Raw genomic sequence first — 72,089 nt, 5'->3', positions numbered from 1 at the left:
AGAATACCAAATCCATAGGTCATAATCTGCCACAACTTCAAGCACCACACTGTAATATCTATGACGCTCTTTGTATATACCCACTATACCAAATCTCTGTAATTAGTTGCAGTAACACCGTTCTGATGTTATGGATTGTTAGACCACAAGTCTGCTTGCTGATGCAGTTTCTCTCTCAAATTGTCAACCTATTATTCTTGTACACATTATCATATAGATCAGTTTTCAAACTGTTGACAACAGATGCACAAACAGATTAGTTGATTTGTTAAAACCTGTAGCTTCTCAGTTGACTGTCCGGGCATGTAACGTGCTTAAGCTCCGTTGGATATCAAGATCGTGTAGCTACAGGGGCTAATGGATATGTAATTAGCTAACTTCAGCATTGCATAAAGTGGGGCAACTGCATGAACCCTTCTCCATTGATACCCTGCTCCAGTGGTTTCAGTTTCCCTATATTCACCTTACGATGTAGTGTTTTTATTTATTCTATACTTTACCTATACCAATGGTCTGGAAATTCTCTATTAATTAATTGTGAAAATATTTGTTTTCTCATACATGATCTGAACTCAAGACAAGACAGTGATGTTACTCTTGGTACACTTGCAAGGTATGATCCCAATCATTAATTGATGACGTAGGATTTGGAGATGAATTCTCGGACGTGCATGCTGATCTGCGCTTTCAAATTGTGAAGAGTTGGTATGGAAATTTAAGTTCGACTAAATCATTTGTGATTTTGAGGTAGTAGAAATTGTGTGGCCTTCGAATTTTATGTGCACATATTTATTTTTATAAAATGTAACTTGTTAATTCTTAATGCTGACTATCATGCTCTACCTTTTATTTTAATATAGATTGTCAAGATACATGGATGCTACAGATGACATTCTGATAGCTAGGTGTAATATGTCGTTGTCTCTATCAATGTTCTCTGTGTACCGGTAAGTATTATCCCTCCCCCAAAATCATACTATATACCCGTGTTTCTCTTGATGCTAAGATCGGTTGATCAATGCACTGTTGTTTATGTAATGCTCTTGACCTGGAGGTACCCCTGTTATGTCATGAAACACATGCCTGAACTTCTACTTAACACTGTCAGATTACTGTCTACCTTCTTTTTTAGATAAAGAGAATATATTAATATCAAAAAGATACCAATTACACCCAGCCTCTGCAACAACGCACCACCCTAATGGCACTACGGATGCACACAGCCAAAAAAAGGAAAAGAAAACTAAGAAATAAAAGTCCCGCTACAGTATCTCGGGCCTAACAACAGCAATACATCCACCGCCAAAACAACACATAAAATACAGACTCTCCAAAAACGACGCCTCCAAGAAGGGAACAGTGCTCTAACACCGTCGTCGCCCGATCAACGATCTTAGGTTTTCACCCTGAAGATAGTCCCCGCTCTCAAAACAATGCCTCCAACAAGGTCATTGCCAGGCACAACCAGTTAAGGTCAGACCTTGGGTTTCACCCTGAAAGGTAGGACTCTGAACTTCACCTGTGTTGTCGCCCCCACTTTCATACCGCTGCTGTGAAGCCCGGAACACCAAGCAACTCCCTCAACAGCGCGGAGACTTGAACCTCCCTTAGCTAGTCCTCCCCTCCGGCCTTTATGAACTTCTCTTCTTCCGACTTTCATCATGGATCCATAGTCACTTGATGTCAACACAGAAAAAGAGCTTCGCGCCGCTCCCTCCAGAACCAATCGGTCGGAATAAAAGCATGGGTGCGCACGACCGAATACCACCGATCCAGCAAACTCCAGGCAAAAAGCACTGTTACATTCGCCGGCGGAGCCTTCCGGAACTCAACACTCCGGCTAGATCACGAGTCCAGGCCTCCGGTAGGTCTTCCTCTTCACGCAAGAGAGACCCTAGGACCACCGCCTTTATTCAGGTCGGACCCCCACGTCGGCGACCATCCTGGGCTGGCCACTCCAACCCTCCACCGGCGACTCCGTCGCCGGCTTCCATGCATCTCCATCTCGCCGCTGGAACGCGGTGATAGATCGATAGATCCACCACCACCAACCGCAGGCCGACCCTCTCCGGCGAAGAAGAGGGCCACCTCCACCGTTGTACCCAAGGCTGCTGCCCCGGGCCACCTCTACCTTCTTGATAACGTGTGTCCTATATTCTTTTTGATGGATTTGTTCAAATCCCATCGTGGTTATTTATGTATAGGTATGATGAGCTGTTTCAAATGCACAGGAGATCCAAAAATTCTTGCAAAAAAATTCTTTGGCATGTCACCACGGTGAGTATACCTCATTTACAATTTTTTTAAGAAAGTACATAGTAGTATTTACTATAACCTTCATAACTGCCTTTTGCTACTTTGATACTGATAATGAAATCATCCTTTTGCAGGTCCCATAAAAGAGGAAGACTTTGCTATATACAGATATTACCTCTGAAGATGTTAGCCATAATATTAAAAGGAGTATTTATATAGGATTAGAATTATTTTGACTTGATGCAACATTGTAAGGTGTCTACTCTTCAGACACGTATATCATGTATGAGATGGTGCTTCCAATAATAAATGTTGAATTCTTTGTCACCAAAATTCTTTTATATTCTAATATATTGCTTGTGTGTGATGTGGTATGTTTATGAACTATGTTCGCGTGCCAAAAAAAAAAGAATTCTGATTCGTATTGGATGACTCCACCAACGCATACAAATGTAGGTTGAACTCCGTAGCTATTTACCAACGCCTATTTTATTGGTTACCAACGCCTATGTATGCGTTGCATTATGTGGTTGCAACGCCCAAAAACGAAACGCATTTTTATCCATTGGTAAAGTATCTAGCAACGCCAATATTGACATTTAGATACAGATAAATGCGTTGTTGTAGGGGGGTTTCTCTTGTAGTGACCTTGCCAAGCAGACGGGCAGTTCTTCCATGACCGGTGCATAAAATCGATGCTTCCAAGCATCCCAAGGAATCCTCTCGCTGCATTTCGGGCCATGATCCTTGCAGTCTCTTCTTCAGTTGGCCCTCTCAAGTAGTACTTGTCAAACTTTCCCACCATAGCTCGACAAAACTTATACATGCATTCAATGGCAGTAGACTCACTCATGCGAAGGTAGTCATCCTGTGTATCGGTAGGTGCTCTGTATGCAAGCATCCTCATACCGACGATGCACTTCTAAATCAACGAGAACCCGGCCGTGCTAACAGCGTCGTGCTTCAGCTTCAAGTAGGGGTTGAACTCTATAACGCCGTGGAGGATATTCATGAATAAACCCTTGCACGTCCTATACCGGCGCCGATAATTGTTGGCATGTGTTGCCTCTTCTGCGAAGTAGTTGTTGTGTAGCATGGTATGCCCCTCCAACCTCTGTCGGAGCTTCGACTTCTTTCTTCCCGGCTTTGAACCTCAGCGGCACGGCCTCTTCTTCCTCTCCGTGTCGGCGTCAAGCATGTTTTGGAGGGACACGATGATCGACAAATGCTCCCGAAGGTCGTCGTCGAAGGCTTCCTCTTCCTCCATCATTTCCACGATCATCTCGTCCTCGCTATCCAGATCTGAATCAAAACAAATGGTTAAAATTCATCTGCAGCAGAGGAGGCAATTAACAGCGACCTGTCGCACCTACCAGACAAACCGCCGAACACCTTCTGTGTGTGGAGGAGGGGCGGATTTGCCAGCGCGTTCTGGGACGCGTTGGCGAAGCGGCGGCAGCGAAAAGGATGGCGAGGGAGTCAGTCGTCACAACGGTGTCCAACGCAGGAGAAATTGTCTGTCGAGACGGCCGGCAAATCGAGCGGCGGCGGAGGAGTGGGAAGCGCGACGAGAAATAAAGGCAGAAGCAACCGTCCTAGATGTGGTCGCCGCCAAGTGGGTACCCGCCTCGCTTTTCGCTCTGTCCGACTCGCCCGTAGCGTCCCCTGTGGAGCGGAGATGGCCTCGAAGTGCCGGACACCATATTGGGCCACGCCGGGCGAAAAGGCCCTTTAGGGCACGCGGCGGGGTGGAAATAAAATAGTCGACGCGGCCCAAAAAGCTATATGAGGGTGCTTTGGGTACACGACTACAGATGCTCTTACATTGAGAAACTGAGACAGTACATAAGAGAGTACCTGACTATAAATAAAGCCACAGTGTTGTTTAGTCCCATACGGGGCTAAAGCCACATTGTACCTGACTACAAGCGTGACAACCTATTACATGTAGATGAGATCCAACAGGTTGTTGTTTAATCTACCATCGGACTTTTCCTCTGGGTCCTCTAGGTATCACAGCATATGCATCGTGCATACATTACGCTGCATTGCTGCACCGACTATTTCTGAGCGCAACTGCACACACAAGGTGGTTGAACACATGAATGGAATTATTTTGCCGAGTCTTAAAAGTCATCGTCTTCTACCAGACGATGTATTTTGATCATTTATACACTTGTCCATTTACACGCTACCAACCTTCATATATATAAACTGAAGACAGTCCTTTGTAATTTCTTTTACAAGAGAAGGGCCGGCCTCAAAGGCACCATACACTGGGGGCGGAACAGATAGACAGGGCAAGTCAAATTAACCCACGAGGGCGGATGCATGAGTTGTTCATCCATGTTCCTTTTTTTTTATCGTTTTGTTCATCCATGTTCCTGGTTGACACTGATCTACAACATGCAGAAATTAAACAAGTTGTACACATGTAGCGGCCCAACAATTGAGGCCTAGTGACCCGTTCCTTCAACTTACCTCTCACGGGCTCGATCTATAACTAGACGAACGCAGCAGCGTCATGAACGCAGTGGCAAATAAGCACAGATTGTTTCAAGATAGCCACACCAAACTACGGGATTAAGGATGGCAAATCTTGCCTTCCTGGTCTTGTTTGCATCCCTACACGCCGTGACTGCTAAACACGGCTCACCAGCCCCCGCCCCAACACCAGAAGTGCCAAGCTACATTAGTTCTCCAGCCGCGGCCCCAACACTGGGAATGCCAATTTCAGCCCCACATACCCCTCAAAGTTTTAGTCCAAGCTACATTAGTTCTCCAGCTGCCGCCCCAACACCGGGAATGCCAAGCTCAGACCCACGTACCCTTCAAAGTTTCAGTCCAAGCTACATTAGCTCTCCAGCGACAGCCCCGACACCAGAAATGCCAAGCTCAACACCACATAACCCTCAAAGTTCCAGTCCAAGCTACACTAGTTCCCCAGCTGCCTCCCCGAGTAACCCTTCCTCAAGCGAGATACTTGCATCGAGCGTACCAAGTCCATATTCAAGTCCACCGAACTTTCAAGATCGTTCTTCACATGACGCTACTCCTGCCGCCGCCCCGAGCTACAGCTTCCCTAGCTCGGCCCCGGTTCCGAGTCCGCAAGGTAATTAATTGTCATTTCATCCGAACATGCAATGGTACCTAGCTCAAGTTTACCCTGCTCCCAAAGTTTCTTCTCTGAACCACACATTACCTGAAGATGCATGCCACGGTACTAACATTTAATTTACCTTGCCCTCAAGATTCTTTACCAAGCTACATTTCTCCCCTTGCCGCACCAACACCAAGCCCACCGAGCACGGCTACACTGAGCCCCGCAATGCCAACCCCCTCTCCATCTACAAACCTGAGGCTCAAAGTCGGCTACTACAAGCGCTCATGCCCACAAGCAGAAAATATCATCAGGGCGGCCGTCAGGAGTGCCACGTCAAAGAACCCCGGCATTGGTGCAGGGTTAATTCGATTACACTTCCATGATTGCTTCGTCCAGGTATAATCTTCCCCCCGTAAAAGACGCAAAATAACTACGTTATGGTCTAAATTTTAATAGATGTTTATTCTAAAAATAATAGTTGGGAAAACAACAGTGTCGTTTCATCAAATGTATTACTCCCTCTGTTCCATGAAATAAGGGTATGTATTTTTTTTCAATAGTAACACCATATAAAATACAAGTCTTCTTACGTTGGTTAGTGCACGGGATATATATATATATTGTGAGTTGAATACATTTTTAGCATTTACGTGATGTCATGTGCTTATTCATTTTTTGTGTACGGGCCATAATTTCTCACAGGGTTGTGATGCATCCGTCCTCCTCGATCCGACACCGACAAACCTGCAGCCGGAGAAACTCAGCCCTCCCAATGTCCAAAGCCTCCGTGGCTTCGAAGTGATCGACTTAGCAAAGAAGGCACTTGAGAAGGTGTGCCCTGGTAGGGTCTCATGTGCCGACATAATCGCCTTGGCTGCCAGAGATGCATCTTTATTTCTAAGTAGTGGAAAGATCAATTTCCAGATGCCGGCGGGACGCCTCGATGGTCGTGTGTCCCTCTCCAGCGAGGCACTTCAATTCCTTCCCCCGCCATTCTCCAACCTCTCGCAGCTCATCAACATCTTCAAGGCCAAGAACCTGGATGAGGACGACCTTGTGGTGCTCTCTGGCGCTCACTCCATTGGAGTGTCCCACTGCTCGTCCTTCACTGGTTTTCTCGCCCCAAACCCTCCCGCCATGGACCCGGCCTTCGCTGCCAAAATTCAGAGCAAGTGTGCATTGAGGCCGAACGTATCCAGCGACCCCACGGTGATGCAAGATATTATGACACCCAACCAGCTAGACAGTCGGTACTACACGAATATTCTCAAGCGCAACGTGCTCTTCGCCTCTGACGCGGCGCTATTATCGTCGCAGCGGACGACAATAAAGGTGCTAGAGAACGCGTTTATACCCAGCAGGTGGGAGATGAAGTTTGCGAAGGCGATGGTCAAGATGGCTGCCATAGAGCTCAAGACCGCTGCCAATGGGGAGATCAGGAGGATGTGCAGGGTCATTAACAATTAGGATTCCCTGCCATCGCACTTAAAAATCGAACATACACTATGCTTTACGTGTGTTCCCTTTTATCTCGTGGCATTTGTCCTTGTTGGTCGCTTGCATTTCGTTTTCTGATTAAGTAGCTAGAAGCATGTTATTGTTACATTACATCGTTTAATCAAGACATGTATTGAACTGTACTTGGGCATGTAGATGCCCGAAGGAAGTATTTATACATTTTGGCTCATTTGTCTCAATCTGATTATGATGAGAACTCCGCATCCGCAAGTTATGTACTGATTGAGTGAATCTATAGATTGTATTGATGTAAGGGTAAAAGGCGCACAGCTCTCAACAGGCCGGCATTGGTACTTATATGGGCTACAAGGAGTACAATACACGGCATGTTATGTATAATGTAACCATACCGAGCTCTAATCTAATCCTAGTACAATGCATAGTTTATCACCCTCCCTCAATCTCAACTAGTCCATGCAGATTGAGATTGTGTTTACATATAGTAAATAAAGGTAGTGGTAGAGGTTTGGTGAAGATATCACCTAACTGATCCTTGGAGGAGATAACTCTGACCTCACACAACTTTTGGGCAAACCGTTCTCGAACAAAGTGAAAATCTATCTCAATATGTTTTCTACGAGCATGAAAAACCGGGTTAGAATAAAGATATGTAGTTCCAATATTATTACACCATAAAATAGGTGGACTCTTCTGTAATACTCCAAGTTCACCAAGAAGAGAGTGTACCCAAATAAATTCAGCAGTACCATTTGCAAGTGATTTATATTCAAACTTTGTACTGGACTGAGATAATGTAGTCTACTTCCTAGTACTCCATGACACAGGATTACCTCCATAAAACACAACAAAACCCTTTGTTGATCGCCGGATACCGGTCCAGTCTGCATCAGAAAAGGCAGACAAGAGAGCTAGAGTAGTGGAACAGGAATATAGGCCGATTTGCTTGTTGAATGTTAGTTTCAATTTTTGTACTAAAGTGGCGACAAACCGGTTCTGATGTAGCACAAAAAGTTATTAGACCAACACAGACAACTTTCATTCCAGGGAGACACATATTAGAAGGAGTGGTGGTTCTTCATGAGACTATACATGAATTGCATAGGAAAAAACTGGATGGGGTGATTTTTAAAATTGATTTCGAAAAGGCATACGATAAAGTTAAATGGACATTCTTGCAACAGTTTTTATGAATGAAAGGTTTTGATCCAGTCTGGTGTGATAGGATAAAACATTATGTGCAAGGCGGGAGTGTGGGAATTAGGGTCAATGATGATATTGGGTATAATTTCCAAACTAAGAAAAGGTTTGAGGCAAGGTGACCATTGATGGGGTTCGTAGCATAAAAAACAAAAATTTTCCTACCGCAAGACGAATAAATTCAAGATCTAATCTATGGAACACCCAAGATCTAATCTACAAGATCGAAGCAACGAGATTGATGTGAGACTAACCCTCGAAGATTTCCAAAGCCTACGAGATTAGATCTCGTTGTTGGTGTAGACGATCATCCCCAGTGCTGCAATCCGGCAGCACTTCCGTACTCGGTCGCGCGTACGGTGTCGATGAAGCCCGTCCTCTCCCCGTTCCAGCGGGCAGAGGAGGTGTGGTAGATCTCCACGGAATCCCAGCAGCACGACGGCGTGGTGGTGGTGGAGGAGAAAAACTGCAGGGCTTCGCCAAGCCGGTACAGCACTATGGAGGAGAGAGGGGGGCGGCCAGAGCTAGGTCTGAAGGGGTGAACACCCCCCCTGCCCCCTCCCCTCTTTATATAGGGGGGAGGTCGGTTTGGGTGGCCCCCCAAAGCCCCAAACCCATCTAGGGCCGGCGGCCAAAGGGGGGAGGGGGAATTCTTCCCCCCCCCCAAGTTGATCCCCCCTAGGGTTTTGGGGAAAACCCTAGGGTTGGCCGGCCTGGGCCTTGAGGGGCAGGTGCCCCTGGCCCATTAGGCCAGGGAGCATCCCCTCGGCCCATGCTAGGCCTCTTAAGGTCGTGGGCCCACTGGTGGGACCCCTAGAACCTTCTAGAACCTTCCCGGTCTTTCACCGAAAAAATCCCGAACTTTTCCGAAACCTAGAAATCAACTTTCCTTATATGAATCTTATTCTCCGGACCATTCCGGACCTCCTCGTGATGTCCTAGATCCCATCCGAGACTCCGAACAAACTTCGTCTCCATACCATATTCCAAATCTACTTATGCGACATCGAACCTTAAGCGCGTCACCCTACGGTTCGTGAACTATGCAGACATGGTCGAGACTCCTCTCCGAGCAATAACCAATAGCGGGATCTGGAGATCCATAATGGCTCCCACATATTCAACGATGACTTAGTGATCGATTAAACCATTTACATACGATGCCGATTCCCTTTGTCACGCGATATTTTACTTGTCCGAGGTTCGATCATCGGTATCTCCATACCTTGTTCAACCTCGTTACCGACATGTACTCTTTACTCGTACCGTGGTATGTCATCTCTTATGATCCAATCATATGCTTGCAAGCTAATCAGATGACATTCCACCGAGAGGGCCCAGAGTATATCTATCCGTCATCAGGATGGACAAATCCCACTATTGATCCATATGCCTCAACTCACACTTTCCAAATACTTAATCCCATCTTTATAACCACCCATTTACGCAATGGCGTTTGATGTAATCAAAGTACCCTTCCGGTGTAAGTGATTTACATGATCTCATGGTCGAAGGACTTAGGCAACTATGTATCGAAAGCTTATAGCAAATTGAACTTAATGACTTGATCTTATGCTATGCTTATTTGGGTGTGTGTCCATTATATCATTCACCTAATGACATAACCTTGTTATTAATAACATCCAATGTTCATGATCACGAAACCATGATCATCTATTAATCAACAAGCTAGTTATACAAGAGGCTTACTAGGGACTCCTTGTTGTTTACATAACACATATATATCAATGTTTCGGTTAATACAATTATAGCATGGTATGCAAACATTATCATAAACACAAAGATATACTATAATAACCATTTTATTATTGCCTCTTGGGCATATCTACAACAGTCTCCCACTTGCACTAGAGTCAATAATCTAGTTTACATTTGTAAAGATATAACACCTTGGCCTTCTGGTGCTTTATCATGTTTTGCTCACGGGAGAGGTTTTAGTCAACGGATCTGACTGTTCAGAAATGTATGTATTTTGCAATTCATTTGCGTCTCAACGCATCACTCATTTTCCAAATGAGTCGGCATTCATTGTATATGCTTAGTCCTCTCGTGGAACCTTAATTCCGCGGTCTGAAAATAAGTCACTAATATTGTCATACACAATATAGCTTCAAAGTTCTGACACTATCGGAACTACACCAAGTTCTCAAAGAACTTTTCGACTTAACATCCTCAGTCATTGTCAAAACAATGACATACTCTGCCTTCATTTGTAGAATCCGTCACAATATTTAGAACTCATCTAAATCTGGCATAGACATATTCTAGCTCATTGTGCTACCCTTTTAAATAACACTTAGCCTAATTGAGATTGAAATTTTATTTTATATGTGACCAAACTAATATCGGTGCAACACTTTACAGCGATTTGTTTATCATTACCCATATAAAACTATATATATCCTTGGTTCTTCTAAAGCACTCAGGGATATTATTACTGTTGTCCAATGATCATTACATGAATCATTCTGGTATATGCTCGTAACACTTTAGAGCACATGATATCTGACTTTGTACATATTACTCGTGATCTAAAATCACTCATGTGTTTTTACTCATCGAGTGTCAAATACACTCAAGTCTTGTTAAACCTTTACATGAAAAGAACACCTTCTTAATATTGAACCACTTCAATATTCATTCTATGTACTTTGACTTAAACTTATTATGTGTTTCAATCTATCTTCATAGATCTTGACACTAAATATGTTTCAGTCCATATCTTTTCATTGAAGTTAATTCTCAATGAAACCTTTTTAATCAATTATATAATTACATTATTTATAATCAACGATATGTCATCTACATAAAGTGTTACAAATATGTCTCAGCGCTCCCACTTAATTTCTTGCAAATGCAAGCATCTTCATCGTTTCTTGTGAAATCAAAAACTCTTTGACTATTTCATCCGGTAAAGATTCCAACTCCGCGATACTCACTTCATCCAATTGAAGTTCGTATACCTATCTAGTATTCCACGGACTAGCAAAAACTCTTGGTTGTATCTAGTATACATCCTTCATACACACTTCTGGTAAGGAATGTATTTCTGCCATCCTTCTATCATATCTCATAAAAGAAATATGTAGCGATTACTAGAATAATCCACATAGACTACAAGCATTGCCACGGAAGATCTAATCTTATCGTAGTCAACTCTTTGAACTTTGTCGTAAACAACTTTTCGATAAGTCAAGCTTTTTTAAGGATATTACATCCAAGTCCATCTATTTTATAGATCCATTTACTTTCAAAAAGTATTCATCTATCTTGGATTTCATGGCGCATAGCCATTTTAACGGAGTCAGGGCCCATCATAACTTCTTTGTTTGCAGTTGGTTTATCATTGTTCAAAATCAATCCTTTGTCCACAAATCATTTATTTGATCACAAAGTAAACCATACCTACAAGGTTCAATATGTACTTCGATCTCCATGGCTAAAACACTTTGTAGTCATGGGAGCCATGATTGTCGTAGCTGCTTCCGGAACCATTTCCGATGCTGCGCTACTCTGATCATTATGCTCAGGTTCATAAACCTTATCAAGTTCTATTGTCCTCCCACTCAAATACTTCGCTAGAAAACAATTTCTTGGAAATAAGCAAGTAACATTAACAAACACTTTTGTATTTTACTTCATAGTGGGAAGAATTCCCTAATCCATTCTCTTGGGATAACCAACAAAGATATTCATCCGGTTTTGGTTGTAAACTCATTTACTTATACCAAAATTTTAAGAAAGGACTATTAGGCTTTATACCCATGCCATAACTTGTATGGTGTCATTTCAACGGATCATGATGATGCTCTATTCAGTGTAAAAACGGTAGTCTCTAAAGCATAATCCACAAAAATATAATGGCTTCATATTATTTTATCTCATCATTGATCCAACAAGGTTTGGATACGTCTCTCGGACACTTTATCATCAGTATGATACTCCAAGAAACGTGAGTTGTAGAACAACTTCATAACTCTCTTAGATGTTCGCTAAAACTCGTAATTCAAATATTTCCACTATGATCCAATCATAGATATTTGACTTTTCTATTACGATGATTTCCACTTCATGCTGAAATTTATTTGAATCCATTCAAATGTTTCAAACCTCTTCCTTATCGAATATATCCACATATATATACTCAATTCATTGTTGGAAGTTTTCATGAAGTACAAGAATCTCCCGCACACAACTATGCCCAGTGAACCACATATATCATCATGTATGTTTCCACTAAGTTAGTTGCCCGTTCAACTCTTGGCCTATGAACGGTATTTAAGTCATTTCCTTTTAGAAGAGATTTGCAAGCGCCAAATGATTCAAAAATCATATGACTCCAAAAATTCCATTCAAATGGAGTTCCTTCATGCGTTCCTTTCTAACATGACCTAAATGGCGGTTCCACTAATGAGTGGAATTCAAATCGTTTGCCTTATGGCATTTTAGCGTTAGTGTTATATATGTGTGTTTCACCATTAAGATTTATAATAACTTATCCATCGTACATGGAGCAATGTCATAATTTGAACAACTCGTTGTTTTCATTTGACCAGAGCAAAATAACAATTTATTAAGTTCTTTATTATAAACTCTAAGGGCTAGGTAGAATGCCAACGACAAACATAATAACACTTTATTATGTTCCAGACGTGCATTATTACCATATTCTTTATCAGTCACTTTGGCCATCGTATTCTTGTATTACGTTGTATTGTATGACATGTCATACCAACCAATCTGGTACAAATACCCAAGAATTTTATTATGTGACCAAGCAAGGAATACATCCATAACATGTATATCATCTATATACACCTGAGCTAGACTTTCTAGTCTTTTCCTTTCTTTCTGCCAAAATATCTTTGTGGTTTCTCTTTTAGCTTTCCCCATTCTCAGAAAACACTTCACCTTCAATAACTTCTAGGTCCATTGGTCAAATACCAATAACCTTGAGGTTCTTACCTTGAAGTTGATCATCATATGACAAGTGTTCCAGACTTCACTATTAGTAACTTTGTAATATGATGAACAATTTCAGTCATAATTTTATCCATCATATCATGACGACTTTCCGAGACCATGTCTGCACATGCTAGGCTCGTAAAGTTTAACCTCAGTATTCACATGTGCAAATCTGGCTTGCACCCATTGTATGCACACGTAGAATCTATCACACCCGATCATCACGTGATGCTTCGAAACGACGAGTCTTAGCAACGGTGCATACTAAGGACGATCATTTCATGGATATGCGAATATCGTTAGTGCCCAACTTAGTTGGAGGATTGGGGCCTTTGGCGTCTTCAACCTTCGTACATTCCCATAAAACTTATGAGTTTATGTAGTCTCACTAGATTATATTCTATCATCTTGCAATAAGGTCTTAGATATCACATATATCTCATACCTCGCTTATTTCTGAAAACAAAATTTTCAGCTCCTTACTTTTCAAACGGATTTCAAGTTTCACGGAGACAAGATGATTGGGTACTAATTGAAACCATTGCTCTTTGAATCATCAATGTGAGGTTTACTAAAAATTTGCATTAGGACTTAATCATATCTTGATTCTTTAACAATACGGTACCAGTCCGTAAAGTTACTTGTCAGACTTAACAATATTTTTATCTCAATTACAAGACTAGCGCATGGTGGAAAACGGATGCCAATTCTACAAACTTTAATTCAAAATACTATTCAGACTATGTTCATGATAATTAGTTCATGTTTTAATCTAATTACTAATGAACTCCCACTTAATACAACATCCCTCATGGTTGTTAAGTGGCACACGATCCATATCCACTACACCAAAACCGATCATCACGTGAGATGATGTAGCTTCAATGGTGAACATCAATATGTTGATCATATCATCCATATGACTCGTGTTCAACCTTTCGGTTTCCTATGTCCCGAGGCCATGTCTGTACATGCTAGACTCGCCAAGCAAACCTAAGTATTCCGCGTGTGCAAACATGGCTTACACCCGTTGTATGTGAACGTAGAATTTATCACATCCGATCATCACGAGATGCTTCAAAACGACGAACTGTAGCAACGGTGCATACGAGGGGAGAACACTTTATTATCTTGATATTAATGTGAGGGATCATCTTATAATGCTACCGTCTCGATCTAAGCAAGATAAGATGCATAAAGGATTAACATCACATGCAATTCATAATATGTGATATGATATGGCCTTTCTTCTTGTGCTTTTGATCTCCATCTCCAAAGCACACGAGCATGATCTCCATCATCACCAGCATTGCACCAAGGTTCATGGCACCGCTTCATGGTTGTCCATCACTTATAGCTACTATAACAACTACTTGAAATAAAGCTATTACATGATGAATAGACACGCAGGTCTTAACAAATTTAAAGACAACCATTAGGCTCCTGCCGGTTGCCATAATACAATAATGAACATCTCATACATCAAATATAATCATCATCACATCATGGCCATATCACATCACCAAACCCTGCAAAAACAAGTTAGACGCCTCTAATTTGGTTTGCATATTTTACGTGGTTTAGGGTTTTCGAGTAAGATCCAATCTACCTACGAACATGAACCACAACGGTGATACTAGTGTTGTCAATAGAAAGAGTAAATTGCAATCTTCACTATGGTGGGAGAGACAGACACCCGCAAAGCCACTTATGCAATACAAGTTGCATGTCAAGCGTGGAGCAAGTCTCATGAGACGCGGTCATGTAAAGTTAGCCCGGGCCGCTTCATCCCACCATCCCGCAAGATGCAAAGTACACAAACTAAAGCAACAAGAGCATCACCGCCCACAAAACCATTGTGTTCTACTCGTGCAACAGATCTATGCATAGACATGGCTCTGATACCACTGATGGGGTTCGTAGCATAGAAAACAAAAAATTTCCTACCGCAAGACGAATAAATCCAAGATCTAATCTATGGAACACCCAAGATCTAATCTACAAGATCGAAGCAACGAGATTGATGTGAGACTAACCCTCGAAGATTTCCAAAGCCTACGAGATTAGATCTCGTTGTTGGTGTAGACGATCATCCCCTTTGCAATCCGGCGAAGACTTCCGTACTCGGTCGCGCGTACGGTGTCAATGAAGCCCGTCCTCTCCCCGTTCCAGCGGGCAGCGGAGGTGTGGTAGATCTCCACGGAATCCCAGCAGCACGACGGCGTGGTGGTGGTGGTGGAGGAGAAAATCTGCAGGGCTTCGCCAAGCCGTCTGACACTATGGAGGAGAGAGGGGGGCGGCCAGAGCTAGGTCTGAAGGGGTGAACGCCCCCCCTGCCCCCTCCCCTCTTTATATAGGGGGGGAGGTCGGTTTGGGTGGCCCCCCAAAGCCCCAAACCCATCTAGGGCCGGCGGCCAAAGGGGGGAGGGGGAATTCTTCCCCCCCAAGTTGATCCCCCCTAGGGTTTTGGGGAAAACCCTAGGGTTGGCCGGCCTAGGCCTTGAGGGGCAGGTGCCCCTGGCCCATTAGGCCAGGGAGCATCCCCTCGGCCCATGCTAGGCCTCTTAGGGTCGTGGGCCCACTGGTGGGACCCCCGGAACCTTCTAGAACCTTCCCGGTCTTTCACCGGAAAAATCCCGAACTTTTCTGAAACCTAGAAATTAACTTTCCTTATATGAATCTTATTCTCCGGACCATTCCGGACCTCCTCGTGATGTCCTAGATCCCATCCGAGACTCCGAACAAACTTCGTCTCCATACCATATTCCAAATCTACTTATGCGACATCGAACCTTAAGCGCGTCACCCTACGGTTCGTGAACTATGCAGACATGGTCGAGACTCCTCTCCGAGCAATAACCAATAGCGGGATCTGGAGATCCATAATGGCTCCCACATATTCAACGATGACTTAGTGATCGATTGAACCATTTACATACGATGCCGATTCACTTTGTCACGCGATATTTTACTTGTCCGAGGTTCGATCATCGGTATCTCCATACCTTGTTCAACCTCGTTACCGACGAGTACTCTTTACTCGTACCGTGGTATGTCATCTCTTATGATCCAATCATATGCTTGCAAGCTAATCAGATGACATTCCACCGAGAGGGCCCAGAGTATATCTATCCGTCATCAGGATGGAAAAATCCCACTATTGATCCATATGCCTCAACTCACACTTTCCAAATACTTAATCCCATCTTTATAACCACCCATTTACGCAATGGCGTTTGATGTAATCAAAGTACCCTTCCGGTGTAAGTGATTTACATGATCTCATGGTCGAAGGACTTAGGCAACTATGTATCGAAAGCTTATAGCAAATTGAACTTAATGACTTGATCTTATGCTATGCTTATTTGGGTGTGTGTCCATTATATCATTCACCTAATGACATAACCTTGTTATTAATAACATCCAATGTTCATGATCACGAAACCATGATCATCTATTAATCAACAAGCTAGTTATACAAGAGGCTTACTAGGGACTCCTTGTTGTTTACATAACACACATGTATCAATGTTTCGGTTAATACAATTATAGCATGGTATGCAAACATTATCATAAACATAAAGATATACTATAATAACCATTTTATTATTGCCTCTTGGGCATATCTCCAACAACCATCTGTCTCCAATTCTTTTTAACATTGTGGCGGATATGTTAGCCATTCTGATTGCAAGAGCGAAGGAGGATGGAAAAGTTGGGGGATTGATACCACATTTGATTGACGGTGGAATCTCTATTTTCCAATATGCCGATGACACAATTTTGTTTCTGTAACATGATATTGCAAAAGCGATCAATATGAAGTTGATTTTGTGTATCTTCGAACAACTATTTGGTTTAAAAATCAACTTTCATAAGAGTGAAATTTTCTGTTTTGGAAAGGCTACAGATATGGAACACCAGTATAGAAATATCTTGGGTGTGAGTCTGGATCCTTACCTTTTAAATATTTGGAAATCCCTATACATTATAGGACTCTCAGAAATGCCGAGTGGAACCCCATTGAGTGCCGTTTTGCTTCTAAGCTAGGCTTTTGGCGTAGGAAAATGCTATCGTACGTTCATAGGTTGGTGTTGATTAATTCTGTACTAACGAGTTTACCTTTGTTTATGCTTTCCTTTTTGGAAATCCCAGTTGGAGTTCGGAAGAGACTAGACTATTATCGATCGAATTTCTTTTGGCAATATGATGAAAACAAAACGAAGTATAGATTATCAAAATGGAATATTATTTGTAGACCTAAGGATCAAGGGGGGGTTGGTATTGAGGTACTTGAACTAAAAAATAAGTGTTTACTTAGCAAATGGTTGTTTAAACTCCTGTCTGAGGGTATGTGGCAGCAACTGTTATTTAATAAATACTTACAAACCAAAACACTCGCTCAAGTTGAACCTAAACCAACAGATTCACCATTTTGGAAAGGGCTTATGCATGTTAAGAATAACTTCTTTAAGAGAGGGTAGTTTAAAATAAGGGATGGGACAAGTGTGAGGTTCTGGGAGGATATTTGGATGGGAAACTTGCCTCCCAACAATACCATGCTCTTTATAATATTGTGCAACACAAAAATGTTTTGGTTTCAATAGTATTTGCCGCGGTACCTATAAATATTTCTTTTAGAAGAGAGCTAAATGATCAAAAATGGTTGCAATGGTTACATCTTTGTCAACGGTTAATGACAATTACTTTGACATCGGAATCTAATAAGTTTATTTGGAGACTCACTGATTCTGGAATTTTTTCAGTCAAGACTATGTATCTTGATTTAATGAATGGGCATACTGTATACCTCAGGAAATATCTATGGAAAATTGAGATTCCACTAAAAATTAAGATTTTCATGTGGTTTCTTAGTAATAAAGTGCTTCTTACCAAGGATAATCTTGCTAAACGGAAGTGGAATGGGTGTCAAAATTGATGTTTTTGTGATTCTATTGAAACCGTCAATCATCTGTTCATTGCGTGTCCATTTGTTAAACTGATTTGGCGCATCATTTATCTCCCTTATAATATTCCTCCACCATCCAATGTTACTAATATGTTTGGTAACTAATTGAATGGAGTACCAAAGACTGATAAGTAAAAGATTCGCATTGGCGTTTCTGCGATTTGTTGGTCATTATGGACAAGTCGCAATGATATCATTTTTAATAGGAATACTAGTACTAATTTTTTGCAGGTTATCCGACGGGCTGCTCATTGGATTCAACAATGGGCTTTCCTCCTTCCTTTGGAGTTGCGGGAGGATATGGTTATTGGATGCAACCGGATGCTGGTAGTTGCTCATGACTGCTTTTTTCAGGATACTGGGTGGCGGCATCTTAATAGACTAGCAAATGGATAGCTCTCCTACAGGCCGTGTTTTCTTATGGTTGACCTTAGTATCGACTTTACCTTTTATTTGATTCTAATGGTTGAATTATGTTACACTCGTACTTTTGGTTAATAAAAAGAAGCCGTGTGCATCAATTGATGCAGAGGCTGGGGCGATGCTCCCTTATCGAAAAAAAAAGTAGTGGAACAGGAGCGCAATAATAAGCCATGAGAACATGCGCTTGACTGCGGACCAATGAGTACACCGAGTAAAATCATGTTACTTAGATAAGAAGGAACCATAGGAGTAGACATTGGAGTTCACTTTTGAAGCCCAGCCCGCTGTAATATCTGGACGCATACTTGCATTGAACCAAAAGAAGACCATCAAGACTGTGTCGATGTACCTCAATACCGAGAAAATAATGTAGGGGGCCAAGGTCCTTAAGAGCAAAGGAAGAAGCAAGCTGATGTACAAGGCAATCAGCAACAGCAGACGACGAGCTCACCACAATAAAATCGTCCACATAGACATGCAGGTGATCTCAGGACGTCACAGAATAAACAGGGATCGCGATATGGTGTTGGCCCTGTGCCGTCGACCCTGTCAGCACAATGCGACGAGGACGCTTCCTACTCTTTTCCTCGATGTCATGGCGTGGGATGTATTGGATGATGCCGCGGCTGGCCTCGAGGATCTCCTCGATATGGATGATGACATCGTATTGGTGGGTTAGTTGTCGCTTCCTTGTGCTGGTAATCTCCACACCGTATAGCTTCGGAATATTGCGCTTTCACCACTATGATCCACATGTCCGTTATTGGCAGAATTTCCACCAGCTCTCCGACGAGGCTGTTGATGACCTCTTCCGAGACATCCAAAGAGAGGCCATCGAAGCTAATCTTGTAGAGGAAACAAAGCTCCCACAATGTTGCATACCCACAGGCATTCCAATGGAAGAAACTCATTTTTTTCGCGACAACACTCGAATACACAGGAAGTGTGCACAACGCGCTCGCAGTCGGAGGTGGAGACGAATGTGATAAGGAAATCCATCGGCGGCGCACGGACTTCAACCTACACTGCCTTTTGGCGGATCCCAAACCAAGGCATGTGGGCCGCCACCAAGTCCGTCGACGACACGGCTAACCTCTTCCCCCTACATGGTCTCCATGAGGGTGTGGTTGTGGAACTCCTGAGCCAGAGCAACCATACGTGGGGTGCGATACAAAACGCACCGGCCCATAGCCGTTCGCCGATCTGGATCTCCAGGAAACCCTTGCTCGTATATGGGAGATCGATCTGGGGCACTCCGATTTGGGGAATAGGACCCGATGCTAAACCTTTGCTCCTCCGTGGGTCAAGCAACGGCGAGGCAGGGACAACGGCGATCTCTATTAGAAGAGAGGGACCAGGAGCCGGAGCTGAGCAAGGGCATTGGAGATGGAGATAAGAGATGAGAATAGGGGAGAACAGTGGAGATAACATCAACGACGGCGTTATATAACACCCATGTGGTCAACATCTGAAAGAACAATGTAAATACCTGACAAGGTGGGCCTAAGAAGAGGTAACATGACGGGATATACGAGTTCAAACGTTTTCTTCCGAATTCAAACACTTTAACTTATGCTCGGAATAATTTGATCAAAAAAAGAGAACCCTCTAGGCTATTGCAAACGCATCGATCATTAGACCTTGTGGGCAATTAGAAGCAACAACAGACCCCGTAAGCCCTCTGCTGAAAATAAAATGTCTGCAAAGTAAATAGCCCCACAAATATGTAATCTTTCTGCCAGAGAAATGCGGCCCACGTGTACACTGATGTCTCACAATTCTGCTTCATTTCGATTACAATTCTGCCCCCTTGTCTTCATTGTCTGTGTTTCTCTTCTTTTGATAAAAAACAATTTATTACTCTCTATGAGTCAAATTAATTGACTCAGTTTTATCTAGATATGGATGTACTATACGTTTATTGACTAGATATATTTGTATTTAGATAAAGTGGAGTCAATTAATTTGGATAGAAGGAAGTAGTCAGACGTTAGCATTGTTTTCCTATATATGGAAACTAATAGGCAGTCTGACTTCACGCTAGCACTAGGCGTGTTATATGTTACACCTAGATGGTGGCCTTCATTTTGCGTTGTGCTCTATAATGGAAATTGTTCTCTATAGGATCACTTGGAAAAACAATTCCCCAGACTTGTTAAGATAAAAAAAAAGTACACACAGCAACAAGGCTTGTCGAAAAGATTGAAAGCTCCAAGCAAAATAAACAATTTGAGCTGTATCCGTAAACGTCTAGCACTGAATTGTTGCGACGACTGTCGCATATTACCTCTGTTCTAATATGTAGTGCGGTTTTGGTAAGTAAGACATGTTAGTAGAATACTTCTTTCTGATGGTCTAGTTGGCTACTTTGGCCTACCAAAAGCATCTGACAATGTGAAACGCAAGCATTACATAAAGACTGATTTCATTTATATGATAGGAAAAATGTAAGAATAGAAAAACATAGTATTGGAATGTCATACGTACTTGAATCCTATGAAAGATGAAGTGTATTTGATTGTACCAAAAGAATTTTCTATCAGGTATGACCTAATGTTTTTTCCCATAGAATTTACACTATAAGATTTCTATAGAATTTGTTCCTATATATAGAATATTTTCCTATGAATCAAAGAAATTGTGTAAGAAATTTTTCTATCAAATCTATATCCTACACAATTTATATACAAATTCTATGAATCAAATGGTCCTAAGGAAGTACCTAACTACAAATAAAACAATATTATTATCTAGTACCTGACTACAAGCGTGACAACCTGTTACATGTAGATGAGATCCAAACCGATTGTTGTTTAGTCTACCATCGGACTTTTCTCCTCTAGGTCCTATAGGTATATCACAGCATATTCATCGTGTATACGTTAAGCTGCAGTGCTGCACCGACTCTATTTCTGAGCGCAACTGCACACACACACACACACACTTGGATCTCCTCGGTAGTCGAACACATGGATGGGATTATTGTTGCCGTCTCGGAAGTCATCATGTCTTCTACCAGACGACGTTTTTTAATGATATATAAACTTGTCCATTTACACGCTACCCACCTTCTTATAAACTGAAGACAGTCCTTTGTAATTTCTTTTACAAGATATACGGGCGAGAGCCTCGAAGGCACCATACATTGGGGGCGGAACAGATAGACAGGGCAAGTCAGATTAACCCATGAGGGCGGATACATGAGTTGTTCATCCATGTTCCTAGTTGACATTGATCTACAACATGCAGAAATTAAACAATTTTTGCACATGTAGCGGCCTAACAATTGACGACTAGCCCGTTCCACGAACTTACCTCTCACAGTGCTGATCTATAAATTAGACGAGCACAGCAGCGTCATGAAACACAGTGACTAATAAGCACAGATCGTTGAGCTAGCCATATATCACTCAAGATGGCAACCCTAGCAGTCCTGGTCTTATTTGCATCCCTCGGCGCCGTGACTGCTCAATACAGCTCACCCGCACCCGACGCAACACCGGCAGTGCCAAGCTTAGGCCCTACGCCTGCTGCCGCCCCGGTGCCAAGCCCGAAAGGTAATTCCCCGATACACATCATCCAATAATACGATGGTACTTAGCTCAAGTTTACCATCCTCCAAAGGTTTTTCTCTGAGCCAATTTTTATCTGAAGATGATGCCACGGTACTAACATTCCAGTTTACCTTGTCCTCAAGGTGCTTTTCCAAGCTACATTTCTCCCGTTGCTACCCCAACACCAAGCCCACCGAGCACGGCTACACCTACTCCACCGAGTCCAACCTCTTCTCCATATGCAGAACTGAGGCTCGGCTTCTACATGCGCTCTTGCCCACAAGCAGAAAACATCATCAGGGAGGCCGTCAGAAGTGCCACGTCCAAGAATCCCGGCATCGGTGCAGGGTTAATTCGATTACACTTCCACGATTGCTTCGTCCAGGTATGGTAAAAAACGGATTTGCCGATAACTAATCTCCACCTGCAAAAAGAACATCTTAATGTAACGAGAGCATGCACTTCCTCTATGGCTCTATGTTACCATATATGCACGCAAGCAAAGGTATAATATATACTAGATGCTTTCTTTTCAGAAAAAATTCTGGGTAAATCATATCATACTCTCATTCCATCAAATCAAACGTATTACGTAACATTACATGCATGCCAGTCTTCTTAGTTAGTTTGTGCACTAGATATATATTGTGAGTTGAATATACATTTCTAGCATTTGTGAGATATGTTGATTAATTTTTTTTGTCGCTAACATTTTTCTCACAGGGTTGTGATGCCTCCGTCCTCCTTGACCCGACACCGGCTAACCCACAGCCGGAGAAACTCAGCCCTCCCAACTTCCCCAGCTTGCGCGGCTTCGAAGTGATCGACTTAGCCAAGGAGGCACTTGAGAAGGTCTGCCCCGGCAGGGTCTCATGTGCCGACATCGTCGCCTTTGCTGCTAGAGATGCAGCCTTCTTCCTCAGTCGCGCAAGGATCAATTTCCAGATGCCGGCTGGACGCCTCGATGGTCGTGTGTCTCTCTCCAGCGAGGCACTTCAATTCCTTCCCCCGCCATTCTTCAACCTCTCGCAGCTCATCACCAACTTCAAGGCCAAGAACCTGGATGAGGACGACCTTGTGGTTCTCTCTGGCGCACACACCATTGGAGTCTCCCACTGTTCGTCCTTCACTGGTTTTCTCGCCCTAAACCCTCCCGCCATGGAACCGGCCTTCGCTGCCCAGTTGAAGAGAAAGTGCAACGTATCCAATGACCCCACAGTGATGCAAGATATCGCGACACCAGACCAGCTCGACAACCGGTACTACACGAATATTCTCAAGCGCAACGTGCTCTTCGCCTCTGATGCGGCGCTAATGTCGTCCCAGCGGACGTCAATAAAGGTTCTAGAGAATGCGTTTATACCCAGCAGGTGGGAGATGAAGTTTGCCAGGGCGATGGTGAAGATGGCCGCCATAGAGCTCAAGACTGCAGCCAATGGGGAGATCAGGAGGATGTGCAGGGTCATTAACAATTAGGATTCCCCTGCAATTGCACTTAACAATCGAACATGCATTCTGCTTTAGGCGTGTTCCCTTTTATCTCGAGGCCTCTGTCGACTGTCCTTGTCGGTCGCTTGCATTTTGTTTTATTATTATTAATAAGTAGGTAGAAGCATGCTATTGTGACATTATTTCGTTTAATCAAGCCATGGACTGAACTGTACTTGCGTATGTAGATGCCCGAAGGAAAGTATTCATATATTTTGTCTCATTCTCATTATGATGAGAACTCCGCAAGTTATGTACTGATCTAGTGGAGACTGAGCGGTAGTTTTTCGATATGAAAACCTGTAATTTATTAATCAACAACAAATACACTCTGTTAGAACTAAATAAATTTTTATTCAATCCACTAGTACAACTGAAGTGAAGCAATTAGCTATTCTGAACCTCGACAAGAAAGAGCTCATAGCTACTGCTTGTGAAAGCACAAAACAAACTTGTGGATGTATGTCATGTTGATAAGACAAAACGAACATGGACTTTCTTCTCTTTCGGGCCCCTCGATTGAACCACTAGGGGATGTTTTTGATGAACTAGTAGGTCTGCAGCCAGTGGAAGTTGTGGTAAAGGCTGGTAATCAAATACATGACACATTACCCGCCATTGCTAAAGTCTGCGTTTCGGCACCAAATTGGCCTGGGATTATCGAGAAATGCAACTCTTCATGTAGGAAGTGCCCACCATACTATTTTTACCATTAATTTCTTGGAGATTCGTGCTAGCAACGTTGCAAAAAGATCCTCCCACCTCCAATCTTTAGTCCATTTTAGTTTTACAGAAAGCCACCGACATTTTTCATATTTCACACATCTCACAACTAGTACTTTTCCCCTCTCCTTCTCACAGCTAGTACTTTTTTTTGACAAAAAATAAACCGATATTTTTCCACTTAATCCATAGCAGTCTAAAATATTCTTTCACATAATTTTTCTTTGACAAATAATAAACCAATGTATTTCCACTTGACGTTTCATCACAGAATTATTCAATAATATTCTTTCACATAATATTTCTAAACATCTAAAAATATTATATCCAAGAAATTTTTCAATTTTTTCCTACATTATCATAGGATATTTATTCAAAGAACTAAAGCTGCATTGAATCTGGAAAGATTCATAAAAGTTCTATGCTTGTTCTCGGCCAAAAATAATACATAGTTATTTTTTCAAAAAGATTCATAAACAGTTCACACAACATTCATACTCACACAATATCCTAAAAATAAAATTTTATTCCTAAAAGATTCATAAACAGTTCACACAACATTCATACTCACACAATATCCTACATTTTTTCAACCGAAATGAAATTGTTAATTATGTTTTGTAACAAGAATGATTTTTTACAAGTTTCTTTTTACACAGTTTAGTGACAGATACAAGCATGTTTGAGCAATTCATGTAAGTTTCATATAACCTTTCAAAAAAAATTACTGACAGAATATTCAAACAAATTCTAAAACTGGTTTTGTCAAGAATCATACATAAGTCATGTACCTTTTTTTGGATATTTGTCAAATTATATACTGGTTTTGACAGAACATATATTTTCACACAAATATCTAGTTTTTCCACACAATATAAAAAATATCCATACAAGTTATGTATAGGTTTCTTCCAAGAATCAAAATAAAACTTCTTCCATACAAATATCGGTTCATAATAAAAAAAAACATCACATCATTCATACTAGACTAGTTGAATGCCCGTGCGTTGCCACGGTTTTGAAATTTTTCTTCTCGAGTAAAATGCATCCGTGGTACCACAACTTAGAGAGGAAAATTGATATGGTTATCGACCTTAGAAATACATGATGTATGGTACCTAGAAACGGCTTAGTGTTCATTTGAGTCACTTGCTCATCTTACATAGTCGTGCTCGTCTTCTCACTCACTGTTAACCTTGCATGTCATTCCAAGCGTAGATGTTAACTTTCTAATTTTTTGCAAAATGCCCGCAAAAATTCAATATTTCAAACGACAATCTCCTTCCCGCAAGGTCAATCCCCTTCTTCGATGACGACCTCCAGCCTCACGCGGATGCCCCACCTTCAGGGCACCTTCGCGGTAAAAAAGCCGTTGTGGCTGCCAACGCGCGGCCGGCGAATAGGGGTGGGCCAAGGTCAACACACGCGTGGTGAGCCGAGGCGTGACACGCGTCCAGCTGCTCCCCTGCATCTCTCCCAGCGGTTCTGCATGGGGGTCGAGGCAGCGGCCATGGTGCTCAGCATGCCCGACAACATCTCTCCCAGCAGTTCCGCGTGGCGGTCGAGGCGGCGGTCATGGTGCTCAGCATGCCCGACACGTCACTAAGGGAAAGACTGCCTAGAAATACTCTTCTCCAGACCTCATAATGTGACGCCTTTTTCATTTTCATCTGTCAAATCTACACAATTCTAGCTGCAACTATAGTATAAATTTCTCTTGTTTAAACAAGCTATGTGGGCACGAACCGCATGAACAATGTAACTTCACCAATACAGCAATATTGTACTTTGATAATGTTACCTTGAGCCCCATGACGTTGTGCACTACAGAAACCAAATTAACCAGTTCAAGAGGAAGTGTGGTAGAAACTTTTGGAATGGATTAGTTGCAACTCCAACAAAAAAATATCAGAATTTAGGAGCTGATAACAATAGCTCTGTTCCTATTTTTGAAGTATCAATCCACTGACCCTCCTGATAATACTAACAAAACCATAGACATCAACCAACAAAACCATTGATATCCGAGACAACAAGAATTAAGTCTTTACAATATGAAAAAGTAGGTTTTTTTTCTGCTACATGGCTGAGCATGCAGGAATATTCATCTTGTCAGTGTTTAGACAAAAACAAATGTCAGGGAATTGGTGCTTCAAACTTCAATAGTTGAGTTCAGGTGTGCCTAGCAGATTCAAAGGTCACTTTTCACAACAATTTGGAAATTCACAACAAGCTGAAAACAATGTGAATTGGTAATGCACACCAAGTGATAATTTTCACAATATCGATCCATGGATGAATTATATCCAAATGGCACCAGAAGATCCGGAAAAAAAAGACCCTAGTTAAATGCCCAGAGGTAAAACCCTACAGATCACGGATAAGATTCGAATTGGACATGCCAATCCTCAAGGACTCAAAACATTTTCATTCCCTGACGGTACTACATGCCTAAAAGATATTTAACAAATGCATTAAGCATAACCACGATCGCATTGTATACATTCTTGTTTTTTCTTATCAACGCCTACAATACAATGGAAATCAGTAAAACTAAAACACATTGTGGCCACCCTGCCTGATCGGGTGCTGGCTGACTCACCTCACTGCAGAGCTCTAGCAGAAAGACGTGCAAGGACATGGTGTATGAGGGACTATCATAAATGAAATATGTCAATAGTTATCCAAATCCATCCACATTCATTTAGAGATGATCGTGGATATACTGATAAGAACATGCTCTGTCATTTACATCTTTACCATAGAGTATAGACTGAAGAAGGAAATGAGTGTAAATGCTATATGGCATGAATCATAGACACTGAATATCTGTTCGATGCACTATTGATACAAATATGAAAGAAAATAATGTAAAATGCTCTTTTTTCGAATTGAGGGGCAAAGCCCTCGATTTCATTGCAAATGAAATCAGACAAACAGAAAACAGACAAAGCCCCCGATTTCATTGTAAAGTGCTATATAGCATAGAAACATGGGACAGACAGGCGAACTACTATCTCAGTACGGCCACAAAGCTGATATCTAATAAATTACACCTTCTCAATATATTTGGCCACAAGGCGTAATATAATATGGAAACAAAGATAGATGGCAGTAGAAAGAAAGGAGAGATAGAGCACATACATGAGAGATTGAGGCCGCTGGATACAAAAGATTGGATCATCTGACCAATGAATTGCATTTCCTAGATCCTCATGTCGAACAGAACAAAACCAGGATAAGTTTTGAGTAATGCAACATAGAGGCCATGTCGTTTACTCAAATCTGCTTCTTATTTGAGTAAGTAATAAAGAATTTTACTCATGCTAACATTATATAGACGGACATGACAATCAGCCGTTACATCAGTAAACATGAAAAGTGTCAAAGGAGATAAAACCTGCATATATTCAGTTATATTTTTGTCATGGCGTATCGTGAAAAATCAATAGCCGAAAACCATCCATCAACTACGGTTGCACACAAATTTGCCTTGATAAATGCATGAAAGATAGGAACCGAAGTATAAATCAGAAATGATGTATCGGTGGTTTTTTTTTGCATTATCGACCATGTAGTGCTTCCTCCAAATCGTATCTTTTTTCCAGAAATTCGTATCAAAGATTCGCCTTTCCCCCAGCAAATCAGTAACACAAACAAACACGGGCTAGCTAATTTAAAAGCAAGTACATGTCCCCGACACTTCCGGATAAAAATAAACAACACGTGTTTGCATTGGTCGTTCAAATGTATCAATTTACTTATATCCCTGAAACTAAAGGATCCCATTTCAAACATACAGGTGCAACCGAAATCACCGATGTGGAAGTTACCATTCTGCCGCCGATGAGGATGTTTACGTCGGGGTGGAGTTTGGAAAGTATGGTGGCCATGGAGCGGCGACGCGGCTTGCCGCCGACCATGAGCGAGCGGGCGCTCGAGTGCAGGTCACCGCCGTTCTAGGCGTCGGGATCTGTCGATGTCAAGAGCAGGAAGGCGGGGTGGGCAGTCGTGCGCCCTTGCATAGAGCCCACGGCAGATGGATTCGGCGTGGATGCGGAGGGCGGTGCGGAACGACATCGAAGGGCGTAGTTGGGGCCGGCGGCGCTTCGTTGGCGAGGTGTAGTAATCGACGATTATTATTGGGGAACTGCTTGACGTTCATGGCGGAGCTCGAGGCAGATGGCGTGCTTCACATAGACATAAATCATTTTTTGCTTGGATCTCATGACATGTTGGAGGTGGAGTAGAGAATTGAGACGCTTAGTTTTTCTATATTTGATCTTGAAATGTGTCCATGTAACAAATCCCTTGATTCAAGGAAGGGATATCTAGCAGCCCCAAATCTTTAGGGGAAGTGTGTTGCGGTTGGATAAAGAGATAAGAGAGAAAAGAACCGCGGGGGTATTATTGTCCATCCTGAAAATGTGACACCAGACATTCACCAGTTTGCTCTTAATAGTAGAGATTCATACAGTTCCTCCAAAATCCGTTACAAATGCAAACATGTTTCAGCACTATTCATCCAAAATCCATACAATATTTCATATGAATTTTTCACAACATATACAACAATATTCATGCACTATCCGACCTGGAAGAGGTTTTATCACTTAGCACCACTAGTTGAGGAAATTTTATCGCAAAACCACAACTCTAGAAACTTTTTTCACAGAACACCAATATTTGGGGTAATTGTATCACAAAACACATAAATCTCTACTGATTCGGCTTGACAAGTAATTAGTTGACAGTAGTTATCTAGAGTGGCACCCAATTATCTGTACTCGCTCTCTCTCCTGAGCATGTTTGTGTGACAATATGATAATATTTGTTACACAATAATATTTGCTACACACCTGCTGTTGTCCGAGCCCCCTCCTCCTCTTCCCCTCACCTCGCCGCTGCCAGAGAGAGCCGTCGGGAAAGCTTGCGCGGTTCCCAAGGATGACGACGGCGGGGATCTCTCCAGTGCTGCTCGTTTGGCCGACGGGTGGCACACCCATGTCCGAGATCTGGAGCTGCAGTCCCCGATCTGGCTCCGACGGCGGTGCTGGTCCGGCGAACCCCAGCAGTGGAGGCACGCATGGGTTTCATCGGAAGGGATCGGGCTAGGTGTGTCGCGGCAGGACGTCCATGCCAGGGTGCTGCTGCCGACAGAACATAGAGGAGGCGGGGGAACCATGGGAGCCCCTGCTCCGGTCCTATTGGCAGCGAGTCACCCTAGACTGCGCGTGCACCAGATCCCACCTCTCCAAGTCTCTCACCACCAGAGCACCGACCAAGACAAGCAGCAACCACACCTCGACTCACACCTCCAACTGGCCACCGCCAATCCAACCGACCGAACTCCCCCGCACCGACGAAACGAAGCAAAGCAAAAGCCTTTCATGGCAAGGAGGACGAAGTTGACCGAAGGACCACCAACCACGGCACCACTACATGACCCATCGAGAAGCCGCCGACTGGATCGGCGGCACCGGCCTACTCAAGTGGGGAATTGCGCTAGATCTAGGTGAGAGAGCACCGGGCAGAGATGGAGGGGAAGGAGAGGGATACCTCCCGTGCACGGCGGAGAGACGACTCCGACGTTGGCGTCGAGTGGCCAGGCCCCTTCCATAGCCACCCGAAACTCCCACCGCACCTCCTCACCACACCCACCCTTGGCATGGACGTCCTGCCGCGACACACCTGGCCCGATCCCTTCCGCTGAATTCCATGGGTGCCTCCACTGCCGGGGTCCGTCGGACCAAAGACTGCCGCTGGGAGCGGATCGGGGATCGCAGCTCCAGATCTCGGACATGGGTGTGCCACCCGTCGGCCAAACGAGCAGCACTGGAGAGATCCCCGCTGCCGCCGTCCTTGGAAACCGCGTAGGCTTTCCCGGCGGCTCTCTCTGGCAGCGGCGAGGTGAGGGGAAGAGGAGGAGGGGCTCGGACAACAACATGTGCGTAGAAAATATTATTGTGTAACAAATATTGTCATATTGTCACACAAACATGCTCAAGAGAGAGAATACAGATAATTGGGTGTCACTCCTAACTAATTACTTGTCAAACCGGATCAGTATAGATTTATGTGTTTTGTGATACAATTACCCCAAATGTTGGTGTTCTGTGAAAAAAAATTCTAGAGTTGTGGTTTTGCGATAAAGTTTCCTCAACTAGTGGTGCTAAGTGATAAAACCTCGACCTGGAAAGAGGATTTACATACTTCATAGAAACATATCAGTTTCATACTTGTTTCCGATCTGTAAAGAAGAAACAACATATTTCACAGAACAAACAACTGAAAATTTGTACATAATTCGTACACATGTGAATCTTCCTAGTGGGTATCAAAGCAAATCCACCACGAATCATGGACATATCAGGGCATGAAAATAAAGAAGAAAATAAATTAAATCAAAATCGAGAAATGGAACTCAAAAACATGCCAGATCCAACCCGCCGGGATGAGGAGGGCGTGGAGGACCTGAGGAAGACGAGGCGCGTCAGGGTGGCGACCTCCACTCCCATCGGTCGGGAAGAGGATGCGTGTCAGGCGGCGACCTCTGCTCCCGTCGGCCAGGACGCCAAGATGCGTCGGAGGCGACCTCTGCTCTCGTCCGCCAGGAAGGTGAGGCGCATAGGGGTCGCTGACGCGGAAGCAGCCGCGCCGGGGATGCCGCGGCGTGCCGGGGAAGCCGCCGCCGCCGGTGGTCGCAGGTCGGTGGCGTCGCTCGAGCAGGTGGTTGGCGGCTGGCGGAGGCGGCCCTCTCCCGCGTCCAGCAGGCAGCGGGTGGCGGCGGCGGGTGGAGGCGGGGTCAGGGAGAGGCTGGGTGCGGGCGGCGGCGGCTCTGGGCGAGGGATGGGCCGGGGCTCGGGGGATTAGGGTTGGGTTGTGGTTTATTTAGTCCAGTCAGAATTTGAAATGATTTCTAACTTTTTAGGGGGATCAAATGCAAATTTGCCAGTAGCTTTGACTGGGTGGACTTTGCACGAATCTCCAACAAACGTGTGGTATAGATAGTACCGATGTGCCTTGCCAACGTTGTAGTCCTTGTCATGCCACAGTTTTTTTCTGTTGTATAAAGAAAATAAATATGACTATTACATATGTGAACAATAATTTAGAAAAACATACATTCAGAAAAAAAAACTCTTACATATGTAAATTTATCTATCGTCAGGGGTTTAGTACATTATTTGGCATTCGGACCAATTTCGTTAACAGTGAAACATGCTTTGTTTTGTGATGAACTGCTTTTCAAACTTGATTATAATTTTTGACTTTTTATGGAACATATTTTGTAAATGTTTATGAATTATATTTTTCTGACATAAATTTTACAACGAGAAAATCTGAGAGCCACACTACTTTTGGGCCTGCCTACCGTGTGCCCCAATGGGTTGGAGCACCATACCTCGGCGCCCACGGGCCCATCCACTCCATCATATGAACTTTCTGAGAGACTGATGCAGCCCAGATGCGTTGTCGCCGAATGTCCACGCAGCTTCAGGTCGACTACAAGTTTCCTTTCTTGTCTAAAAAAAAACAAGTTTTCTTTCTGAGCATAATGGTCACGATGACCGATCTTCCAACTGTAGAGAAGCTGCTACAGGTGGACAACTCCAAGAAAGGAAAAAAAATGCTGCTACATTTCTTCAAGAACACAACTTACCGAACAATCAAGACAATCAATAAACACCGAATAAAGCGTGATTTTACCTGTAAATGCTGCAAGAAATAAGCAATTCATAGCCAATCAAAAAATGGGATCCGAGTCCAGAACCAAAAAATACCCTCTATTTGAATTGCTATCTAGTGATATACGGCATTGCCCTTGACGCTGATGCCGGCCATCTACCTTTTTTTTATATAACGGGCGCTTTATTACTCATAAAAAACAATTACACTCAATCTCTGCATAGTTAAGATGCACACAGCCGTTTAAAAAGTCTCAAAAGTCTGAAGTGCTAAAAAAGACGAATTACATATCAGACATGAGCCTGAGGGGTCCGGCGCCGGCGTGCATGGGCAGGTTCTGGGCCATCTCTGAGGATGACGAAGAAGCGTCGGCAACTTCTCAGTTTTCTCTCAGGTATGTCTGCAGGTCCCCTTCGCCCGTAAGTGGTCGAGATTTGCAGGTTTCTTCTACTGTGTCTCAGCGGGCGGCGTAGCGAGCTCGTCGTCAACTTCTACAGAAGGAGGCGGCGATCTTTTTCGCATCGCCGGTGATCAGTACATCGGAGAATGTTTCGGGTGATCTGGATGTCAAAAATCAAAAAAAAACTCAAACAAGTGATCCGGCCAGTCCTTGAACCATCTTCCTATCCGGATGACGGTGCTGGAGGTTGGACCATGGTGAAGAGGAGGAATCGGTCGACGGCGATCACCGGACCTGGGGATGCCCAGGTCCATGATCGTCCGATGGTTTTGAATTTGCGGGCCCGCGGGCCGACGCAGGGTGATCACCGTGGGCCAATGGCTACTGAGCTAAGCCCAAAAGGACGACGTGATCGTATGCGTGCGTATCGACAGGCGCAGACTGTTGCTGCTCCGGAACTTAACCTAGTTGCCGGTCTTTCGGCATCTACTCGGATACACCTGGCGCCGCAAAACCCTGATCTCCACTGACGAATCGAGGCAACCGGCGGCGGCGATGAACCGCAAATTGGATATGTGAAATTCTAGCGAAGCTAGTACTAGCAGTGCATTGTTGGGAAAATCTGACATTCAAATCGAACAGCAAAGAGACATTGCTACATTTCTTCAGCAAGGCAGTCCATGCTAGACAACAAGTGCAAATCGGCAAATAAAAGTAATCAACAAATACGGCTTCTCCCCGCAAAAATGCAACATAAAGGGAAGGGGAAAATTCTTCACAACCAATCAGATATTGGATCAGACGAAACCAAAATGTAGCTTGCATTTGCATTGCTAGTTGACGATGCGGCAGTTCTTCCTGACCTCTCCGACGCCGCGGCCCTTGATATCAATGGCGGCCATCTTAACCATCGCTTTAGCGAACTTCTTCTCCCACGACGCCGGGAACCTGGCGTTGGCGCGCACCATCTTCCCAGTGGCCGGTGCACTCAGAAGTGCGGCGTCCGACGTGAACAGCACCCTGCGCGCTAGCACGTTTCTGTAGAACTGGTTGTCCAGCTTCCTGGGCGTCACGAAGTCCTGCACCACCGTCGGGTCGTTGCCCGTGGTCGGGCTAGCTGGGCACCGCCGACGCAGGATGCTGGCGAGCGGCGCACCGATGTCGGACTGGGAGGCGAGGCGGTCCTGCACGAAGGAGGAGCAGTGGGAACGGCCGATGGAGTGCGCGCCGGAGAGCACGACCATGTCCTCGGTGGAGAGGCCCTTGGCGGTGAAGCCGGAGACGAGGGTGGACAGGTTGGAGGACGGGCCGGGCAGGAACAGGAGCGTGTCGTTGGCGATGGATCTGCGTCCGTCGAGCCGACCCGCGGGGACGTGGAAGCTGACCCTGGCGTCACTGAGGAGGTAAGACGCGTCGCGGGCGGCGAAGGCGATGATGTCGGCGCAGGACACGACGCCCGGGCAGGCGCGCTCGACGGCGGCCTTGGCCGCGTCGACCACCTCGTAGCCGCGCAGGCTCGGGTTGTTCGGTGCGCCGAGCTTCTCCGGCTGCGGGTTCGCCGACGTCGGGTCGAGCAGGACAGACGCGTCGCAGCCCTCGACGAAGCAGTCATGGAAGAGCATGCGGATGAGGCCGGCGCCGGAGCCGGCGTCGGAGCGGACGGCCTTCTTCACCTGGGCGCGCACGAGGGCCTCTGCATTGGGGCACGTCTTCTTGTAGTAACCCACCTGGAGGCCTTGGCACGCCGAGGCTAGGAGCAAGGCGCACGAGATGAAAATGGCAAGCTTAGCCATGTCTCCTTAGCTGATGCGAGTGCTGTATAAGCTTAGCAGCTGTCAGCTGAGGACAGATGAATGTGGAGAGATGGTTGTGGACTGCTCATGTTTACGGATCTTATTTATAGATGGAGAAAGTGTGAGACGACGACACGTTCTGTGGCTTTCAATTGCTGCTTTCCTCAAATTAACGATTTGGTATGGGGTCCCTGTCTATATACTTCAATGGAATGAGATCAAGAAGACTTGGAAAATACCATATAAATTTGTTCATATCTCTATCTACAAAATGTTTATCGTGCTGCAATATATAATGTGTTCACCTAAGGAAAATATGGAATCCTCTCGAGGGAATGGGAAATTTTTGCGGCCGACTCTATGGACTAGATCATAATGATCAAAAGATGTTCTCCATGTTTTTCTAAACTACTACCTGCGTCCGGATTTAATCGACGCGGGCACTCTGTATCGTATAAGCTAGCGCTGTGTAGCCTCCGCGTCAATCTAATCAGACCGGAGGGAGTAGTTCTCAAACAATATACTACCCCCTCTATGCCCAGATATAAGATGTCCTAGAAGTTCAATCCAAATTGGTAGAATGTCCACCTTATACTTTCAGAGTAATTAGGAAGTGAGGTAGTAGTATTTACTTTCAGAGTTAATAAAATTATGACACCTTTCGTTGATTTTAACATCAAACAGCCGTGCTCAGTTTGGACTGAGAAGTTAAAAATAACAAATTCTCAGGCCAAGACTACTAGTGGTACTCAACAGAAAAATGGTAATGATAATGCCAATGTGATCGACCATAAGACCCATAAGTACAAGTGGCTCTCATCTATTTATCTATTTATAGTTCATTTGGTATGGGGTCCAATGGATAGAAGTAACTAAAACCAAATAAATGGAATATACATCAGACTTACATCAAAGTACTTAGATGTAATTTCCGTCAAAAAATGTACTGCAACAACACAGTCCCTTGCTCCATTTAATCTTTTGATGTTTCCACATCTTTCGATGAGGAGAAGGTATTAGGCAAAGCTATTTTTTCCTCGAAAAGGAGAGTATAACTCCAGTCCTCTGCGTCAATTCATCCTCACAGCTTTTTATTAAAAAAATTAATCTCCATTTTTTTACAACTTACGGATCGTGCGAGATCGAGACATGAATCAACCAGCATATATCAACTAAACATCATGTAATCTGCTAGTATGGTGCCAACCGGCAAGGCTTGAATATACTCTGAGCAATTGTCAACCTACAATATTTCTTTCTGCACTTCCGAAAGTCCGGAAGGACCAACATAAAGCTGAAAACTAAGCATGCAAAAGTCTAACTAACATGGTAAGACATTTCTAAACGATGAATGAGCTGCCCACTTCAATGGTGAACCTAGAACCAATCCCTTTCCTTGGATTTCAGACCAGCATATTGCCGCTTCATCGCCATATCATGGAATAAGTCATGGAGCACGGAAGATTAAAAGAAGAGAAGACCACCTAAAATAAAATTTACATTATCATCGTGGCTGCCTCAAGTTAGGCGAATGGACAAACAACAATAGGTTGGGCTTGAGACATCAATTTGCGTAACCAACATATCATACACTGTCATGTGCAGAGCTTTGGCCACATCCGCAACACAAGGGTAAGGGTGGATCCGCATGAATTTTTCTGTGCAATTTCGTCTTCATCTCGATATGATGCCATCTAGTAGGACACAAAACCCAACACACACAAAACTTAAATTTTTTCATGCATGTGGACATATGGTTCCACCCTCACAAAACTGGTACGAACTACCACCCTACTAATCGGTTTCTTGGTTTTGTCGTCCTCCTATCTATCTGTTTTAGATCTTGATTCGGTTACAAGGACATGATCGTTAAATAACTAGGTTTGCTTGTAAAATATTGTTTTCATGTTGGTTCTTTGTTTGGCAGGACCAACGATTTGTCTCTTCGTATTTTTTTGCTAGGTTTTGACCAATCGGATGGATAAAAGAATATTTAAATATTTTCTTTGGATGAAATCTTTCGTTTTTGAAAAATAATTCAAAATGAGAAGATATTTCTTTTACTTATGTAAACATATATTCGGTTCACAGTTCTATGCATCCATGGGAGTAAATGATAAGGTTTATATTTCTTTAATCGTATGGTATTGTGTATAATATACTCTCTCCATCCCAAAATGTATGACGTCTAAAGATTAGTCGAAAGTCAAATCTTACTAACTTTGATCAAATATTTAGGAAAAAAATATTTACATCCACAATATCAAATGAAAATATTAAGATAATATACTTTGTGTTGAATCTATATATTGGTATTGATTTAGTATTGTAAATGTTTATATCTTTATGTATAAAGTTGGTCAAAATTTTAAAACGTTGACTTTTGACCAATCCTTAGAGGCTTAGACGCCTTACATTTTAGGACGGACGGAGGGAGTACATATTTTGAAGAATACTTGATTATATCATGACATTTGTAACAAAAAGTCGAAATTCTCCATATGACAATACATTATGGGTGTTATTTTGGGGAGGAGCTAAAGTATGAGCACAACAGCTATCGAGTGGGATGCCCATAGTAGTTAGCAGCACCAAACACTACTTATGGCGACATTGGCATAATGACAATGCTTCCCATGCATACTTATGTATAATAAGATTTCTTTAATCGAATGGAATCATCAATATACTACTGTTACTCAGCTTTATCCATGCATGAGCAACACGACAGGTCAATACAGCTGCATGGATGCATATGCATGCACAATCGCACATGTTGCCCTCTACATTAGAACTCAACTCCTTTCACTTTAAGGCTTAGACTAACTATTTCTGTCACTCCTTTTTGCAGGCCATGAAGTAGGTCGTGTTTGCGTTTTCTGGGAAGGCGAATAAAGCCTAGACTTTTGTCTCCTTTTGCGCTTGCCGTGTGAGGGAAAGGATTAGAGCCCGATAGATCTCGAGTAGTAGTAGGTCGGATTATATATGTGCGCAATGCACCAACCATGCATGCCAGAGGTTTGTTGCCAAATAGTTTTGTTTCTTTATAAATCATGTGCCTCAATGCCACCAACTCTCATCTTGTCGGTTTTGCTGTCAGTCATTTTGAAAGTTTGCTGAATATTAGCGAAATATGGATGGTTTGAAGGCAAAGAACTCGTGCAAACCAAGAGAGATCATGACAGATCGTTCCAAGCAGCATGCGCGTGCTCGATGCACGCCAAAGTGGAACAATGCGCATCTCTTTCCGCGCGATGCGTACAGTCACCAAGTGGATAGTTGCTGCTGCATCAGCTTGTATCTATTTCCTCCGATCATATTAGATTGACGCGAACGGTGCAGAGTTAGTAGCCTACGTACACACATAGGTCGTGTTGATTAAATATGATCAGAGAGAGTGCTATTTTGGATGAATACAAAATGCTATGTTCTAGTCCGTCACAGATTCCCCCCTTTCGATCTTTTCGTGTCGATTGTCATTTTCACTCTCAGATCAGCGGCAAATCATGGATTTGACATTTTATTTTGCAAGCGAGTGTATACGGTCACAACACGTTCACCGACCTTATGTTCGCCTAATTGGTGAGTTATTAATGTACCTCTTTAAAACCTTTCAGTTAGTTAACATGCATGTTTGGTCTTGTGTACTTGGCTCTTTTTTTTTTTGACTAGTACAATGCCCGTGCTTCGCCACGGCATTTATCACCTACAATTGAACACGTGAAATACATTTAAATTAAAAATATACACAAATTGTGTAAATAGTGATTTCTTGTTGACTTACATCATCAGGCAGAAATCCGTCATTACATGTAAGACACTTTCAATGGTCATTAGATATTAGATAGCGATGCATCACCGATCTCCACAAAGTTAGTATTTTTAGGTGCGGACATTATTGATTCAATGACGGTAAAATCTTCCGCGGTGCAAACATAGTCTAGCAAGATATATAAGTGTGCCACATTAATTACGTAAAAAGTAATATAGCAAAAAGGAAAGGGCGGAACTAAGTACCTTTTGGGATAACGTTTGTGTTTTCTTTTTTTGGTTTATTATGACGTGATTCCTTTGAATTTGTAAGAGTCGATGAGTCTAGGGTCCCTTCCATCAAGGTAGCCTCGAGGCCTTTGGTGATGGCTTCTTTTAAAACATCGACATCCATTTTTATATTGCCCATGACCTGCAAAAACGAAATTAATTATAAAGATCTTTTTATCTAAGAAATGGGTTCAGAAAAATATAATCAAAATCACCTTAGTTGATTCGATAAAACTCGTCTCTTCCACCAACATTGTATCTGAACCTATGTCTTTCAAAGCATCTGTAGTATCTGTCTCAGTTCCGTCCATGATCTACTATAGTTAATACATATTGTAAGAGATGAATATTTACAAACTCAAAAAATCAAAACATAATTGATTTATGAGAATTTGTAGACAATATCGCTTGTTAGAGAGGCGGAGGCTGCATACTCCTCTCAGTCAACTGGGCAAACCGGCAAAGGAATTTATGCTAAGAAAAATTATGTCAAAAAAAAATTTATGCTAAGAAAAAAAACAAGAGCCGGACAGGTCTGTCACTACTCTATTCTTCCACACGTCTCACGACCCACCCTATCTCTTCCCCAATTACGTTCTGTACCAGCGCCGCCTCCTCACTCACGCCGCCATGGCCATGGCTCGCTGCCTCCTCTCTAGACTCCCCACCCCCCGTCCTCGGCCCGCGCTCTCACAGCTGCCCACCCTCCGGCGCCGAGCCAACCCGCCTCCCTCCAGCGCTATAATGGCCACCCGCCCATCGGCGCACGGTTCCGGCTGCCGGCCGCCCCGCCCGCCGGTGCCGAGCCACCCCTCCATCAGCCAGATCTCATGGCCGCCCCTCCCTCCGGCGCTGAGCCAACCCACCATCGGGCGCAAGGTTCCGGCTGCAGGCCGCCCCGCCTCCGGCGCCGAGCCACATCGCCATTGGCCGCAGGCGGCCCCTACTCCGTCGTGTCCGCGGAAGCTGCGTTCGGGCTCCCGCCGCGCGCCTGGACCCACCCGCTTCCCTGGCTTTGCTCCTCCTCACCTCCCGCTAGGCAATGGCGGGCGTTGGTGTTCCTCCAAAAGAACTGCTCCCGCACGTCTTGCAGGAGGATGGGGACACGACACCACGTGTGTCCACCCCAACCTGGACCGGCTCACCGTGGTGCATCCCCGCGGCTCTCTCCGTCCTGTCGCGGCTGCCATGGATATCCTTTTGGTTATCGGCGTCGCCGACTTGATTGTGTGCGGTCGTGGTAATCGACGCTGGTGGAGAGGGGAAGAGGGAATACCTTGATGCCGGTGGGCGATTGCTAGCTGCTCGGAGGATTCGTCGCTTGGGAGAAAAGGTTCGTACGGAAATAGAGCTATGTTTAGGCCTCGGGAGAAAAAATTGCAGGGTTGTTTGGATTTGTAATCGTATATAGCTAGGTTAGTTAGTTATTCCTGGAATCTGTTAGCAATTTTCGTGCGAAACAAATCGAAGCAAGTTGTTGTTTAAACGGAACTTGAGGACTCTAGGTGGGACATGCCTGTTCGGCTACACCTTAAAATTTCTACTATGATCCATATGTAGTATTTCATTTATTAGAATCATCCTATGTTACATTTTCTTGGTTGAAGTCCTTGAGATTACGAAGCTAGAGATTTAGGCCCTTTCTTGTTTTTATTGAACTTTGGAACCTATTGCATCCTTTCTTTGTCACAACAAGTTTCTCACAGACAAAAAGTGAATCTTAAAAAACAATCCTCAATACCTTAGTTGATAGAAAAGAGGGTATTTACAAGCCTGACATGAAACCAGGTGACACAACATCACACTGGAATTTTTCAGAAAATTATTGGATTTTCTCGCACAACAAGTTGAATGTTGTCCTCAACCTAATTTGCATGGTACTTGAGCACATATATCAAAAACTGCAGGAGGACTGAGAGTCCAAGCCAGCCATCATGTCTAGTGTCTTATGTTGTATCTTTTCTTTTTCTGCAGAAGTACGAAACATGCAGTCTGCTGCCCGTGAACATTCATCGAGAATTGTTCAGGAGAATGATTAGCTGAGAAAGCAGTTAGATGAGAAAGTTCAAGAGACTGATCAGCTGAGAAAACAGTTGGATGGGAGAGTTCAAGATATTGTTCAGCTGAGTTGGATGAGCAAGACCGTGAAATAGTTGCTCAAACTGAGATGGAAAGAAGAAAGCTGGAGAATGAGAGGAAACTGGTATGAATCTACCATCCCTTTGTTTGTATGTTACTCCTTATCATCTGCACGTAGAACTACATATATATAAGCATAAGAGATAAATCGATGTCATATGAAGGCTATCAGCAAACCGACATTTGGCAGCTACCTCTCCATTCATTGCTTTCATAGTAGCACCTCTAGCTTCTTCTGTGATGTATTCAGTTAAGGAAAAGTTCTTTAATATCTTTGATATGTTATCAATCATTATCTTTGACTGTGGTAAAATAATTCTATAATATTCAGTATCCCAAGTGGAAATAAGTATTGGATAATTACCACTTAAATAGTTGTGTTGTTACGTGTGCGAGAGAATTGAAACTTGTTGGCTTTGGCCCCATGATCAGGTTAAATATACTTGACAAACACATAAATTTTTGGGTAATTTTCTCTACTCTTTTCTCCATGTTCAAGATATATTACAAGAATCCATATGACGATATCAATTGGATACAGGCACAACTTTGTAGATACAACTGTCTTGGACTCTGATTTAATGGGTAGCCCAAAAATTGCATGGAGTTTCAAAGACTGACAAGTATTTTCTTTTTCCTTGTGTCCAATAAGCTGCCCTACTCTATCCGTATTCTTCTGGAGTCACTATCTCAGAATCGTGACGATTTCCAAGTCACCAAGAATGATGTCGAGAAAATCATTGACTGGGAGAACACATCTCCGAACCTAGCTGAGATACCTTTCAAGCCGTCTCCACAGAATAGATACCAGTGTCAAATATTACGCCTAGAAATTGCTTTAGGAAAGGTACGGCCTTGTCTTCATCCTTTAAGTAGATCGATAGGTGCTATTTACTTATGTAGTGTTAAATTTTAGAACGTAAGTATGAAAAAACAACTAAAACTTGCAATATAGATCGATATGTGCTATTTACTACTTTTTAACTTTGTTTGTGACACATTTTTCTGGAATACAGGATAGCTCACAAATAAAGCGGGACCGCTAAACATGGGGTTCAATATATGTACAACGTCTCAAAGTTGCAAGTAAACTATATACTGGCAATTATAATATTTATTGCATTCTTGGAATATGCTTTTCTTATTCTTAGATAAAAAAGTATGCAGCATGAGCAAATTCCATTATTGATCTGAACAATCATCACACTCACTGGAATATGCTTTTCTTATCAGATAATAAAGCATGCGCCTTTTACATGAGCAAATCCCATTATTGATCTGAACAATCATTAAAACACTATTAAGGTCTTACATAGACAAACAAATGCAATCACAACTCTTTAAGTATAGGTAAATATTTGTGTGTCATGCCACACCTAAGCTTAATTTCCCCCATGAATTCGGTCACCATCTGAGCATGAAGTCTATGTTTCATGGATGGAGAAGCCGGATTGGCAGGTTTGGCAAGCCGTGGTACGGTAGCGACAGTAGAAGGCATAGAAGCCAGTGGTTTGGGGTTGGGAGAGGCCAGTCCGAAAACATGAGGACCAACACATAAGGCAAGCCCTTTTTGCCGTACTCTAGCACGTAGCAGGCTTCAGAAGAAACAAAAGGTGTCAGTAGGCTACAATACTTGAAGGATAGGCAGCAAAGAATTATTCATTTATTAGAAAAAGAAGCTCACAAGGCACTTCAAGCATCATAGCACAAAATTTAGCGATTTTGCTCGCATCCCCAGTGAAGCTGAGATAAATGTAGGGGTGCCCAAGCCTCGCCATGGAGGCCATGGCGTCAGCATATTGTTTGGCCCTAGATCTGCATGTGCCCGATGATCCTAAGAAGGGCAACATTCTGATGGATTCAGTTGGAACCTTTGGCTCCATCCGTGCCTGTCGACAATGGTAACACAAGTCAACGCAAACCATAACACAAATCTTTATAAACCTCGAAGTGGAATAAACACTGAAGATTGATGAGTAAATCATCCCAAGGTTATATGAAGGCAATACCTTCCTGACTTCGGGCGGCGCAGAGGCGACTCTACACGGAGGAGAGGGCGTCACCAGGCAGCAGAGAGAAGAATACAAGTGTCTAGCGAGGCACTCCAGTCGGGTGCAAGTTTTTATAGACAATAGCGTAGGTGGCACTCTCGTAGGTTGTTAGGATTAGGCTTTATCTACATGGTACTCTGGTAGGTTGTTAGGATTAACCTTATCTACGTGGTACTCTGGTAGGTTGTTAAGATTAATCGTTATCTATAAGCACTCCCTATCTCTAAGGATCTCTGTTATGTTCATTTTCTTTACTTCTGCCGTTCGCTATTTTCCCTCTTGCTCCAACCCACTTCCAGCTGTTCGTTCCTTTTCATTGTTCGCAAGTTTGTAGGCAGCTATATAGAAAAAAAATAGTCTGACGCTTATCTTATAGCTGGGCTGACATGAGGGAACTTGCATGGCAATAACAATTATGCGCACTTCCAGAAGCAAAAGAAACAGACGCAAACTGCAAATGAAGAAGACGGCTGACAACGACTTTGGTCAGCACGATGAAGACGACGGCCAGCAGCGACCCTGGTTGTGGTCAGCGTGATGAAGACGACAGTGCCATTTCAAATTTTGAAAAGCTATGTCTAATGGCATGTTAGTTGAGAAATAGTAGGTGTTTGTTGTGCCATTTGAAATTTTGAAAAGCTACGCCTAATGGTGTGGAGTTGTTTGTTATCCACAGGCTGGTATTTCTCCTCTTAGTAAGCGTGGATGGGTGTGTAACGTGACACGGGCTAGAGTTGTTTTGTTAGTTGCGTTTTCTTTGTTCCGCGTGCAGGTTTTTTTTTTCAAGATTGCGTTGACATAAATCATCTTGGTAGGATAAAGACGTGGGGGGTATTATTGTCCATCCTGAAAATATGACACCAGGCATTCACCAGTTTGCTCTTAATAGTAGAGATAATGGGCTTTTTATTACTTATAAAAAGCAATTATACCCGATCTCTACATAGCTAAGATGCACACAACCGTTTGAGATGCAAAAGTGTAAGCTAGAGATCGTGACTTGGAAGAACCTTGATGTAAATTTTAGTTTATCTCAGGTATTTACTTTTATCTTTTGTTTTTATTTTTGCTTTTTCTGGTGTGATGCATACTTTGCTTAACAGACCAATGAAATCGGTCTGATTGTTTTCTAAAAAAAGTACGGAACTGTTCTTACCTTCTGACGCGATGAAAAAAGATATGACTATGTTAGTGTGAATGTATCTTTGTAAGGGTTGTAAGGCACGTCCAACAAAGCTCTGAATCACCCTCTTTCTTCAACTCCTAGGACCCTTGTGCGTGTGAGTGTGACCTGATTGTAGTGAAGTTCGCACATTAAATTTTTTGTCAAAAATACACAACAGCCAAGTTCGAGCCTCTCTCTGATGATCTAGGTGATCTACCTAAGATGCATATATCCCAATCATAGGGAATATGTAAATCCACTTCTCACATATACACATGATTTTCTGGCATCCTCCCCGGTCTTGATGGTTTCTTTCTCAAGATGCATCACACCCAGATAGTCGGGACATCTTGACTAAAGATTTGGACGACCAGCCCAATCCCCTTTTGGGATCCATGTGATTTTTTTTTTCATAAAGATAGATTCCAGTGCACTTCCTAAATCTTAGCAAATAACACAATTTTTTTAGGTTCGTTAAATCTTGAAAAAAAAGCATGCATATAATATATTGAGTTCAGACTTACATATGTAAACTTCGTCAAACAATATATCCATTTGCTATATTTCCAAAAATGAGAAATTAATAAGGTAGGAGTAAGTTCATAGATTTTGAAACTTATACCGTTGTTTCTGAATATTTAGTTCATATTTAAATCTGGATCCCGATATGGTGCCAATACTACTGTGAGTCTACTCCCCAACCCAGGAAGTAGTCGATAGTTGAGATCCTGGGAGCAGTTCGTTCCGAAAATCTGCTCCACCAAATACCGTCTTCTTGCGCTTCACGTACGCGCGCGACCTCAACTTTACTCCCTCTCCTCCTTGCGCGACGGATCGCTGTGAGTTACATATCTCCGCCCCTTCTTCTTCCTACTCTCCTCCTACCTAGGTATGGGGATTTCCTCACAGATCTGCTAATGCCACTGTAAGAACAAAGGGGTCGTACGATTTTGTTCGAGTCAGGAGTCTCCGATCCCCGGTGGGGTTAATCGGCTCTTTTGAAGGAGCTTCGCCTGCACGTCGAGTCCACTGTTATTAGCGTAATTTGTCCATGCATACATAGGTTTTTTACTGCTTAAACAATCTGTCCATCTTTGGAATTGTTTACTGTGTACGGCTAGCGTCATCCGTACAATTTTATATTGTTGAATCCACCCATCCATCTGTAGATTTGTTTGATGTGAGTAGCTAGCATGGTACATTGTCTATCCACCCAGTTACGGATTCAGTGACAGCCTGGCAGACAACTCTGAATAAAGAGACTGATGTCGGCCGATGGAAATAGTAAGTTTAAGCCTCATCTAAGGAGGATATTGGTTGTTCTGTTGAATGTAACTACAGTGCCTAGTCAACTTCCACAGTTGCTATGCCTGTGTTATGCTTCAGTTAAGTTGTCCACTAATTCCATGATGTGCACACGTTCAGTTCAATTCCATCGGCAAATGTGTTATAGGCAGCGTTGTTAGTCACGTTGAGAGGAAACAACGAACCTGTTCCTTGGCAATTTTGCACTTGGCAGCACACATATTGATTATGTTTATTCATGATACGCACTATCCCCCCGTCACAGGCTCACAATTCTTCATTTTGTCTCATGGTTTTCAGCATCAGCGTTTCAACATTGTATGTCCGAAGTTTTCAATGTCTCTGAACATTAATCTGCAGACCTTATTTAGGAACAGATGGAGCACGATATAAGAATATGCCAGTACCATCTTGTTGTACTTTTAAGTCTAGCATCGCATGAATTGTACTTTTTTGGCCAACTGATGCAAGTGCCACATTTATGTGAAGTTCTGAGGTTTCTTTGCAAAGATGAGCATCCAGCTTTGTATTCCCTAGCACAAATCCTCCACAAACTATATAGAGTCAAATAAGATATAACTTTAGCATGGGTTTCAGTTAAATTTGTTTCAGCCAAACAAACAGGGAACTGACATTTGGCCAATTCTGCAGCAACGGAGCCAATGCACAAAACGGAGGGAACAGGAACCGCTTGTCCTGAGGATAATGGTAAATGTAAAGATGGATCAACCACGAACGAACAACATGATCCATGGAATGATCCTTTCTACACTCTACGTTACCCTGGGCCCCCTTTGGGCAGTGTAGCTGACCGTATCAAAAAAGTCAACGAGGTGCAGTAAGTACACTCATCTGCTACTTTGTTTCCTTTCCGTTGTCACAGCTGTTGACAGTGATGTGTTGTCTCTCACAGTTGAAGAACAAAACAATAGCCACCAATATAATCATCCCAGACTGTACTCCTCAGGTTCTTTGATATTGACCTGCAGTTTTTTTTACTATTAACTTGTCTATTGCAACATTTGTGATTTCTGTCTTCTTGTCCTAAGATGCATTATTGCAGAAAGACTTGCTTGTTCTGTTTTGCTTTGTTAATTGGATGATTGATTTCTTTCATATTTTTATTTTTTTAATGGATCAATCTAGTGGACAAATGAGGCCCTCTTCAGTGCATTCACTATTCTGGGGCCAATCCTAGAAAAGGATAGTGTCCGGTCTTTCCTCCGCTTTTTACATCAGAAAAATGCACGGGGCATGAAATGTGGTTACCTCATCACATCAGAAACTTTAAACCAGATAGTCCTATATGATTCGCTGAGATGCGCCGAACTTGTCTTGGCGGGTAAGAATCCTAAGCTTCATGGGTTCCGGGCCAATCCCAACTGCATGACCCAATACGGGTTCTTGCCCCTCCACCGAGCTGCTGAAATATTCTCTGTTCGTATGATTGAGTTGCTCTTTCGCCATGGCGCGTCGGCCAATTTACGCACATCCGGTGCTTTACCCACCGAGAACCTACTACCGGTCCATGTTGCGGTTGCGAACACTTGCATGCATAAGTACCTGGAGGACAGTCTGTATCCTAATCAAGAGCATCTGGATTGCAGTCATGCAGATATCAACTATATCCTGAAGCTAATCCATATCCTGTGCCTACCCGAAATGGTTTGTTTCGCATCGATCCTTGACTTGTTTTACAGCATAACTAATAGAAGTTGCCATATATCTGAGACCAGTGATATAGCACTACATGAGAACATTTTACACCTACACTTTCCAAACTACAGTTCCCTGTGTTACTCTTTGTTTATGTCCATGTGTTATGACCATTATTGTTTTTTCATAAAAATAAGTTTCTAATAATATTTGAAATTTTAATCTTGCAAATTGGGATGATAAGCACAGATTTCCCCCCATTTTCGTTTTGCAGAAGCTCTTCTTGGATACGACTAGGCTGCTGGCTAAACACACAGATAATCTGCTAGATAAGGTCTGTAATTACATAATAGATGGGAATCTTGTCCAGACGGCCATTTTGCTCCTTTCAGCTCAAAAGCAGATCCGTGGGGTATCTTCCCGCAGGAGAGACCATAATAGGGAGCCAGATGGGTTTTCTATTATCACTAAGTGTGTTGTGGGAAAAATTACCGCCATACAATTGGAGATGTGTCAAAAGGGACTGGAACTTGAGCCACTAGAGGCGAAAAAAAGGTGTTTGATATAACACTGGCAGTTGTTCATCTAATTTCCCAAGCTGGTGAAGCTCTTGATTCATACATTCAGGCTCATCCAAAGGTAATCGTAGTTGCAGCTTCAATACTACCATATCCACTTTGTACTAAATATGTGCATGATTGTTGCATTTATCCGATTGGTAAAGAATTCTAGAAATCACCTATATATGGCCTATTTCTGAGGACCTAACTGTTATGTAGCATTGTGGTAGATGCTAGTATCATTGCTCTGGTACTTCTGTGGTGCTTAGCACATATAAAAATGACTAAATATGGACTGTATAATACTATGATAATGTACATTTATCGGAAAAAAATGTATGTTAGTACATGAACAAGGACAGTATGTGTAATTGTAATTTCGAGGAAACTATGGAAATTAATGTTCAAGGGTACATTGCATAAAGTTGTCATCACTCCTTAAAAAATGATCTTCTGAAGAGTAAGCATAAATCAAAGCGGTTTATGAGTCGGTCTTCTGCCTGGATGGACTGTTGTCTTCAGTTCAAAAGTGTGAAAATATTCAGATTGTACTTTAAGGTGACAAAAAAATACAAAATCAAATACATTCAAATTCATATTGTATTAATTGCGAATCAAAAACATACATTTCATAGTAACTAGTTAAATGCCCGTGCGTTGCTACGGGTACCTAATTTTTTATGGATGCACATGTAACACGTATAAACATAAAATGTAGTTATAATTTCAGCCGAGTTTCCTACGAAACACATCATTCCAGTTTGTTTTCCTAGTTTTGACTCCACCTCAACGGCCAACCTGTTCTCTAGCGTCTGAACCCAATGCATTCTCCGTTCCACGACACCAGAGGGTCACCCCTCGATGTTTAGCATGACGCGGTGGTCGACGGTGGACATGTCATGCGGTGCGAGATCGAGCATCTTTATAGCCATGTGTTACCATCATCGTCATGGCAGCAAACTGACATGTGCACTCGGTAGCCGTATCCCGTAGGTCTCAGATCTCTTGGCTCGCTGACACCAATTATTGAGGATCGAGTTGATCCGTTGAGTCTTTTAGCCTTGGATGAAGCGGAGTAGGAATGGGTTCTCTGTAAATAAAAATACAACAAAGGATACATATTTCAAATATATATTTTAGTTGTCCACTTATTTCCAATTTATAAAAATACAAAAAAAATTGTATATGCAACTCAGCATGTCATCACATAAGAAGACTATACTGCAATTAAAAGAACTAAAACTATGTGATCAACGTCCATAAGGAACAATCAAACATAGCTATTCTAGTGTCCCATTCCTCTTATTTGAACAAACTGTGTTCAGAGTGCAGGAACATCAAGAGTTCACTAATACGATAATGGTGTACGCTGATAATGATACCATGTTCCCCGATGTAGTGTGCCTAGCGGTACAGAAACCAAATTAATCAGTTCAAAAGCTATTGTGGTAGCAAATTTTTGAGGAATCAGTTAGAAATCCAATTAAAGCCATTCTTGAAAATAAAATTCCAACCGAAGCAGAATCTAGCAGCTGATAATAATAGAGCTCTAGTCACCTTCTTGAAGTATCAATCCACTCACCCTCCCGGCATAATACTTACAAAACCATACACATCAACCAATGAAACCATCAACAAGGCATACATAGGTAATTAATGAAATCTAAAATTCTCATAATGTATAATATCAACGCAAGCATACTTCATCGTTCGTCTCTCATTTGCAACCAACTTATTGCTAAGGAAGAAATATCAACAGACAAACATATTTCATGGAGTTCGCAGTTCTCTCGCTGTGTTCACGGTGATCTTGACCATTTTATTCCGATCAAATGACCTGCACAAACAGACTACTTCCTCCACACATACACATCTCGACAGGATCAGCGTCACCGCATGGCAGCGTACATACTATAAAATTGACGACTGAATCATACTTCAAGAAAAACACACAAGATCTGCTTAGAGACCAAGAACCAGGGGACGTACCAAGAAGCAGTGATCGATGGAGTCGAGGTGAAGGAAGACATGCTATAGATCATGTCTTCGTTGTGGCGGACGCATCCTAGTGGGCATGACCGACCAGCATGACACAATCCTCAGCCATCTAATCGCCATCTTGAGGGCATCCGTAGCGTGGAGACATAGGCCGTCGGTGTCGTTCTTTTTTAGAAGAAACGTCGGTGTCATTCTCGGTGAAGTCATCGACGCCAGGGAGATGAACACACGCGGATTGACCAGCAGGTCGACCAACATCAGTGCGCAGTCTAGGGCGCCTCCTCCGCCCATGGCTCCGCCTCGCGCCAAGTCAGCCCGCACCAGCACCTCCCCTACAAGCCAACTAAGGGACTTTCGTTCTCCAACCGGCCGCCCATGGTATCCTCAACCAGCTGATCCTCGCATACGAACAAAAAGCTTGGATCTAGGTTTTATACGGAGGGAGAGGGTCTCTGGTTTTGCTTGGCATACCACGATTTTTTTTACCTGACAAATGCTTTATTTACGACACCATGGATTGGCCTGACTTTGATATACACAACACATTTAGTTGGGGGAAGTTGGGACTTTTTTTTTGGGGAAGTTGGAACTTGGGAATGGGAGTTCGGGGATGTGGGACGTGAAGTCTGTTGTTTGTTTCGTGGACACGGGACTTGAGGAGGGAGGGGGAAGAGGAATTTCTGGGGTCAACTCCCTAATATCTTTGCCCTGGGGGAACGAGGTAATTCGATTGGGAATTGAGAATTAGAAGGAAATCGCCTCATGGATTAACTGTCTATGATGCCTGGTGCTACGCCGCCGCTAGACGACCAAGATGCAGCCAACTGTGGAGGCTCACCCATGCAATTAATCCACGCCAAAGGCGGAAAGAGAATTCGCCACAATGTCCCATCCTCTAGGTCCTCATCGAACTGACTGGAGCCACCGACGCGAGAACTTCATGGCTACATCGGAATACACGTAATCACCAAGCAGTGGTGAAGGACAGAAATAATATAAGGTAGGGTGGCCAAATCTTAGAAAATGATGCGATGATTAACAATAATCATGAGGCATTAATGTTATATATGATTCTAACACAATCCCTTAGAACAATAAAAATATAAACATATTTGATTAAAAGTAGAACCTATCAACATAGGAAATTGTCATCTCAATGTTTTTTTAATCCTCCATAATCCTATCGATCAACAATACTGAATATCCCTCGATCGATGCGCAACTCGGTTGTTAAAAACAAATCTAATTCAATGAGCTGATAATACCATCAGAGGAAACACCTTTCAAATATCAAGAAATCTTTAAAGCAGCAAATTATCCTTGTATAAACAACAATTAGCTCAATGCTATCTTGTATATAGTAAGGTTCATGGTAAATCTATGTAATTCAAGAAATATTATTCATATTCAACGTAGAAAATGAGTCTATATATTTTATACTTAGTTTTTTCGGTTTAAAATCAGTTTTGCGCAGTATTTATTAAAACAAGTATTACTTTTTCATACAAAATCCGTTTTGATGTATGATCACTCACAATATTCAGAAGAAAAAAACACGTGCATCTTAATGCATTCACCAAAAATCAAGGTAGGGTGGCTGCCCTACCTTGCCCAAAGGGGAGCTTTGCCCCTATCACCAAGCAGATGACGGACGCCACGTTCTCCTTCATCCAAAATGATGTGGTCGTGCACACTCCTTTGCGCGGTACATCGGCAGGTTTGTCCTAGATCGACCGCGCCGTGCGCGTCTAGGCATTCAAGTCAGGCCGCACGAATGGCTGGTAAGCCTAGGCAGATGACAACTATCTCTTTCCGGTGGAGGAGCATTTCCGGCTGGTGGTGGTGGTTCATATATCTGATTACAGAGAACGGCACGACCCTTCTGATGAAGATGAACTGCATGTCAGTTACGGGTGGCGGTGACAAAGGACATTGCAGCAGCTAAACAGAAGAACATAAAATCTCTTATGTGGAATTCCCAGTATACACCAATTATGGGATTAGAACTAATAATCTATTTCCCAAGCTAATCTCTTCACGAATTCCCTCCTCCAAACTCCCACTCCCATTTCTCTAGGTTGCCCAACGCGCTGAAAAGGAAATAAAATATTTGATTCGATTGCTTTAGGATTTAGGAAACAAGACAAGGGTGTTTGATTTAATTTGATTGCCCGCTAATAATCCGGCAGGGGCTAGACCAAGTCGAACAGGATGTAGAAAGAATTTATCAGTCAATCATCATGAGCACGAGACAGATGGATTGGATTGGATTACCTCGGGTCGCCTCGTCGCAAACTTGAGCTTCATGGAACTTGAGGTAGTTGAGGAAGGTCCTCTCATTGGCGAAATGGTGTGCGTCGCGCCATCTTCAGCAGTTGAGCCGCTACAATCTCATCGACGCGAACGATCGCGTCTCGCCCGCCCCTGCCGTGTAACAACGAGTATATATGGCGGCAGTCTTCCGTGCTCTTTGAGAACCCCCGCAGGTGGCATATAATCAGGAAGATTGCACCCTATTTTTTTCTAGATTGACTGTGTCATGTTTTTATTTCCTATCATGGGGTACCATAATAGGAAAGGGATCGAATTTGTGTCTCAATTTTTCCTCGCTCGCGATCTGATCTAATTATTATGTAGACAATGATAATTAATTGGCCACATGTAATTTCATGTCTAATTAATTTGTCTAGTATCAAATCCCAGATTTTTTGGATTTCTGCCGTGACTTTTTTTAGATGATACCTAATTGGTGGGTGGAACCAGCGGTGGCACTTTGGCACTTTGAAGTTGAAATGTAGATACAAGATCCACCAGTGAAAGATTGGACGGACGAGATGCTTCCAATGACGACCATCAAAGTGCATTGAGTGTCAAACGACCAACTCTCATTTAATAGTAAAGAATTATGTAGACAATGATAATTAATTGGCCACATGTAATTTCATGTCTAATTAATTTGTCTAGTATCAAATCCCAGATTTTTTGGATTTCTGCCGTGACTTTTTTTAGATGATACCTAATTGGTGGGTGGAACCAGCGGTGGCACTTTGGCACTTTGAAGTTGAAATGTAGATACAAGATCCACCAGTGAAAGATTGGACGGACGAGATGCTTCCAATGACGACCATCAAAGTGCATTGAGTGTCAAACGACCAACTCTCATTTAATAGTAAAGATAATGAAATCAAATACTGAGCATGCATGTAAACATACTTTTAAAATTAAATGCAACCATAATACAATTTTACTTCTGTTCAATTTTTTAACTTGTATTACTCACCCCACTACTGAAGAGCTGGAGTTCTAGACACTGATCTTTACTTTTTGTGCGTCATGTCAATAAAAAGTTTTAGATTTGTTCAGAATTTTTTTTCATGACAAATCTAATGAATTACTTTCACCTTACTAATATTAGTATGTTTGAAAAGTTTCACTCAACACTTTCTATGAAGTCATGTATTTAGGAAGAACCGTAATATTTATTATGTGTTCCTTTGCAAACAACACTTCCTGTTAACTATCAGTTATTGGTTATGTTACGGTCCTCTCATGCGTTTAAAACGGCATGCAGGTTGTCCCCTATGTCATGCAAGTGCCCCATGTGGAGGTTCTTGATCATGTCACTACTAGGAAAAGGCCTAGCCGTAAGGTTGACTTCAGTGGCGCACCATGATGGCCGTGCGCCACTACTACTTAGCAGTGGCGCACCACAAAATGGTGGGCCACTGTTACAAATGTAGTAGTGGCGCACCTTATTTGTGGTGCGCCATTACTAATTCCTGGCAGGAGGCCAGCTCCTACCCAAAACTAATAGTGGCGCACGTCTCCATGGTGCGCCACTGCTACTTTGCTTACTTATGGCGCATGGCGTAGTGGTGCGCCACTGCTAGGAGGTGGCCAGGGCCCTTTAGAGATGAGGGCTTTAGCAATGGCGCACTGCCGTGGTGCGCCACTACTAGCTATGGCGCACCGCCGACATGGTGCGCCACTGCTAAGTTGGGCAGGGGCGTGGGTTGCAGGTGAGCAGTGGCGCACCACTTAGCAGTGCGCCGTTGCTATGTCACCCTAGCAGTGGCGCACGGCTAGGTGGTGCGCCACTGCTAACCTGGGACCATTTCCTGCTTTTCACCCTCCACTCACATGTGCCACCCACTTTCCCCAAACACTCTTCCACCACCACCTCCCACCAAATATAGATCTGGTCGTGTTGCCCCTCCTTCCCACCTCATTTTCACCTCTTCATTCACCAAAATTAAGTTGGTAAACTTAATTTTCTTCATAGGTAAGTAATGGTGAAGCTTTCTTAGCTCAATACCCTACTCAATCTCAACTTTTTACCTCATCCAACACTCTAGGTCTCGCCGTATCGGTAACTTTGTTGGTTTTATGCTTTGTGTGTGACCGGTTCCGATCGTCTTGCACACACACGTGTGTGTGCACATATGTTATGCGAAGCTCATGTGTTGTGCGCATGCGCGAAAAGCGTCTCGATCACGTGCATGTGTGTTGTATGCGAAGCCTCCACATGTGTTGTATATGCAAAGCCTCCGATCCACACATGTGTTGCATGTGTTTGTTTGCAGGGATTTGAAATGCGATGGAGTTGCCAATATTTTGCCGAAACGTTGATTCATTTCCGTTTCGGCGAATAGTGGGCATACTACGCATATACATATGTCCTATTTTTAGGGAAGGTCATGCCAAAATTTTCTTTTGGTATGCTAAGATATCCATTTTCTCTATACCCGCAGGCGACCATGGTCCGCATGATGAGCGAAGGCGTTGTGGCTAGGTTTTTGAAAGCCGCGACAGCCGAGATGATTAGAAATAACCAAAAGGAGATAAGATGTCCGTGTCGAAGATGCAAGCTGACGAGCCTTATGGACCCTAAAGCCGATATGGTGCGGGACCACCTTCTCATGCGTGGTTTCATGGATGGCTATCGGTGGGAAGGCGACGAAGATGATTATGAATTTGTCCATGGGATTTCAACAAGAAATAAGGAAGGAGGTGATCAGGATGTAGAAGATCTCGGACATGATCAGGATGTAGAAGATCCCGGAGATGATCATGATCACAATGTAGGAGATCCTGGACACGATGATGAGGAAGATCAAGATGGAGGTCATCATGACGATCATGAAGATGAAGACGATGGACCATCGTCGATGGACCGGGTGCAGGACCCTTATCTTCAAGAGCTGCTTCTCGCGCACGAGTAACGCAAGAGCTGCCGCCCGAGAGAAAGCCAAGATGGATCAACTGGAGGTAGACGCGGTTACTCCATTGTATGAAGGATGCAGGCCGGAGGATACCCGCCTGAAAGTAACGCTCATGGCTCTGGAGATGAAGGTAAAGCACAAAATGACCGACACATCCTTCAACGACAACATGTCATTCTGGCAGGAACGTCTTCCCAAAGGTAACACGTGTCCGACTAGTATCGAGGAGGCCAAGAAAATCGTGTGTCCTCTGGATTTACCGCATGTGAAATATCATGTGTGCTTGAACGATTGCATCATTTATCGGAACGAGCACGCGGCGTGTACCATATGTCCGGTGTGCGGCGTCAGTCGGTACAAGAAGGGGAAGAAAGCTCCTCGGAAGGTGGTGTGGTACTTTCCGATCACTCCTCGTCTGCAGCGGTATTTCGCGGATCCTAAGCAAGCAAAGCTAATGCGCTGGCACGCGGAGATGAGGAAGGTAGAAGATGACGCAGATGATCCGGACAAAAAGAAAAAGGATAGGATGTTGAGACACCCTTCGGATGCTAGCCAGTGGAATGCGTTGAACCTCGAGTACCCAGAATTTGGGGACGATCCTAGGAACATAAGGCTGGGCGCGAGCACCGATGGAGTCAATCCGTTTGGCAGCCAGAAGAGCACGCATAGCACCTGGCCCGTGTTTGTGTGGATGTACAACCTCCCCCCTGGTTGTGCATGAAGAGGAAGTACATTCAAATGAGTATGCTAATTGAAGGGCCGAAACAACCAGGGAACGACATCAATCTGTATATGGGGCTTCTGAAAGAGGAGCTAGCCACGCTATGGGACACGCCTGCCAATATGTGGGACGCCGCCGCGGAAGAATATTTCCCTATGAGAGCCGCACTGCTCACGACGGTGCACGACTTTCTCGGTTACGGATATGTCGCGGGGCAGGTGGTCCACGGATTCAATGCATGCGTCAGGTGCATGGACGACACAACGTACCGCCAGCTAGATAGAGATCCCGGGTCCTCGAAAACGGTGTTCATGGGACATCGAAGGTGGCTTCGCGAGGACGACGCATGGAGGAAACGCAAGGATCTGTTCGATAGTCAAGACGAACCCCGAAGACGGCCACGTACGAGAAGCGGCGAGCAAATAGACGAGCTATTGAAAAATTGGAAAGAGTGCCCACCGCCAGGAAAGAAGCGAAAGGCGCCGGAGCCGCTGCTTAAGGTATGGAAGACGAGGTCTGTTTTCTGGGACTTGCCGTACTGGAAGATCCTCCGTGTGCCTCACAGCCTTGATGTCATGCACATCACGAAGAACGTGTGCGAGAGTCTGCTTGGTACCCTCCTCAACATGCCAGAGAAGACCAAAGATGGGCCGAAAGCAAGGTACGACTTGCAATCAATTGGGATCAGGGAGGAGCTTCACGTGGGACGCCCTAATGATGATGATGATGATGACGATGACGATGATGAGGCGGAGGACACGCAAAGTCGTCGCAAGGGCAAAAATGCCAAAAAGATTGAATATTACTGCCCCCCCCCCCCCGCGTGCTTCACTCTAAGTCAGAAGGAGATCAAGCAGTTTTTCGACTGTCTCCTAGGAGTAAAACTTCCCTACGGTTACGCGGGGAAGATAAGCAGGTACTTAGACAAAGCGAAGCAGAGGTTCAGCGGGATGAAGTCTCACGACTGTCACGTGCTGATGACGCAGATACTTCCGGTTGCAATCCGTGGGATCATGGACGCACACGTCCGTGAAACGCTTTTTGGCCTATGCAACTTTTTCGACGCCATCTCTCGGAAGTCTGTTGGCGTGAGGCAACTTAGAAGGCTACAGGAAGATATCGTGGTGATACTGTGCGAGCTTGAGATGTACTTCCCGCCCGCATTCTTCGACGTTATGGTGCATCTGCTGGTACATATCGTGAAGGATATCATCCAACTGGGGCCGACGTTCCTGCACAGCATGATGCCGTTCGAAAGGATGAATGGTGTCATCAAAGGGTACGTTCGCAATAGGGCACGTCCAGACGGAAGCATAGCCAAGGGCTTTCTGACCGAAGAGTGCATCTCCTTCTGCACGAGTTATCTAGAAATCGAGAACCCCGTTGGCCTGCCCGTAAACAGGCATCTCGGGAAGCTCGCTGGATGGGGTCACCGCGACGGTAGCCGCGAAATGCATGTCGACTTCAAGGGTCGAATCGCCGACTTTGAAAGAGCAAACCTAGTCGCGCTACAACACATAGACGTGGTCGATCCTTGGGTGGTAGAGCACAAAACCTTCATCGCAAAGACGTACAATGATCAGGGTCAACAGAGGACGGACGGAGATATAATCAAAGAGCACAACTCAACCTTCACGCGGTGGTTCAAGGACAAGATGCTGACGTACCCTATAGACAAGGATTCTTCTGCGGAAGAAGAACTCATATTCGCCTTGTCACAGGGCGCCGAACACAACCTGATGACATTTCAGGCGTACGATATCAACGGCTACACATTCTACACCGAGGAAAAGGACATGAAGAGCGATTATCAGAACTCCGGGGTAACGATGGAGTCCTACACCGGTGACGTCAAGCAGAGATACTACGGAAAGATCGAGGAGATCTGGGAGCTGAGCTACGCCGGAGAGAATGTGCCGATGTTCCGTGTCAGGTGGGCCAAGAACGTCATAAAAGAAGACCGGCATTTCACCACCATGGTTATACCCGAAGCCAAATCCAAGACAGCGGGCGCAAAGGTCACCGCGAAATATGAGCCATGGGTACTAGCTTCCCAAGTGGACCAATGCTTCTTCATTACCGACCCGCAAAAGCCCAGCCGTGTTGTCGTGAGGAGAGGCAAAAGGAGCATCATCGGAATGGATGGAGCCGCCAACGAGCTAGACTTTGACCAGTACGGCGATCCGAAGATGGAAGATGACGACGACGATGATGAAGAACCATACACAACAAGAAGAAGCAGGACAACCCTACCTAAAGGCCGTCCATTCAAGAGAAGAAGTCAAGGAGTTCCGGGGCTAAATTATTCAACCGCGAGAAAGAAGGGCAAGAAGATTGTGAAAAGATAATTATGTATCATTTTCTTGTATGAATAATGGATGTCATATTGTTAATCTACACATTGTACCGATCAAAATAGACATATAATTTATATTTTTGGATATTTTCTAGATTCTATAGTATTTTAAATATTCTACATAATTATAATTATTTATGCCTTTTATTTTGGTGTATTATGCTATTTATTATAGTGTTAAATCAATTTAATAAAAAAGTGAAAAAAAATTGGGGCCGCCAGGGTTCGAACCTGGCCGGCCAGGGTAAACCAAACAGGGGGAGCTAGCCATTACGGTACAGTGCGATTCTTGTCAACTGTAGGTGTCGCGCTCGTTTTGACCTAAACCTAAAGAGGCAGTGGCGCACCCCTAGAGGTGTGCTATTGCTAAGCCTCATAGTGGCGCACCCCTAGACGTGCGCTATTGCTAAGGGGAGTCGGGGACTTAGAAAAATCCCCCTTCTCTTCCCCGTCCCGACCAAATCCCTCCTCTTCTTCCTCGCGACTGCGCCCTCCTCTCCGCCGGCCACCATCCCCTGAGCGACGCCACCCCTCCTCTGAGCGACGCCACCTCCCACCGGCGGCCGCCACCCCTCCCCTGAGCGACGCCACCCCTCCTCTCACGCGAGCGACCATAGACCCCGGCGGCCAGATCCCCTCGACCTCGATCCCCCTCCTCCCACCGGTGCGTGGCCTCTTCCCCTCGATTTAACGCCGGCGACCGCCTCTCCCACCTCGTTTGCGACCTCATCCTCGACCTCGCCGTGGAGGAGCAACACCTCCTCTGCAACCTCGTCCCCGACCTCGCCGCGGAGGAGCAGCACGCCACGCGCGCGTCGTGGAGCAGCAGCTGAGCCGCGCCGCCCTTGAACGTTGACGCCGCCGCCCTCGACCGCTGACGCCGCCGCTGCATCCTTCCAAGGTAGGTTTCTTGCTCCTGCTGCTCCCCCTCCTCTGCTGCTAGATGTAGTTTCTTTCTGAGCGATTTGGGAGACGCGAGGTGGAGAAGGAACAAGTAGGGGATGCTGGAGAAGGTGGCCTGCGATGCATGTGAGTTTGATCAATCATTTGAAATGCAGTAGAACTGTATATTATGGCATGCATATCCGATATATATTTTGGACAGAATAAGCTTTTACATTGTGGGCTTGTAGGATATTGTCTTAATTATGATGGATTTATGTTGGCAGGTTGTGGCTAGATTGTGCATGCTTGGTAGTTCTCGGGACATGTGGATCCTAATGTTTTAGAGGACCTTTTGATTCATGTCATGTTGGCTGTTCGCTTTAAGTTAATATATGCTCTTTCAGGTTTCATGTAATTCTAGGAATATGTTGTTGCATGAATGTTTGCATTCATGCTAGGTAACTCTTTTATTTTTAGAGTTCAAAGCTTACTGGTGCTTGCTAGGTGTTGCTGCTGCTACTAGGTGCTTGCTAGTTGCTTCCTAGTGCTTGCTAGGTGTTGCTGCTGCTGGTGCTTGCTAGTGCTTGCTGCTGCTTGCTGGTGCTTGCTAGTGCTTCCTGGTGCTTGCTGCTGCTGCTAGGTTGTTAGGTTGCTATTAGTTGCTAGGTTGTTAGTTGCTAGGTTGATTGCTGCTGCTGCTAGGTTGTTAGTTGCTAGGTTGATTGCTAGGTTTAGGAAATTTAGGTTGATTGCTGCTGCTGCTGCTAGGTTGTTAGTTTCTAGGTTGATTGTTGCTGCTGCTAGGTTTAGGAAATTTAGGTTTAGGTGGCAGTAGCTTATAGCTTGCTTGCTGCTGCTGCCCCAATCTCGCAGGTGAATCCCGCTCAAACCGCTCAAAGGCAGTGTCTGGGACTTAGCCAAAATGAATATGTCTTAGCCAAAAAATCTGCTGTTTCAGATAAACCTGCTGTTGTTGCTTAAAATTGATTTAGTAACTCACAAGTGAAATTTGAACACCTTGAACTGCAAGCCTGTTGCTTAGTAACTCACAATTGCTAGGTTGCTTGCTTGCTGCTGCTGCTATGTGCTTGCTAGGTTGCTTGCTTGCTGCTGCTGCTATGTGCTTGCTAGGCTGCCGCTGCTATGTGCTTGCTTGCTTGCTTGCTTGCTGCTGCTGCTAGGTTGCTTGCTTGCTTGCTTGCTTGCTTGCTGCTGCTGCTAGGTTGTTAGGTTGCTTGCTGCTGCTGCTAGGGCTTGCTAGGTTGCTTGCTTGCTGCTGCTATGTGCTTGCTAGGTTGCTTGAAAAAAAGGCTAAGTGTTAACTGAAACTAACACCTGTGGAGAGAACCCTTGCAGCAGGTTACAAAGTAGAACATGAGCTTCTGAATTTACTATGTTGTTCTTCATAGATTTAGTGCTGTTTTTCAATGGGTGTTAGAAGGATGTTTAGTGTTATTTACCATATTGTCATTCTTTCACAGCCCTGGAACAAGAGCACCTGACCGTCGCTGCCGCATCTTCCTCGACCCGGAGCAACAGCTCACCTCTCGGCGACTCCACGCGACTCACGGTGAGCTTGCTGCTGGTGCTGATGGTGCTTGCTGCTGCTTGCTACTGCTGCTAGCTGCTAACTGCTGCTGCTAGCTAGCTGCTAGCTGCTGCTGCTTGCTGCTGCTGCTAGCTGTAGCTGCTGCTGCTTGCTAGCTGCTAGCTGCTTGCTGCTGCTGCTAGCTGTAGCTGCTGCTTGCTAGCTGATGCATATAGCTAGCTGATGCATTCTGTTGAGCAGCACCTGGAGCAGCACCTAGAGGATCAATTGTATATATTTATCCATTGTTTTATTGTTGATGCTGATGTTGCTGCTAGCTGATGCTGATGCTCCTTGCCATCTGGTGCATTTTGTTGTTGCTACTACTGCTAGCATTTTGTTGCTGGTGTGTATATGGTGGTGTCAACATTTCTGTCGTGTGTATATGGTGTCATATTCTTGTGCAGGGATCGACAAAGTTGCCCATTATCGCCGAAATGTTGATTCATTTCCGTTTCGGCGAAAATGGCACTCATATGTCCATAAATTAGCATAGGTCATGCCCAATTTTTCCGTGAAATATTGCGCTAACTTTATGCATTTTTTCCTACTTAGTTCGAACATGGCCAACAACGAAGAGGCCGGCGGCAGCGGCAGCAAGCCATTCTGGATGCTAACCGATGAAATGGAGGTGATGGAGTCACAACCTCGCCGCGACGACGGCGAGGATGATGGCACCGATCCAGAGTACCGAGCGGACGATGCCGCGCGAGGATGACACCACTGATGGTGCCGGCGAGGATGACACCACGGATGGTGCCGGCAAGGATGACACCGGCGCACCGAAGAAGCTACGGAGGGAGCGTCGCCCGAATGTGCTCAGCACCGTGAAGCAGGCATTCACCGAAGTGAACGCCAGTGGGCTTCCAACGGCGCCCCCTGATTTAGTCAAAGGGTACGCTGCCCAACTCGGGTGCATCCTCCGGAGCACGGTCTCGATCAACACCGAGAACCTCAGGCATCCTGACCGAGCGAATTTGCGCACCCTCCTCTTCAAGAAGCTACACGAACGATACGAGTTCCCGGTGGACTGCTGAGAAAAGCGTCTCATGCGAAACAAAGTGCACAATGTCGCCCTCACGAAGATGAGCACCGCCCTCGCTAGTTGGAGGAACCGAGTGAAGAAAATGATTAATAGTGGTGAGAGTTACGAGAAGATCAAGGAGTCAAATCCCTCGATCACCGAGCAAGACTACGCCGATTTCAAGATCAAGTGCGAGAGCGAGTCAACGTCGGATTCTAGTCAGTGGGGGAAGGACATGCGAAAACTGAACTTAGGCACCCACAAACTTGGTCCTGGCGGTTTTAGGGTGGCGCAACCGAAATGGGACGCCGCGGATGAGGAGCGTGTGAAGAACGGCCTCGAGCCCCTCTTCCCGCAATACAAAAACAAGCAAACCAGGAACTTTCTCCCGGCCCGGTACCGTATTGACCCGGAAACAAAGGAGCTCACCACCACTCCGGATGTGAAGCAGTTTGAGGCTCTTCTGGTAAGGAATGCACCCGCTTAATTAGCTCCTTTATGGTTGCATTCTTATTGATGAATCCAAATTTCTAAATGGTTCATGCATGTTCCTCCCGTAGGCTAAGGAGGTTGCCGCGGAAAGTGAAAAGGAAGTTAGTAGCGGTGCGGGGTCCACGAGCTCCTCGCAGTGTGCCCCTTGGGACAACCCTTTAAATAGGGCGTTGAATGCCCACAAGTAGAGGGATCCATTGAGTAAGCCGACGTCGGCTGGTCGTGTGGTCGGCGAAGGATGCTCTATGAAATGGTCAGAATACTATAAGTCGGGGAAAAAGGAGAAAAAGGCCACCATCGATGAGAAGGAGGTCGCACAGCTCAAGGCACAAGTTGCGCAGATCCCGACATTGGTCGAGGAGCAAGTGCGGCAACAAGTGCAATAAATCGTGGAGACCCAACAGAGGACGCAACGACAGCAAGTGGAGGACCAAGTGGGCACGATGCTTAGCTCCCTCATCCCTACCTTGGTTGCCGGTCTGGACGCGTGGTATAAGGGAGGACAAAAGGGGGAACCCCCGGTTCCTAGTTTCGCGGGCAGCAACTCCCACAACGTGGAGCCATCGGTGAGTCCGCAGGCGGCAACAATGGTGTCTCCGGCGGCGCCAACCTTGGTGGCTCCCGCGGCGCCAACCGTGGTGGCTCCCGCGGCGCCAACCTTGGTGTCTCCCGCGGCGCCATTACTTCAGCTCAATGCACCCGTCGCTGCGGATAATACGCCGCCCGGCACCGCGCCAACAAGCGCCCACTCCATCAGTTGCACGCCCGCCGCCGGCGGTGCCTCGACCTTAGCCGAGCTGGACGCCATCACGGTAACCAACCCTTGGCCAATGACTTCCATATCCTTGCCTTTGACTAGCTAGCCATCCCTAACGCCCTACATGTTTTCCGCAGAGCTCCGCCGTCGACGTCCCATGCACTCTCCTGTAGTTTGTGAACGGCGAGTTGATCGATGTTGCCAAGGCCAAAATCGTTCAACCGAGCAACCGTCAGTTACACGGTAGACCCATGCAACCCGACGTGTATAGGATTCAACTGGTTCGGGTGCTTAGCGGCTACGACGACGTGCTACCTCCCTTTCAACCCCATGGTGCCGACGAAGATGAGGTCCTTACCCTCCAGCATTGCTTCAATTGGTCCATGGTTTGGCCAAAGAGCCAGATTCGTTTGGGGGCGAGGGACACCACCCCACAGACAGCACCCCCAGTCGTGCCGGCGCTAAGCCATGGCAAGACCACCCCAACGGTGCCGCCATCAGCTGATGTGGACATGCAGATGGCACAGGATCCGATTGATGGTCCGGACGAGGACAGTACGTTCGCCAACCTGGACTGCAACTTCGATTTTGGGGTGATGGACTACGATCCCAGTAGCCAACCCTCTCAAGCTGTCGCCGAGGGGAAAACCTATTGCAACAAGCGGCGCCTATTCTGTTCTCAGGAGACGCCTCCAGCTGCCGACTTCACCGAGACTCAGCCGATAGCCGAGGTGAGAAGTGTTATCAGTCCTAACACACTGAAGAAGGCTTGCGAAGAGGAGAATGCAGTCCCAGTAAATACGAAGCCGAAGGGACGGAAAAGAAAGAAGAAGGATGACAAGTCTGCCAGCCAGCCGGCACCTATCCGTGCTCAGGACGGGCCACCAGTGCCCAAGAATATAGAGGCGAGGGTGCATGTGTCGGGTGAGCGGATGCTAATTCAAAGAGTGTACGATGCTGCACCCGGTCCTATGCGATCTCTAGTTGACGGTGTTATGTTTATGGAGGAGCGGCGTCTCAGGGAGAAAGATCATGGATACCCAGTGTATGTTGCCAAGGTGCCCTCAGGCCATGGCTTTGTCGATAGTGGCTTCGCGGAGAAGATCTTCCTGCGGTATGATGACATCTTCGCCATGTTGAACAGTTATCCGCTGCACTACACCTTCATTCGCCTATACTCGCTCAGCAAGGCGATGCGGATCATTAGACACAACATCTCGGACATCGCGATAGCCGACCCCTTCTACATGCGTGCCATCCACTTGGCCACCGCCGGAGACCGGGCAGTCGCGAGTGGATACCTCAAAGACTTCTTTCTAGCGAACCAGAAGAAGTGTAACATCCTCCTGCCTGTATTTCCCGAGTAAGTCACCCCCTCACCATACCGGTCTTAACTCGTGATTTTTTTAGATTTCAATCGTCATGTTCTAAAACATTATGTGTTCTATGCAGAGACAAAACCTGCACACTCATCTCCATAACCCCGAAACATTCCGTGGCCACATACCTCGATGCGGACGGTAAGTCAACCACGGACTACACGAATGTCAAGGCCGTACTTGATGATGCTCTCAATGGCTACGTCAAAGCGAAAGGCAACATGCAGAGGCCAAATGTTAGGTACGGGAAGCATGTGTTCAGGCACCAAACAAAGTTTCCCTGCGTCAAGAAGCCGCCTTCTAGTAACAAGGATGCCTACTACGCCCTCTATCACATGGATAAGTTCATACGGGACCAGCAGCAGCTTACGCTACCTGAGCATCTCGCAGAGGGGCCAACAAATTGTCGCGGGTCCCTGACGACGGCATCAAGCAAGACTTCTTCCGCATCCAAGTAGAGTTTTGTGAAATCATCCATCAAGATGTCGTTAGAAGCGCGGGGGAGTTCTACACCGGCTATCAGCCGTCAAACAGTGACATAGACACAATGCTCCAAATGCAGGGTGACGACTACCGCTCATGGATGTGCTTGAAGAAAGGCGGCGGTTTTATCCACGCTCCGAGAAAGTCTTGATGTGCGAGCCTAGTTATGTAGTTGTGAACTAAAGACGAGCTTCTGTTGTAATAAACTTTATCCAGCACTTTACTTGCTATTAATTACTAGTTCGGCTATGTTTGTGAACTTATATATATGGCTCTGTCGTTTTTCGCACTTGATTTGGTCGTTAATTTTGTTTGCATATGCCGATGATTAGAATGGTTGGTCACTTGTACACTCGGGGGTGGAGCGAGCGAGCCTGGTGTGATGGCACAAATATCCATGTCTTGTGCATCCTACCTGGCCTCGCTCACTCCATCCCTGAATGTTAAAATTTGTTTTGACCAACAATGTATGAGGCATTCCATTTAGTTCGTAGTAGCTACTTATCTCTTGTTTGAGTTGGCACTTCTTAATTGCATTTGGCCGATGATTAGAATGGTTGGTCACTTGTACACTCCGTGGTGACGTAAGCGAGCCTGGTGTGATGGCACAAATATCCATGTCTTGTGCATCCTACTCCGGCCTCGCTGACGCCATCACGGAATGTTAATATTTGTTTTGACCGACAAAGTATGAGGCATTCCATTTAGTTCATACTAGCTACTTATCTCTTGTTTGAGTTGGCACTTCTTAATTGCATTTGGCCGATGATTAGAATGGTTGGTCACTTGGACACTCCGTGGTGACATAAGCGAGACTGGTGTGATGGCACAAATATCCATGTCTTGTGCATCCTACCTGGTCTCGCTTACTCCATCACGGAATGTTAATATTTGTTTTGACCGACAAAGTATGAGGCCCTTGTCATTCTTCCATTTGCTTTCGTATTTCAAAATGCCGATGATTAGAATGTTTGGTCACTTGTACACTCGGGGGAGGGGCTAGTGAACCTGGTGCGATGACACAAGTATCAATCTCTTGTGCATCCTACTTGGTTTCACTAACCCCTTCTCTGAATGTTAATATTTGTTCCGACCAATAATGTATGAGGCATATGCTATTTAGTTGATACCACTTGGCTCTTTCTTCCATTTTAGTGCCGATGATTAGAATGTTCGGTCAACTGTACACTCCGGGGTGTCGCTAGTGAGCCTGGTGTGATGGCACAAATATCAATCTCTTGTGCATCCTACCTGGCCTCACTAACGCCATCCCGGGATGTTCATATTTGTTTCGACCAACAATCTATGAGGCCCTTGTCATTCCATTTGCTTTGGTATCTCAAAATGCCGATGATTAGAATGTTTGGTCACCTATACACTTGGGGGAGGGGTCAGTGAACCTGGTGCAATGACACAAGTATCAATCTCTTGTGCATCCTACTTGGTTTCACTGACCCCTTCCCTAAATGTTAATATTTGTTCCGACCAACAATGTATGAGGCATGCCTTTTAGTTCATACTACTTGGATCGTTTTTGAGTTTGCTCTTATTCGTTGCAAACATCTATGAGCGTGAACTAATGTTTCTTTGGCTTGTTCATATATGTGCAGATATGACGTGGTATGTCGTGTACAAGGGCAAGGTTCCCGGAGTCTACAACGACTGGGAGGAGTGTCGGAGACAGGTTCACCGTTTTAGCGGTAACAGCTACAAAGGGTACACCACTAGAGCGGAGGCCGAAGATAGATACGCACGCTATTTGGCGGGAGAGAGGAGGGAGCGGAGGAGGAACCGGATGAAGACCACTATCATCGGGATGGTGCTAGTAGTGACTCTAGCTCTCTTCTATGTGATTGTACTTTAGATGATCGATCTTGTGTAACCACTAGCTCATTTGCGACTTTGTAACCCCGTAACTTGCATTGTAACCTCGTAACTTCTCTAATGTGAAATCTTGTGAATCATGTGGGGCTAATGTGAAGAACTATGTATGGATAAGTTGTGCTGTTGTTTATATGTGTTATATATCCTGTATTGTGCTATTGTACTGTGATATACAACCTGTATAAATACCTGCCAGGATACAAAAAAAAAAATTTGAAATCGTAGCAGTGGCGCACTAGTGGCCCATCAGTGGCGCACGTCGACTAAGTAGCAGTGGCGCACTGCACTGGATCCAGTGGCGCACTGCCCTGTGATCCCCTCCGAGACTAGCAGTGGCGCACCAGGAACCTCAGCAGTGGCGCACGTCCTGGAGACAGCAGTGGCGCACGTCCACACGCAGCAGTGGCGCACCACCTCGCTGAAACAGTGGCGCACGCAAAACGGTAGCAGTGGCGCACCTCGTCTAGACAGTGGTGGCGCACTGCCACTGACCAACAGTGGCGCACCACTTTGGAGTAATAGTGGCGCACTGCTGGACATGTCAATGGCGCACCACGCAGTGCGCCACTGGTATCCAGGCTAGTAGTGGCACACCCCTAGTGCGCCACTACTAGGAGTTAGCAGTGGCGTGATAGCAGTGGCGCACCACTAGTGCGCCACTGAAGGCTATATGTGGTGCGCCACTGATTGCCTTTTTCCTAGTAGTGTGTCTCGTTGATTTTGAAGGATAGTGGTTTTTGTTCTTCTGGAGAAGGAATAGATATTGGAAATCTGTACTTTTTTGCACACCATTTTTTATTTCTTAATTGATCATAATTTTGCATATATATGATGTTCACATCCAATTATTTCTTTTTCTTGAAGCCACCCCTATAAGAATGTGCTGTCCAGTGAAGAGCTACCTCACAAACTTGGTGTGTATATGTTGAATTGTTGATTGAAGCATTTCTTTCGAAATCTGAGAATATTAAGTCTAATGATTATGTGATGGAAAACAGCGCAGATGGGTAGGATGAAAGCATCTATGGAAATTCCTTGCCTGAAAAATGGAAAGGTAAAGGTACTGTAATAATGATAGACACTGACCACTGCATTGCTGTTTTTTGCCATGATTTTGCCCCAAGCCCTCATCTGATAAACTGCGGTTGTAAAATGATGTTCTTGTTTGGTTACAATGTTGACTGAAATGAACACATAATTTGCATTTTTTATCTATCCTAGGACAGTATTTCTAGTGAAACTCTTGCTGTTTTCCAATATGCATGGTCTTCTTACCAGTTATGTGTATTCCATGCTATCTTCAATGTTGCATGCTTGTTAGAAAACTTGTTGTTTTTTCCTTATCTTTAATTCTAGAATATAATTAGATGTGCAAAACAAATAAAGTTGTGTGTAACCATTTCTAGAGATAGTAGCAAAAACATGTGTGACTTGTTGATGTATCTTCGTCACTAATATTCTCTCTAAATGTATATATTCTGAATAACTTAAAGTTATCTCTTTTCTCCATAGTAATCCAGTCAACATTTAAAATCTCAAGTGGCTAAGGCTAGTAGGTTTTGGGATTTCTAACATTTTGATATTTATTCACTTATTATGAGCCAGGCTAAGGGGAAGAAAGAACCTAGAGGATAGGAGCTTAAATTTGCAAGGAGAAGTTTCTTCCCGTATAGGAGATCTGTCTTAACATCCCGGTTTATTATGAAGTGCTACTCCATTAAGGAGCATAAGAAGGGTATTAATATATTGAGTAAATCAACTGGTGAAGCATCAATAGACGTGAGCAAAATTCTGCCACCAAAAGTTAATTATCAACCCAAACGGATGTTTGGTACTACGGCATCCATGCTCTTGAAAGTTTTAAGGAATGCATGAGTAGGATGTATGTATTCCGCGATTTTGTTAGAAGGTGCATCTTATACATCATGTATCGAAGGAAATATATTATTTGATGAACCTTAGGACTGAACATATATTTGTAGGTTTTGTTTTGTCACTTGAACATATCGAGGTTTGTGGTAGTGTTGCATGTCATGGTTTTGGCAGCTATTTGCACGTTTTCTACTCGCTCTTTTGCTCACCTGACATTTGGAGGCAATTACATTTGTAAAAAGCATATATGCACAATTCATCTCATGACAATCCAAGTAAATTGCACTGGCAGACCGGGTTTGTCCGTCTTCCCTGAATTCAGTGGAATCAGAATCTCCGACTGCCTAGCATGTGGTAGCCTTTGATGAGGCAACATCTCATTGAGGGACATGATCTAGCTAGGGTGAACTGATCTGACATATGTAGTATATACTAATATAAATTCAGCATGGATAATTATAATATTGATATTCAAAATCGGTAAATCTACAAGTGACCTCCTTTCGCGGCAAGATGTTTGGCAACGTGATTGCTCCTCAAGGAGAAGCGAAAGCACTTAAGCGCTCTTCTTTCCTTTGGTAGATTGTCCTTCAAATAGATGTTGTTATGGGCATGTCTTAAGTAGAACTTTTAAACTTTGACAGTCGATATTGTTTAAATATTCAGATTGAAAGCTTATAAATCATATTGGTTAGATGTTTCTCGAAAATGTATTCATAATGTAATATTTTATATATATATATACTAGCTCAATGTCTGTGTGTTGCCACAGAACATCACATCAGTTTGTGAAATTCAGACCCTCCTATTCCTCATCCATCCTTTCTCATGCGCTTCCTTTTCTTTCTACCCCTCCTCCATCTTATTTCTCTTTATTTGATTATAAGCCCATACTTTGAAAGTTTGTTATGTATATGATGCGTCAAACATCAATGGTAGTAAATAGTGATATTTTTTTGTTAAATTTGGCTTTGTATTAGGTAAAGAGAGGTAATTTAACATATCCCACCGAAAATTTCGTTTTTTGGCATATATATGCAAAATTGTCTAGGAAAATTAGTATGAAAGTTCTCTTCTATGTATATATAAAATTCTCTCTGCACCACTGATAAACCCATCGCCCTCTCTATATTCCTGAACAACGTGCAGCAGCAGCACCGAAAACTCCCGCGCCATCGCGTGGTACACGTGATAAGCTATCTCAAGCAAACAAAAAACGCCCGCGCCACCGAATTTATGATATCTCTTAAATTTTGTCTTGATGAACATATTTTTTCTTAGATTTATGTTTTAGGACTGCAGATCAAACTCTCGAAGAACGTGACAGTGCTAAGATCCTTCACTTTCTTCTTTCCAAAATGTGTATTCAATTTGATATGTGCTTCCATAATGCATCTTTTAAAATCTCAAAATAGTAGAACACATTTGGTCATTCATTTATCCGTCGTCTGAACCAACGCTTATTTGAACACACAGGCTATCTCATATGTTTGCATATCCCGTATGCATGCTGAAGCATGCACAAAAGCATACATTCTTGGGAGGAGCAATATTGATGCAGATTGGTCCTTCCAACCAGCCAGGCACAGTCTGTGGAGCTGCTCGTGATTCGTGAACACTCGACCGGGACGGAAAGCTGCAAAGCAAGATCCGGCCAAATCCATCCATGGCACGGTCGTGAATGGATGGAGGCCACGGGTACCTTGCCGGCGTCGAAGACCCATGCTTCTTCTGCCGGCGGAGGAGGGTCGCGGACTCGCGGTAGAGGAGTGGCGGCCAGATACACACGGACAGTGCGTGTGGTCGAGGTCGCCGTCTACCAGGGGGTGTGTGGCCGGAACGGCGGGCGTCGCCAGGAGGAAAGAGGGGATCAGGTTCGGCAAAAACTGATGTGATTTTCTTGACCGAGCAGACTTCAGCGATTACTGGACCGATCCTAGACTGGGTTGTTGGTTGTTCGATTTTGACGGCTGTAAATGGGCCTTTAGCGATCTTAACTCGACTCATGGTCTGCTTGATTACTCAAAATATTTAAGCATTACACCCGGCCTCTGCATAACTAAGATGCATACAACCATTCGAGTATCAAGTCTGAAAACAAATACATTATGAAGGCACACAAAAAGAGCCAACTAGACTAAGCTTCGTTGACTTCAATCCGTCTAATATGCAACCATCCATGTTGACAAGTAAGCTCCTTGGCCGTGTTCTTCAACCGTGTAGACACCTCCATAAAGAGGTCTCGGTCCTCCAAGCGTTGAAGTGGCGACCATGAACAGAGCAAAGCCATACATCGGTAAATGACCTGCATGAGAGAAAAATTATTGTCATTGAAAACCTTGTCATTCCTACATAGCCAAAGCGTCCATACGACTGCAATCACATCCACTCTGATAAGCATTTTATACCTAGTATCTACCCTATTCAGCCAATTGCCAAATATATTTGCAATGCTACAAGGCGGGTATAAGGTAGAACCCATCTGAATGATTGACCATATAGATCTAGCAAACCGACAGTTGAAAAAAAATTATTTTATTGTCTCATCTTCATGATAGAAAACACATTTCTTACAACCGTGTCACTTGTGTTTAACAAGGTTGTCTTTGGTTAAAATCACACCGCGGCAAAGGTACCACACAAAGACTTTCGTTTTCAGTGGTATCTCCATCTTCCAAATGTATTTATTATTGATAATCGGTTGACTGGGAATGGTAAGCTCCTTATACATTAAATTGACCGAGAAAACACCGTTCTTGGTCAGGTTTTATCGAAATTCATCAGTCCCTGAGCTAGTTGTATTGAAGCTAACCTCTGTAGCAATTCATTCCAACTAGTCAGACGGGGCCAATTAGATCATGCCTGAACGTCATAGTGGGAGGAGAAGTTTCCATAACCTTCTGCAAGTTATCTCCCTTATAACGAACAATATTGTACAAGGTTGGATATTGTTCTCGAATAGTAGTTGTTCCCAACCATCTATCTTTCCAGAACCTAATCTCCGCCCCATTCCTTATGGAGAATGAACCATATGAGAAAAAGTGCTTCTTAGTTGCTGTAATGCCAGCCGAAAAGTGAGAATCTCCGGGAATCCAATAGACCTGTGATATCGCTTTTAAACCTACATACTTTTTCCTTAATAGTTGTTGCCATATACTATCCTCAGTCAATAATCTGGCCAGCCATTGTCCTAGCAATGCCCTGTTCTTAACTTTAAGATCATGAACACCAAGTCCGTCTTGATCTTTTGGACGACAGACAACACTCAATTTTGTTAACTGATATTTTTTCTTCTCATTATCCCCTTGCCAAAAGAATCTTGAACGTAGATAGTCTAATCTATGTAAGATTCCTTTGGGCGGGTGGAAGAAGGATATCATGTACAATACCATATTCGTAAATACTGCATTTATGAGAACCAATCTCCCCCCAAGGGACAGTAATTTTTCTTTCCAACTATTTAGACGCTTCTGAAGTCTTTCCTCGACGAGTTTCCACTCCGCCAATGTTAGTCTCCGATAATGAATAGAAATACCTATATAGTTGATTGGAAAGGAGCCAAGACCACATCCGAACAACTCGGCATATAGGTTGGCATCGTCATTGGCCTCACCGAAAAAGAACAGTTCATTTTTATAGAATTTAATTTTCATACTTGACAATTGCTCGAATGATGTAAGAATTAACTTCAGATTTCGTGCTTTTCCAAGTCATGATCCATAAAAAGAATTGTATCATCGGCATACTGAAGAATAGAAATTCCCCCATCCACAAGATGAGGCACTACCCCTTCAATCTGACCATCAACCTTCGCACGATCAATTATAATAGCAAGCATATTCGTCACAATGTTAAATAACATTGGAGATAGGGGATCCCCTTGCCTCAAACTTTTTTTTATCTGGAAGTATCGACCAATATCGTCATTGACCCTAATGGCAACACTTCCAATGAAAACAAAGTTATTTATAAGAGCACGTCACTCATTTGAAAATCATTCCATCCTGAGTGTTTGTTGAAGAAAAGACTATTTAACTTTATCATAAGCTTTTTCAAAGTCGATCTTGAGAATAACCCCATTCATCTTTTTCCGATGCATCTTGATGTCTACGCACGCTTCTATTCCTGTAGACAGTGTCGGGCCTTGACAAGGTATCAACTTGTCAATGCCTATGGATTGTAGGCTAGGGTTTAGTTTAGAAGTAGAGGGCAAGTAGATCTCGAAGGTTTCAGCCGAAAAGTACTCGACGATTATGAAAACTAGGGTTCGTAACAATGATTCGATTGCCTCTTCGTCCCTCGACTCCCCCTTTATATAGGAGGCGGAGCCGAGGGTTTCGTTTTGTACAAGTTACAGAGTTCGGGACGGTTTCCAACTCATCCCGCCAGATTTACAAATAACACTTCCTATTACAACTCTAACTTTCCTTAATATATCTTGGGCTCCCGAA

At 44.1% G+C, this 72,089-nt stretch overlaps 3 protein-coding genes, 2 long non-coding RNA genes and 1 pseudogene across 5 annotated transcripts; 4 read left to right on the top strand and 2 right to left on the bottom strand.

The window, feature by feature from the left end:
* The first annotated feature begins 5,464 nt into the window (after nucleotides 1-5,464).
* Nucleotides 5,465-7,056, top strand: LOC127329896 (peroxidase 2-like). Its single transcript, XM_051356304.2, has 2 exons — nucleotides 5,465-5,755; nucleotides 6,062-7,056. The coding sequence occupies exons 1-2, from the start codon at nucleotides 5,465-5,467 to the stop codon at nucleotides 6,824-6,826; spliced, it is 1,056 nt and encodes a 351-aa protein (XP_051212264.2). The 3' UTR covers nucleotides 6,827-7,056.
* A 14,739-nt stretch (nucleotides 7,057-21,795) lies between these two features.
* LOC127331935 (peroxidase 2) lies at nucleotides 21,796-23,687 on the top strand. The gene is made up of 3 exons (XM_051358172.2): nucleotides 21,796-21,970; nucleotides 22,111-22,352; nucleotides 22,691-23,687. Exons 1-3 carry the CDS (start codon nucleotides 21,829-21,831, stop codon nucleotides 23,441-23,443), a joined length of 1,137 nt encoding a protein of 378 aa, XP_051214132.1. The 5' UTR covers nucleotides 21,796-21,828; the 3' UTR covers nucleotides 23,444-23,687.
* A 5,011-nt stretch (nucleotides 23,688-28,698) lies between these two features.
* Nucleotides 28,699-31,068, bottom strand: LOC127331934 (uncharacterized). The gene is made up of 2 exons (XR_007870106.2): nucleotides 30,371-31,068; nucleotides 28,699-28,772 (listed from the first exon to the last, which is right to left on the bottom strand). It is a non-coding gene; the product is annotated as an uncharacterized lncRNA (long non-coding RNA).
* Nucleotides 31,069-32,882: 1,814 nt separating this feature from the next.
* On the bottom strand, nucleotides 32,883-34,122 carry LOC127331931 (peroxidase 2). Its single transcript, XM_051358169.2, has one exon. The coding sequence runs from the start codon at nucleotides 34,058-34,060 to the stop codon at nucleotides 33,101-33,103; it is 960 nt and encodes a 319-aa protein (XP_051214129.1). The 5' UTR covers nucleotides 34,061-34,122; the 3' UTR covers nucleotides 32,883-33,100.
* Nucleotides 34,123-38,644: 4,522 nt separating this feature from the next.
* Nucleotides 38,645-40,925, top strand: LOC139835991 (uncharacterized). Its single transcript, XR_011751548.1, has 3 exons — nucleotides 38,645-39,434; nucleotides 40,076-40,304; nucleotides 40,893-40,925. It is a non-coding gene; the product is annotated as an uncharacterized lncRNA (long non-coding RNA).
* A 3,019-nt stretch (nucleotides 40,926-43,944) lies between these two features.
* On the top strand, nucleotides 43,945-47,295 carry LOC127331932 (uncharacterized; annotated as a pseudogene).
* The last annotated feature ends 24,794 nt before the right edge of the window (nucleotides 47,296-72,089 follow it).

The sequence above is a fragment of the Lolium perenne genome, chromosome 2 (genome assembly GCF_019359855.2).
Source record: "Lolium perenne isolate Kyuss_39 chromosome 2, Kyuss_2.0, whole genome shotgun sequence".
Taxonomy (NCBI): Eukaryota; Viridiplantae; Streptophyta; class Magnoliopsida; order Poales; family Poaceae; genus Lolium; species Lolium perenne.
This window is presented reverse-complemented; position numbering and strand designations above follow the sequence as displayed.

What these genes read in the sequence shown, in the direction of transcription:
- LOC127329896 (XM_051356304.2), top strand. Translation starts at nt 5,465, where the DNA reads ATGCATGCCACGGTACTAACATTTAATTTACCTTGCCCTCAAGATTCT. An exon ending in TCCATGATTGCTTCGTCCAG is followed by an intron (nt 5,756 to 6,061) that starts GTATAATCTTCC and finishes AATTTCTCACAG; the next exon opens with GGTTGTGATGCATCCGTCCT.
- LOC127331935 (XM_051358172.2), top strand. Translation starts at nt 21,829, where the DNA reads ATGGCAACCCTAGCAGTCCTGGTCTTATTTGCATCCCTCGGCGCCGTG. An exon ending in CCCGGTGCCAAGCCCGAAAG is followed by an intron (nt 21,971 to 22,110) that starts GTAATTCCCCGA and finishes CTTGTCCTCAAG; the next exon opens with GTGCTTTTCCAAGCTACATT. An exon ending in TCCACGATTGCTTCGTCCAG is followed by an intron (nt 22,353 to 22,690) that starts GTATGGTAAAAA and finishes TTTTTCTCACAG; the next exon opens with GGTTGTGATGCCTCCGTCCT.
- LOC127331931 (XM_051358169.2), bottom strand. Translation starts at nt 34,060, where the DNA reads ATGGCTAAGCTTGCCATTTTCATCTCGTGCGCCTTGCTCCTAGCCTCG.